This window comes from Rhinopithecus roxellana, chromosome 12, assembly GCF_007565055.1.
Source record: "Rhinopithecus roxellana isolate Shanxi Qingling chromosome 12, ASM756505v1, whole genome shotgun sequence".
NCBI lineage: Eukaryota > Metazoa > Chordata > Mammalia > Primates > Cercopithecidae > Rhinopithecus > Rhinopithecus roxellana.
This window is the reverse complement of record NC_044560.1, coordinates 114,012,372-114,082,409: the sequence shown is the minus strand read 5'-3', so window position 1 is coordinate 114,082,409 and position 70,038 is coordinate 114,012,372. Positions and strand designations below refer to the sequence as shown.

Sequence of the window (70,038 nt, the reverse complement as noted above, 5' to 3'; positions counted from 1 at the left end):
TGCCTTTGATCTCAAAAGGAGGCTACCCCCATAGGTGACAGGCGATCTGGGCGCTGCTGTGCTAACCCCATGGCCCAGGACCACTCAAACCTTCTCTCTTGAGTCTCCCTGGACCGAACTACCTGGTTGCTCTCAGTCCCTTCCATGGTCCCTCATCTTCCACCTGCCCCTGCAGTGCCCTGGGGCTCCCTCCAGCACTCCCATCTCCTCACTTTTTTTTTTTTTTTTTTTTTTTTTTTTTTGAGACGGAGTCTCGCTCTGTCACCTGGGCTGGAGTGCAGTGGCCGGATCTCAGCTCACTGCAAGCTCCGCCTCCCGGGTTCATGCCATTCTCCTGCCTCAGTCTCCCGACTAGCTGGGACTACAGGCGCCCGCCACCTCGCCCGGCTAGTTTTTTGTATTTTTTAGTAGAGACGGGGTTTCACAGTGTTAGCCAGGATGGTCTCGATCTCCTGACCTCGTGATCCGCCCGTCTCGGCCTCCCAAAGTGCTGGGATTACAGGCTTGAGCCACCGCGCCCGGCCACTTTTTTTTTTTTTTTTAGACAGAGTCTCACTGTCTTGCCGAGGCTGGAGTGCAGTGGTGGGATTTTGGCTTACTGCAACCTCCACCTCCTGGGTTCAAGCGATTCTCCTGCCTCAGCCTCCTGAGTAGTTGGGAGATTAGGCATGCACAAGCACGTCTGGCTAATTTTTGTATTTTTGGTACAGATGGGGTTTCACCATGTTGGCCAGGCTGGTCTCGAACTCCTGGCCTGAAATGATCCACCTGCCTCAGTCTCCCAAAGTGCTGGGATTATAGGTGTGAGCCACTGTGCCCAGCCTCCTTCACTCTTGACACTTTATGGGCCTGCCATCTTCACTCCTTGTTGCCTACACCCAGATGTTCCTCCTGGCCTCAGACCTTTGCACCCTCGCTCTAGCTGAGGGTCCAGGCATTGATCCTCCTTCACTCCCAGGCCTTACCTCCTTTCCCTTAGCCATGGGACATCTTCCTTCTGCCGCCCATGGTTCTGCAGACAAGAACCCTGGGGTGGTCCTCCCTATCCCCTGCCCCCCGTGAGCATCTAAACCTGGTTCATCTAACCAGACCCCTTCTGCTGTAAAGAATCTTATTGTATCTCCTTACCACCCCAAAGTAAAATTCATAGATAATAGAATCCCATCTAATGGGATTCTATTATTATCTATTTCAAAGATCCATCTAATGCCCTAGCTTTAAAGTAAGGAAGAAATAGACCAGGCACAGTGCCTCATGCTGTAGTCCCAGCACTTTGGGAGGCCGAGGAGGATCACACGAGGCCAGGAGTTCAAGGCTGCAGTGAGCCACGACTATGCCAGTGCACTCCAGCTGGGGTGACAGAGCAAGACTCTGTCTCTAAGAACAATAAATAAATAAAATAAAGAAGAAATAAAAGGAAGGTAATTTATAATTTCATTGTGTATATCCAGTTGGAAAGAGGTCTGGATGTGACCTACAGTGGACTCAGATGTGGGCTGCACAGAATGGCAGAGGCTGTCACTACTGCAGACACAGATGGGAGCAGAGTTGCCCTCAGGGCTCAGGTGCCTGCGGGGGCTACCCTGCCATCTTGGGGATGTGCTTCTTCAAAATGGCAAATGCTTCTTGGTAAATTTCCAAACAAAACAAAGCTCCATCTCCCCTCAGCTTTCATGTTCATTGCATCCCTAGGAAATTGTGCATCTGGAAAAGATGTCGAACAGAAGTAGCCATTCCCGATAGGCTCATTACCAATAGGGTTTATTACCAGTCCTCCACCAGAGTTCCTCATCCTCCACACTGTGGACATGTGGAGCAGAATAACTGCTGTGCAGTGAGGTATGTTCGGCTGCATCCCTGGCCTCTACCCTCTAAATACCAGCAGCACCCCAGGTCATGACAATCAGAAGTGGCTCCAGACACTGAGAAATGTCCCCTGAGGGGCGAAATTGTTCCCAGTTGGCAGCTATATTCAGATGCTATGTGGGGTACAGGGCAACTTGCCGCTGGGCGGGATGCCCCTCCCATAGCAAGTCCCTGCTACCCCATGACTACAGCACCGCATTACTGCAGCCAGTGAACCCCCTTGCATTTCTAAACTGCCCCAGGGGAGAAGCAAAACTGCCGTTGTGGGCCTCTGACCTCCCTGATTCTCTCATCTGGGTGAGTGTGGGGGCAGTGATGACAAGAAGCTCCTTCCCCTCCCAGCACACACTGCAAGCAAGATCTGCAGTCCTCATCTCTCCCAGGCCTGGCTACTGTGTAACAGCTGCATCCTCACTGGCCCTGTGGGGACATGGGACGCGTCCCTGCCATGGCTCCCAGTGGCCCCGGTGTGCTGGCCTTTCTGCCTCCCTTAATTCCAGCCTCCCTGTTCCAGCTGCTTGGAATGTCAAATGTCTTCAGTGCTTTTCCTCTGCAGTTACCCTGGAATTCCAGTGGAGTGCTTAGGTTGGTGGAGCCTTCTTAGCCCAGGTATCCTCCTCCTCCAGGGAGCCCTCCTGAAATGCCCCTCCCTTGATAGGCTGCGGCCAGCACTCCCTGCCCGGTTTCTTTAGCCCATGTGAGATAGCATCCACTCATTATGTGTTCCTCATTCCCTGCCTCCTGCTCCCCCATACCATCCCTTAATCCAGCCAGAGTCATTCCTCTTCTTGGCATCCCAGTCCTGGCCCAGAGTCTGGCTCCTAAAAGGCACTATTATAAATATTGGTGGCAAAGTTGAGGCTGTGACACTCAGTTCAATTCTTTTATTTTTTAAAGAGACAAGGTCTTATTCTGTCACCCAGGCTGGAGTGCGGTGGTGCAGTCATAGCTCACTGCAGCCTCAAAATTCTGGGCTCAAGCAATCTTCTGACTCAGCATCCTGAGTAACTGGGATTACAGGTGTGAACCATCATGCCTGGCTAATTAAAAAGTAAAAGAAAATTTTTGTGGAGACAGAGTCTCGCCATGTTGCCCAGGCTGGTCTTGAACTTCTGGCCTCAAGCAACTGCCCTGCCTCAGCCTCAGCCTCCCAAAGTGTTGGGATTACGAATGTGAACTTCTTCAATTCAATTCAATTGGCCCTTCAATTCTGTGTTCATTCACCAAAGATTCCAATGCCCCTCCCCCTATAAACTGGGGCCGACCGGAGGAGCAGCGGAGGTGGGGTGGATAGAGTCCCAGCGCTGGAGGCACTTGTGAGCCACCTGGAATCTCATCTGCCTGCCCAAGGCTTCTGCCCCTTCTATAGGAACGGGAGTCCCCTCAGGTGGACATAGGAGCTTCTCCATCTGCAAGTGCCCACCAGGGAAGAACTGCGCCAATCCCGATGGTCACTGGGGCTGAGGGAGGGCACTGGGGATGCAGGGGCCCTCTAACTCCCACCTATAGAACGCTTTTGGGGGCCCAGGCCTCCAGGCCAGCTCCCTGGCACACACCACTTGTGGAGTTTGAACTTGCAGCTCCTAAGCCCTGGGGCTTTGAGCACAGCCTGGGCAGCAGCTGCAGGCATGTTGGGGTGCCCATTCACTCTTCATCCACCCCCACGCCTGCCCATCTCTAGCCAAGGTCCATGCTGGGCACGCAGGTGAGGGCTGCGGGGAAGAGCACACAGAGGCTGCAGCTGCATCCCCTGGCCCGTCCTCAGCCCACTAAGCCCCTGGGCCAACCCTGGCTGAGACCCCAGCCTGCCCCGTGGGTAGCTGGCTTCTGTGACACCTCCGTTGCATAAGCGGGGACTAGAGGTCAGGTAAAGGGTGGAGGGGAGGGGGCGCTTTAGTGAATGAGGCCATGTCCCAGCTGGCAGGGCTGAGTGCATGGCAGTGAGGGATGCCTGGGTCCTGGGAAGGCACAGGAGGTAGAGATCCCGAGGCCCTGACAGCTTCCCCCTGCAAGCCTGGGAAGCAAAGTGCCCACATCTTCTGTTTCTGTCCGTTCCTGCAAAGTCCCAGTACTTGCAACGGGGAAATGGGGCAAGTGACCTTCTCCCTCCTCTCTTGGTGGCTCTGGAAGGAAAAAGTCAGTGGTGTCACCTGAAGGCAGCCCCTTTAGGCAGACTGGGTCTGGGGGTCTCAGATGCCTGGTGCCACCCCGTGCTGCTGGCCATGCGTGCCCCCGTGCCTTGGTTGGCAGGGTTCTGGGCAGCCCTGCCTACAGGCCTTTCCCCCAGTTCTTCCAGCTCCCCTGGGTGATGCAGGAGGCCTGGCCCTGGCCCAGAAGGGAGGCTGCTCTTGGCTGATGTTCACATGCCTGCTCCTGGGCCTGTCCTGGCTCCTGGGTCCTCTCCCATGCCCATGTCCTTGAGGGCCACCAGGAGACAGGCCCTGGTTGGGGCAGGTGTTGCCTTGGGGCTGGTCCCTCCTAGGCTTCTGGCTGGGTTGGTGCCCTCCTTCCCCACTGGGTTTGGGTGTTCACCTGGGGCTCCTGGCTCTGCCCCAGGTTGACTTTCACAGCAGCAGCCGTGAGGCCTGGCTGGGAGGAGGTGGGTGGAAAGTCCAAGGCCCCTCCTCTAGACCTCCCTCCCCAGGGGGACTAGTTGGTCACGGGGGTGGGGGTGGGTGCTCCTGGGCGGGCGCTCCCGGGGGTGAGGGGTGGCTGGGGGATGCAGCTGGCCCGGTAGGGCACTGGAGAAGACCCTCTACCCAGAGGGCCCCAGGACCCCCCTCCCCATGGGCCCACACGGCTCTGTGGCCATGTGCGTGGGAGGGATGAGTGTCACAGCGGGTGTGAGTGCGCCTGTGGGTGCGGCCCGGAGAGCCCGCATGGGGGCGGGGGACCGTGAGAACCAGTCTGTGGGTGGAGACCTAGGGCAGGGGTGCCCTTGCTTTCTGGGATGTCCCAGGCCAAGGAGTTTGGGGGCATGGGGGCCCACAGTGCAAGAGGAAATCCTGGCCACTAGGTGTCACCCGGAGCCCATGGGACAGAAGCAGCCCCCCCAGGGGAGGGGCTGGAGCCTTACCTTCCAGGTATGCCCACTCCCGCAGCTGGGGGGCAATCCCTGGTCTATCACAGTGTCTGAGGGCCCACTTGCAGTGGGGAGCCGGTGGCGCGGCGTTACCCCGTGCAGGAGGCCATACGCTGTACGGAAGCACCGCATCTTCACCTCCTGCCCACACAGACTGGGACTGAGGACGGAACCCAGGTGGGGATGCAGCATCCCCTCCCAGCCCACCCAGCCCCTCTGATGCCCAGGTGCCTGCTGCAGGGGCCCCCTCGTGCCAGCCCCTCCAAGGGAGCAGCTTGGACCTGCACCTGCCGTGCTTGCCAGCCTCAGGATGAAGGAGGGAAGGGTCCTTGCTCACAACTGCCCCCAATCCCCACTTAGGTCCAGCTCAGCAAATTAGGGTCCCAAAGCCCCGCCCAGACCACTGGCGGCCTTTTGCAGCCGTTCAGAGCCGGTTCCCACCCTCCTGCTGTGCATCCACTCATCCAAAGCGCAGCAAGGATCTACTGTGTGCTGGGAGGACCCTGCCTGGCGGAGCTCACGGGCGATGGAATGTCAGCAGCCTAATACAGAAACCAGAAAATTTGTTATTTATCTATTTGTGGGACGGAGTCTCGCTCTGTTCTTCAGGCTGGAGTGCAGTGGCACTATCTCTGCTCACTGCAACCTCCGCCTCGTGGGTTCAAGTGATTCTCCTGCCTCAGCCTCCTGGGTAGTTGGGACTACAGGCATGCACCACCGTGCCATGCTAATTTTTATATTTTTAGTAGAGACGGGGTTTCACCATGTTGGTCAGGCTGGTCTTGAACTCTTGACCTCAAGTGATCCACCTGCCTCAGCCTCCCAATGCAGGAGTGAGCCACTGCACCTGGCTAATTTTTATATTTTTTGTAGACACAGGGTTTCACCATACTGGGCAGGATGGTCTCGAACTCCAGACCTCAGGTGATCACCTGCCTTGGTCTCCCAACGTGCTGGGATTACAGGCGTGAGCCACTGTGCCTGGCCTAAATCAGAGAATTTGTAATGGAGACAGCGACACACAGGAAAACGTCATGGAGGAACTGGAAGGGCTGTGGGTGAGGTGGCAGCTTTGGTGGGGCTTGGGGGAGGGGAGCGCCCCCAGGGAGGGCCTTGTAAGCAGGTGAGGAAGAGCATCAGTTAGGCGAGCACCCCAGGGAGATGCATTAGGGCAGCTGGAACAGTCCGTGCTAAGGCCCCAAGGCAGGAATGAGCCAAACCTGTTGGTGAAACACCAGGACCTGTGTGGACTGGGATGGTGAGGCAGGTGGGAGGTGGCAGGAAACAGAGGGCCTTGAACCATGCTGCTTTCTTCTCCCCAGGCCCTCAGGGGCCATCCCTGCCACAGGGTGGTGGAGCCTTCTGACTGGCACATGAGGCTGTCCTAGCTGAGGCTGGTCCTGGCTGGTGAGGAGAAGATGCCATGGCTCAGGGGGTCAAACAGGATCCAACCCTCATATCCCTGTAGGCTGAGGAGCAGATATAATCCCGAGACAGGCTGGGTAAGATAGCTCTTGCCTGTAATCCCAGCACTTGGGGAAGCTAGTGTGGGAGGATTGCTTGAGTCCAGCCTGAGAAACATAGCAGGACCCTGTCTCGACGGGTGGAAAGACAAACAAGAAAACCCCCCAAAATACTTAAGCAGTCATGGTGGCATGCACCTGTAGTCCCAGTTACTCAGGAGGCTGAGGCAGGAGGATCGCTTGAGCCCAGGAGTTTGAGGCTGCAGTGAGCTGTGATCACACCACTGCACTCTAGTGACAGAGCGAGACCCTGTTTCAAATTAAAAAAAAAAAAAAAAAAAAATCATGGAGGGGCCCTTTCCCCACCAGCTGAGCGCTCCCCAAGGCAGGGCATGACTGGTCTGTCCTAGCTGCCAGGCTCCTAGACAGGGTCTTCTTGGCTGCGGGGCAAGGTTAGCTGGGGTAAGGCAGAGGGAAGGGTGGCAGAGGTCCTGTCCTAGCACTCCTCTGCTGCTCAGCCCTTTGCAGTATCTCTGCAAACCCCGGAGTAAAACCAAAGACCTTGCCACAGCAGTGACCCTACGCACAGCCCCAGAAACTCGTTCACCTCATCCGACTCTCCCTGTCACCCAGTTGGCACTACCACACTACTCCTTAAGTAGGGACGCTCCTGCCCCAGGGCCTTTGTGCTGGTGGTTCCTCTGCCTGGAATGCCCTTTCCTCGAAACCCTCAGGGCTCCTCACTCCCTCACCCCACTGCAGGACCGCCAAATGCCACCTTCCCGGGAAGCTTTCTCTGCCCATTCCGTCGAAAAGCACATTCCCCACCTCAGCACTTTCTTTTCTTTTCCCCTTCCTTCCTTCTCCTTCCTTCCTTCCTTCCTTCCTTCCTTCCTTCCTTTCTCTTTCTTTTCCTGTTCCTACTCCTTCCTTCCTCTTTCTCTTTTCTTCTTCTTTTCTTTCTCTCTCTCTCTTTCTTTCCTCCTTCCTTCCTTCCTTCCTTCCTCTTTCTCCTTCATCCTTCCTCCTTCCTTCCTTCCCTTCTCTCTCTCTCTCTCTCTCCTTTCTTTCTTTCTTTCTTTCTTCTTTCTTTCTTTCTTTCTTTTTTTCTTTTCTTTCTTTCTTTCTTTCTTTCTTTCTTCTTTCTTCTTTTTTTTCTTTCTTTTCTTTCTTTCTTTCTTTCTTTCTTGCTTTCTTTTTTTCTTTCTTTCTTCTTTCTTTCTTCTCTCTTTCTTTTCTTTTCTCTCTTTCTCTCTTTCCTTCTTTCTTTCTTTTTTGTTTTTTTAGAGAGAATCTCACTCTGTCATCCAGGCTGGAGTGCAGCGGTGCCATCACAGCTCACTGCAGCCTCCAACTCCTGAGCTCAAGCAATCCTCCCACCTCAGCCTCCTGAGTAGCTGGGACCACAGGTGAGCACCACCACAGCCGACTAACATTTCTTAAGTTTTTTTTTTTTTTGTAGAGAAAGGGTCTCACTATGTTGCCCAGGCTGGCCTCAGGCTCCTGGCCTCAAAATATCCTCCTACCTCGGCCTCCAATAGTGCTGGGATTACAGGTGGGAAGTGAGTCACTGCACTCGGCCAACCACCTTGGTACTTTCTATCCTCTTTGCCCTGCTTCTCCCCTGATCACCATGTGAACTTCTAGATCTTTTACTTGTTTATTTTTATAGCCCATCTCTCCCACTACCCACACTACACTGCAAGCTGAATGGTCTGTTTTGTTTACTGAGGCATCCATACCACTTAGAGCAGTGCCCACACACATAGCAACACATACTTGAATGAATGAATAGGGATGAATGGAACAAGGCTCCCCCATCCCTCCTGACCTCATCTGGCCATAGCAGGACCAGAATTTGGGCCTTAGCATCCACCCATTTCCAGCAGAAGCCAAGACCTGAGCAAGGTGTCATGTGCCCCAAGAGATCCCCAGGCTGTCACGGTCAGCTTGGCATGCTGCAAGTCCTGCCACAGAGGTCTGGAGAAATGGTCCCCATGGGGAGCTTCCTGGGTCAATCTAAGCTGCAGGTGTGGCCCAGCCACTGACCACCACACATCTGCTCATGCTTGATGGTCCTGGGAACTGTGTTTTAACTGCAGCAAATCACATTCAGTCACCTCAGGCAAACACTGCAAGGTGTGAAACATGGGCAATGTACTGTGCCACACGTGTTACACAGAGGCACTGGGGACATGTAGGAGGATGAAGGAAACTGCATCACAGGGAGGAGGTGATGCCTTGGGAGAGACAGCCCTCAGCTGTCCTGCCTCCCCTCGGGGAGGTGTCAGTGGACTATTTAGTGAAGACATCCTGTTATCAGGGTCCCCTCATGCCAAGTTTCTAGTGGCAAGGTAGTGCCTCCCCTGGGAGCTTCTCACATACCTGCCCCTTCACTAGAAGGCATGAAATCTACTCCAGCCCAAGGCTGCCCAGCTCTGAGATGGACACTGTCTCTCTGAATTGCTTCTTCTGATTCTCAAGAGGTATTTAAAGCAGAACTCCAGTTGTTTTTTATTTATTTTTGAGACAAGTCCTCACTCTGTCACCCAGGCTGGAGGGCAGTGGCATGATCACAGCTGGCTGCAGCCTCGAACTCCTGGGCTCAAGCTATCCTCCTGGCTCAGCCTCCCAAAGTGATGGGATTACAGGTGTAAGCCACCAGGCCCAGCCTCCACTTGCTTTTGGCTTATCCAGTTTCCCTAAATTAATTTTGTGTGCCTTTTAGGAGAAGATGGGATCAGTAATGCATTAGAGCCCAATTAATCATTCTAAAAAAAGATCTGATTGAGACATACTTATAAACCGACTCCTAGAGCTGAAAGGTCAAAATCTAGCCTAGATATTTAAAAACATTTTTAGAGAAATGTATTCAAAAAGCTCAATGCTCTTTTTGAGGTGAGAGGTGGGGAGCCTCACTTTTGGGAGCCCTTGAAGGGACCTGAAGGAACCTCAGAGATTTCTTGGAGCCTAATTTGAAAACCACTGATCAAACTCAAGATACCCTCATTGCAGGGAGGAACCACATTCCAAGGCCTATTTTTATGACAATGGCTAGTAGAGCCAGTCTGCAGTACCTGATGTTCCCAGTAGGGGTCACTTCTAGGAGGAAGCCTCCACCAGACCCTAGTGTAATCAAGGAGGGCTCCAGGCCCAAGCAGGCCCATGTGCGTGTATTTGTGCCTCAGTACCAGTGACCTCAAGCTTGGGTCTGCTTTGAGCCAGGCGCCACTACATGCCCTCCCAGTGGACAGAGCTGCCCTCTGGCTATGCCGCCAGCTGGCTACAGCTGATCAGAAACCTTCAGTTTCAGGACAGCTGCCAGGGTGTGGACCATGGGGACTGGTAAGAGTTTCTGGCTAAGTCCTGGCCAAGCCATTCCAAGGGACAGCTGCAGTGTCTCTCCAGTCAGCACCTGGAAGGGGGCCAGCCCAGCCTCAGACCTGGGGCCGAACACATGTGAGTACGTGCAAACGTGCACACACGTGTCCACAGGACACATGTCCACAGGCACACACAAATACACATGTGCTTGAACACATGCTCACACATGTACTCCATGCATAAAGGAACACATACACAAACAACATGTATACATGCAAGCACATGCACTAACCCCCGCATCAATGCACACACGTGCAAATGCACAGTGATGCGTGTACAAATCACATATGGGCCCACACTCACACAGACAAACGCTCCCCACTCTCCCTCCCCAGGCAGGCTCCAGGAATGGAGAAATGCCTTTGCATCCAGTGTGTTTGGGGTGAGATCAACTGGGGGAGGGGCCTCTTCCCTCTCTCCCCAGTCCTGGCAGCTCCTCCCTTCTGGGCCAGGCTTCTCCCCTGTCTGAACTGGTGGGCATGTGTATGGGAGGAGGAAGGGGCAGCAGGAGTGTCCTACCACCCCTGGGAGCTGCTCTGGGCAGAGGCAGGGGATGGCACCTTTGCTGGACTCCCTGGCTGCATCTTTCTGGGTGGGGGGCACTGGGATGGTTCCTGCATCCCATAGAAGCAAGCTGGGCAGAGGGCCAAGGTGGGTGCTGTGGTCACTGTCAGGCATTGGAGGGACCTGGGGTCATCCCCGAAGCAGGTCAGCCTGAGAGAGGCCTTCGAGGCTTGCTGCAGTTGGCACCCTCTCCCCCAGGAAGCCAGCCTAGCCCACAGCCTCCTGCCTTCTTGAAGATGCTCCCTCCTGGCCTCTGTCCCTGCTGGCAGGCTGGGGCTTCTGAACCCCTCATTCCTCAGTCATCTTGATCCCGTGAGAGCCTCAGAGGCCTCTTGATTCCTGTTGTCCCCGGCCGTCTGGAGTGTCAGCCCAGGGGTGGCACTGAGCTCATTTTCAGCATGACAACCAGTCCCCTGCTGACACCCCCATCTCCTCAGTCCAGGAGGCCAGCTCTGGTGGGTTCTGCTGAATCCAGTTTACTAACCACCAGCCCATGCCCACAGTCCCTGGCAGGGGACACAGTTCTGCCCCCTCCCCCACCAGATCAATACCTCCAAGGCTGCTGTCAGCAAATCTTTGACCTCTGACCTGGCCACACACAGTGACCCCTGAACCTGTTGGTCTTTCCACCAACCCTTGCTCTGGTCTCTGGGGTGGGTGAGGGGCTGACCCTGTGGCTCTGGCCCGGGCTGTTAGGGGCAGGGAGAGGGTGAGGTCATCAGCCCCCACCGGCCCGGCCTCTTCCCTTCACTCCACACTCAGGGCCACAGCGGTTGGTGTTGGTGGGGGGTGGATGCAGTGGAGGATGTGCCACCTATGCCACGCAGGCTGTGATGAAGGACGCGGGGATTCCTTCTGGAGCCCAGGGGCCCTGGGAGCTCCAGCCATCAGCAAAGAGTCATCAGCGAAGAGGATGGCTTCCCATCCTCTCTCCAAAGCCCACAAAGGTGCCCACCCCTTTCTGCATTGGGCCCTTCAGATCGATCTGGGACCCAGCAGCCTTACAGTCCTGATCTGGGAATGAAAAGGGGGTTGTACAGACTGCCTCCTCTGAGCCTGGTTCCTTGCAGCTCAGCTGGGAGGGTCCCTGTCCTGCCCACCCATCCTGCCCCAACTGAGAGTCTAGTCCACTGTCCCGCAGAAACCGTGGTGGACCCCGGTGGTGCTGCTGAGAACCCCACATCCCGAACGACCCTGGGATACAGCCTCGGGAGTCCTGGGCTCTCTGGCAGACACCACTGACCAGGGACCCTGCCTTCAGGAAATCCAGCCAGGACAACAGGACCTGCCCCTCTGGTGTCCAGGTCAGCTCACATGTGGCCCTTTCCTGGCCGCCTTCCCTTGCTCCTGCTCCTAGGAGGAGACGCCTCCACCTCCACTCACCCATGGGGTATTCTGAAGGCCATGGGTTCCAGCAGCTCTGTGCTGGTGCCAGCTGGGTCTGTGGTAGGACAAGGGGCAGTGGCTCAGAGACTCCAGCAGTGAGACACTTCCCTGTCCTAGGAGGAGGGGAAGAAGAGGAGCAGGAGGAGGAAGGAGAGGGAGAGGAGGGAGGATGGTTGGGGCCCCTCACTAAAATGGGACAGGCAGGCGAGGGGTGCTTGGAGTGGAGACTACGCTGGAAACTGAGGTTCAGAGAGGGTAGTCAGAGGCAGAGCCATGCATGTGTGCTCCAGTGTGCCTAGCTCCAGGGTCCTCGTTTTTCCTGACTGCATCAGCCTCAACCTTGACCTCTGGGTATGCTGGGCCAGGGCAGAGTGCTGACGCACTGCAGAGCCCCTCGGGGCCTGCCTCTCTGCTTACGGGGGCCTTCTCAGGAGCCAGGAGGGACCAAGCCAGGCAGGGGCAGAGGACTGTTTGGACGAGTCCAGGCCAGGTGGAGGTGTGGGCAGCCGGCCCTGAGGTCACTGGGTGTATGGGGGGTGGGGGTTGTGGCCCCTGCGGAGCAACACGTCATTCTAAGGCTACATTTCACACTGGCCTCAGGTATGACCTTGGCCGTCCCTCCTCCCCCAAGCAGTCCTCTGGGCTTTTCTGGGAGCCTTGGTTTCTTCTCCACCTGGGACCTGGGCCAGTCAGGTGGGAAAAGCCAGCAGCCACGGGGGGCCTGGTGCAGAGGAGGAGGTGGGAACAGCAGCAGGTGGGGGGCACCCTGGGAGCCTCTCTGCCGACCTTGGGCTTAGTCTTGCACTCGATGACCCCACCCAGGCCTGTGTGACACCCATGCCACTGACGGGGAACTGAGCCCCGGAGAGGGGAGGTGACTCACAGAGGTGACCCAGGAGATGGAACTGCATTGGGAGCTGGGGCTGGGCATTCCAGCCGCTGCCAGGAAAATCCTGCTGGAAGAGCTCACAGTGCGGGCGCCTAGGAGGCTAAGGGTCTGCACCCAGCTCCTCCGACCTGGAGCCCAGGACCCTGCCTGGCTGGCCAGAGAGGGGAAGTGCGCCCCGGGCGGCCAGCCCGCAGCTGTTGGGCAACATCTGGAGGGAAGGAGGAGGTGAGGAGCAGAGGGTATGGAGCTGGGTTCTGATGTGTGCCCGCCCTGCTCAGCACCCACGAGGGCTGGGGCCCGGCGCCACCCAGGGGTCTTAGCCTCCTTCTAGTCCCGCGAGCCCTAGAGGACTTCCTAGTTCCCCTCACTGTGCCCTGGGGGGTCTGGGCTCTGCACAACACACCACACCCCAGCCCCAGATGGGGGCTCCTGAAGACCCATGCTCCAACACACAGGCACATGTAGACACGCATAGACAGATACACACAGATACACACCACACACATACACACAGATACACACCTCACACACACACCACACACATACACAGATAGATACACACCACACACACCACACACAGATACACAGATACACACCTCACACACACACCACACACATACACAGATAGATACACACCACACACACACCACACACATACACAGATAGATACCACACACACAGACACACAGATACACACCTCATACACACACCACATACATACACAGATACACACCACACACACACCACACACAGACACACAGATACACACCTCACACATACCACACACAGACAGACACACACACCACACACACAGACATAGACACACGCACCACACACACACAGAGGCACACACAGACACATGTAGACAGATACAGACACACACCACACGCAGACACACAAATATGCAGCACACACATATCACACAGATGCACAGATACACACCACACACACACAGATACACACCACACACACACCACACACAGACATATGTGGACAGCTACAGACACACACACACACCACACACCACACACACACAGATACACACCACACACAGACACATGTAGACAGATGCACACAGACACAGATGAACACACCACACACACACAGAGGCACACACAGACACATATAGACAGATACACACACACACATCATACACCACATACACAGACACACAGATACACACCACACACATGCCACACACAGACACAGACACACATACCACACACAGACACACAGATACACACCTCACACATACACCACACACATACACAGATACACACCACACACACACACCACACATACACAGATACACACCTCACACACCACACACATACACACAGATACACACCACACACAGACACACAGATACATACCTCACACACATATCACACAGACACACAGATACACACCACACACAGACACACATACACACCTCATACACACACCACATACATACACAGATACACACCACACACACACCACACACAGACACACAGATACACACCTCACACATACACCACACACATACACAGATAGATACACACCACACACACACACCACACATACACAGATACACACCTCACACACCACACACATACACACAGATACACACCACACACAGACACACAGATACATACCTCACACACATATCACACAGACACACAGATACCACACACAGACACACATACACACCTCATACACACACCACATACATACACAGATACACACCACACACACACCACACACAGACACACAGATACACACCTCACACATACCACACACAGATACACACACCACACACACAGACATAGATACACACAGACATAGACACACCACACACACACAGAGGCATACACAGACACATGTAGACAGATACAGACACACACCACACGCAGACACACAAATATGCAGCACACACATATCACACAGATGCACAGATACACACCACACACACACAGATACACACCACACACACACCACACACATATGTGGACAGCTACAGACACACACACACCACACACCACACACACACAGATACACACCACACACAGACACATGTAGACAGATGCACACAGACACAGATGAACACACCACACACACAGAGGCACACACAGACACATGTAGACAGATACACACACCACACGCAGACACACAAATATGCAGCACACACATATCACACAGATGCACAGATACACACCACACACACACAGATACACACCACACACACACCACACACAGACATATGTGGACAGCTACAGACACACACACACCACACACCACACACACACAGATACACACCACACACAGACACATGTAGACAGATGCACACAGACACAGATGAACACACCACACACACAGAGGCACACACAGACACATGTAGACAGATACACACACCACACGCAGACACACAAATATGCAGCACACACATATCACACAGATGCACAGATACACACCACACACACACAGATACACACCACACACACACCACACACATATGTGGACAGCTACAGACACACACACACCACACACACAGATACACACCACACACAGACACATGTAGACAGATACACACACACACATCATACACCACATACACAGACACACAGATGCACACCACACACAGACACAGGCACACACACACACACACAGAGGCACACACAGACAGATGTAGACAGATACACATAGACATAGACACACACAGACACACAGATACACATCACACACACACACAGCATATAGACACCAAATGCACAAAGACACCACACATACACACACACCACATACATATAAACACACACAACACTCATAAACACACACCACACACACACACCACACAGACACAGCACACACAGAGACTGATACACACCACACACACACACCACACACAGACACACCACACTCACACCACACACAGATACAGACACACACACCACACTCACGGACAGATATAAACACACACACCACACTCATAGACACACCAAGCACACACCACACACACACAGGCACACACACAGGCACACACACACGCCACCCTGGCACTGTGACCACCAAGCCACACGGACTGTGCTTCCCTGCAGGCTGCACACGCCCACACAGACTCACAGTCAGTCACCCTGCAGGGTACTCAGCCACATGTCCCCTCCTCTACCCCTCAGTCCCATTAGCCCCCACTGGCCAAAGCTGGAGTTCCAGGCAGGTCTTTTGGGCTGGGTGTCTGGGAAGACGTGCCGGGCAAAGTGGCACTTCCAGGGGTCCCCCGGGGGGAAGGCTGGGGTGGCTTTGTGTGTGGGGAGTTGGATACTGGCCCCCTGAAGCCTCTAGCATGGGGCTTGTCACCTCCTTGGGACTGCCCTGAGGAGCCTCCTGCTCTCTCTAGAGGTGAGTCCCCCTCTGCACCTCCTGGGGTCTGGGTGGGCACCAAAGGGGCCCTCGTCTTTGACTCTCCATATTCCCCTCACGCTGGCCTAGGGTGGCCTGCGGGCCCCACCTCACTGATGTCCTTGCTTGGAACAAGGGAGTTCAGATGAAGCGGCCCCACACTGTGTGGGGCCTGGCCCATCGGGGCTGCCCTGGCCTGGGCCAAGACCCACCCTCTGCTCCAGGCCGTGGAGACGCCTTCCCTAGGCTCTTCGTCCAGGCCGGACTCGGTTCTCTGACTCTGAGCTGGTCAGGGCAGAAGCCCCATCTTGGCCATCAGGGCGCCGGGGACCTGTGACCTGCTGCCTCCGTGTGACATTCCACCACCCCAGCCGGATTCTTCCGCTGCAAAGTGCCCAAGGCGCCGTGAAGACGTGAAGATATGAACGCTCCCGGGCTACTTGTGACGGCGTTGCAGGGGGTGGGGCGCGGTCCTGGAAGGACTTTTCCCTAGTCCGGTGGGGTTCTTCCCCGAGGCTGCAGAGAGTGGGCAGTGGGGTTCTGAAGCCTTAGTGCTGTCCTCCCTCCTGGGAGATGGCCCAGAATGGCAGGAACAGGCTTGCAAATGCGCAGGTGCTGGGCTCCAGCTCCCGAGGCGTTTTTAGGGTGGACGCCCTGCCCTCCTGGGCAGAGCAGGGCTGTCACTGCCTAGGGGTGGCCCTGTTCACCAAGGTCACCGCTGTCATTGATCATCACTTTTTACTAATTATTATTATTATTTTAGAGACAGAGTCTGGCTCTGTAGCCCAGGCTGGAGTGCAGTGATATGAGCTCGCAGGTCCAAGCAATGTCCCTTCCCAGGTTCAAGCAATTCTCCTGCCTCAGCCTCCTGAGTAGCTTGGGACTATAGGTGCCTGCCACCATGCCCAACTAATTTTTGTATTTTTAGTGGAGACGGAGTCTCCCCATGTTGGCCAGGGTGGTCTCGAACTTCTGACCTCAGGTGATCTACCTATCTCGGCCTCCCAAAGTGCTGGGATTACAGGTGTGAGCCAACTCACCTGGCTAACTCTTTGTTAATTATTATTATTACTTTTCAGAGATGGGGGTCTCACTCTGTCACTCAGGCTGGAGTGTGGTGGTGCCATCATAGCGCACTGCAGGCTCAAACTCCTGGGCTCAGGCGCCTCCCGAGTAGCTGGGGTTACAGGCACGTGCCACCATGCCCCCAGCTAATTTTTTATTTTTTGTAGAGATGGGGTCTTGCTATGTTGCCCAGGTTGGTCTCACACTCCTGGCCTCCAGCAATCCTCCCACCAAGGCTTCCCAAGGCAATGGGATTACAGGCATGAGCCACCACACCCGGCCTAGTGGCCAGCACTCCTGACTGGGCATCACAGCCCATTCAGACTCACAACTGCCAGTGCCAGTCACTGCCTACTGGGCTTCACTGGCAGAGGAGGGTTGGCATTGGCAGTGGTAGTGGCCACTAGGTCTTTAGAATAATGACCTGGACAAAGACAGCAAAAGCGCCCAGATTCCTGAGAGGCTCCCCCTGCCCAGCACAGGGTCTGGGGGAGGATGCAACCTTGGCAGTTACTGAGGGTGAGGGCACAGTGCCCATAGTTGGCTCCTGTTGAACCCTGGCCCTCCTCCTGGTCAGCTGCAGGCCACAGTCCTCAGCCCTGGGCTCTGACCCTTCTAGAGGACAGTGGGCTGGCCTGTCTGGCCAGGAGTCACACTCATGGCCAGGATGGGATGAAAATGGGAAGTGGCCCCCAGTGCCTGGTGGGTGCCTGCCATTCTTCTTGGCTGTGGGGGCGGCTGCCTCTGGGAAAGGCCTTAGTCACCCAGCAGTGGCTTCCTGGAACCCAGCCCCCAGTCTCTGGGAAACGTCACAGGTTTTTCCAGTGGGACCCCCCCCACCCTGCCCTGGGGTGGACCCCAAAGACCACAGTGCAGGCACCTTCTGGGAACGGGCCAGGCAGGCTCTCCAGGGTCCCCGCTGCCCCCAAGCTAACTGCCAAGCTACCCACCGCCTCTGCCTGCCCTTGGTGTGGGGCACAGAGCTTTGACCTGCACTTGCCTGGCTCCAGAGCACTTCTTGGCGCCCGTGTACCCAGGATAAAACCTGACACTCGGGGGTTTTGCCACTTTCATGCTGCCGACCTCTGTGACCACCCCCCTCTGTTCCTGGCCCCTGCCTCAGCCAAGCGGTCCTGGACATTCCTCCCTCTGTCCTGCCCTGAGACCTGAACAGAGCCAGTCCCACCCAGCCCTCTCTAGCCTGCAGGTCCCATGGCTGTCCTGTCTCTCTAGGGTGCCCCAAACATCTGGGTGAGGGGCGGCCATCCCAGCAGCGCAGAGCACACTCCTTGGAAGACTGGAAGATTGTAGGTGTCCTGTCTAGTCCTGTTCATCCACTGAGAACTGGGGGCTCATTGAAGCCCAGGCTGGCGGGAGCCCCTCCCCGCAGCTCTGAAGCCCGCCATCCCTCTTCAGGCACTCCCAGGCCACAGCGCCTCCCTGTGGGGTGGGTAGGGGGCTGGCCCTGGAGGCGGATGACTTGACTTTGATTCCCAGCTTGTCTGGTCCCAGCAGCCCTCGGAGCCCGCCTGTGTTCCCCTTTCATTGTCTGCACCAAACGGGGGTCGTGTTTGTGCACACACCATACAGCAGTGACATTGGCTCGTATGCAGGGGGCCTGGAACAGTATTGGGTAGATGGCAGGTGCTCCATCTGTGCTAGTTACTGTCATGGCTGCTATTTCAGTCTAGCCCAATGCAGGAAGAGGAATCAGGCTGGGGCTGGGCACCCTCCGTAAGAGGCACTTCTAGCCAAAGGTGCCGTGCAGCCTGTGGCCCTGTCCCCTCTCCCTGTGCGGCCCTCTCACCTGGATACATCTACAGCCAGAGGCATGTGTGTCTGACGCCAGAGCCCCACTCTCCCTTGCACAAGGTCTCCACCTCTGTTCCCTGACCTCGGCCCCCATGAGGCCCCTGCAGACCCCACTGTGGAGGATCTGCGAAGCAAGCCTGGCAAAGGGAGACTCAGGAGGCCAAGCTCCCAGAGGCAGCCGGGTGGGGGCCGTGGGGAGCAGCAGGAGCTGTTGGTGTGAGGGAGCGGCCAGGCCCCAAAACAGTTAGTCTGTGCGGGGTTGGCCCGAGCCAAGTTCTGCAGGTCACTTGCAGCTCAGCCCAGCCCGGTCAGCCCCTTCTTCTGCAGTTACAGAAGACAGAGCACCAAGCTCAGCCCAGTCAGTACCCACAGGTGTGAGGACAAGGCCAGACCAGGACCTGGCGTCCTCCCCATTCCTAGCTTGGGGCTGTGGCTCCCAGCGCCCCAGCACAGGGGACTCCTCCTCTAACCCTATAAGGGGATGTAGATAGCAGCCCCTGGACGCTGACCGCTCACACTTCCCCAGACACTGCAGGATGTAGCCACCAGGCCAAAGAAGTGTTGAGTGCTCCATCTCACAGATGGGGAAACTGAGGCCCTAAGAGGGAAAAGGCAGAGGCAGGGGAGCCAGGCTCTGGGTTTCCATCCCTGTCATTGCCCCCAGACTCTGCTGAATGTCCCCACCCTCAAACAGCTTGCTGGGCTGGAGAAGACCTTGACTGCCCGAGGTCGCAGGTCTGTCTGCTGCAGCCCCTGGCCCTCAGCCCTGCTGAGGCACCTGCTAGAAGCCAGCATGTCCTGAAAGCGTGAATTCATTATTCCAGCTTTTCCTCCCAGGACCCCTGCAAGGCAAGCCTGTGTTGCAGAAGAGAAAGGCAAGGCCCAGGGAGAAGAGGTGACCTGCCCAGGGTCCATGGCCCAGAACGAGTGGCATTGAGACTTGAACTTGGGTCTGTCTGAGCCCAGGATCAAAGTGTGAGGAGAGTGAGGCCCAGCCATCCAAGGTCTGGCGCAGGGAGAAGCAGGGAGATGAGGCCAGGGAGCTCTGTGGGGAGGCGTCACCAGAGTGGGGCAGGGCTTGGTATCAGGGGCACCTGAGGCTGGCGTTAGCTCTGGTATCTATTGCAGCTTTTTTTTGTTACAGGATCTCACTTTGTCACCCAGGCTGGAGTGCAGTGGTACAATCACAGTTCACTGCAGCCTCAACCTCCTGGGCTCAGACGAGCCTTTTGCCTCAGCCTCCCAAGTAGCTGGGACTACAGGTGCCCATGCTACATCCAGCTACTATTTTATTTTACTTTTTTTTAGAGACAATGTTCTATGTTGCCTAGGCTGGTTTCGAACCCCTGGCCTTAAGTGATTCTCCCACCCTGGCCTCCCAAAGCACTGCGATTATAAGCATGAGCCTCTACATCTGGTCAGTTTAGTGTTTAATAAAGGCCACAAGAGACATAAATCAGTGTGATGAGTGAGTGAGTGACTGTAAGGGTAAAGACTTTAGCTAAGGAAGTCAGGAAAGGGATCCCTGGTGGGAGTGGGGTGGAGTGATACTTCAGCCAAGAAAGGACAAGAATGACCTGACCAAGAGTCTAGAAGGGGAAGAGTGTACCAGGCAGAGGGAGCTGCCAGTGCCAAGGCCCTGTGGCAGGAATGGGTTTGGACAGGCTAGGTGATGTGGTTCTCAGAGGCAGCCGCCCCCACCATGCAGATGACCTGAATCTTGCCCCGGATCTGAGTGGGGTTGGGTTCTGTCCAGCTCCGGTCAAAGGAGGATGTCCTGGATCTTGAAGTGTGTGGAGGGTTCCTGCTGCCAAGGACCAATAGATGGAGGCTTGTGACTTTTCCCACCTCTTCCCGGGAGGATGGGCTGGGGGAATACAGGCACTGATGGCAGCTTGACATGACCATAGCAGATGGCTCACCCACTCCCCACTGTGCCCCCAAGCTGACCCACAGAGCCTTCTGACCCTCTGTGTGAGGCATGGAGGATGGTCCTGGGGCAGTGGAAGGCACGCCAGCTCTCAGGACCCATTGCAGCCTGCCCTGACTAAGTGCAGCCAAGCCTGTGAACAGCCTCTGAGGACTGAGAAATCCACCCTTCCTGGGAAAGTGAAGCCATGGGAATCTCCCCAGGGAAAGTGAGCCATGGGAGGCTTGGGTGGAAAGTACTGATGAGTTTCCACTGAGCCAGGGGTGGGTGTCTTAGAGGGGAAGGGAATGTAGAGGCCCAGAGGAAAATAATCTCTGAGCTGGCATAGAGGAGAGAAGTTGCAGCGGGTGAGGAGGCTGGGGAAGCCCTGGAAAGAAGCCCTGAGGGCAGGTGATGGCCCAGGCAGAGATGCAGGGAAAGCGTGGCTGTGTCCAGAAGCCAGAGTGGGTCCAAGGCTAAACGGGTCCCTCGCAGCCTCTGACACACTCTTAACACCTTGCTGGGCGCAGACACAGGGCTGGCTGGCTGGGACTCTCTTGCCACTTTATCTCATTCTTCTCAGGAACATAGCTCAGAGCTGACCTTGGCCTTCAGCACTTTCCTATCTGAAGTGTCCATCCAAAGCGAAGCCACCCTCCAAAAACGCAGATGAACGCACCTTGCCATCTGTCTTACCACCCATGACTTCTTATAAAGACCCGGTCTTCTTACCACACACTCGGCTTCAAGCACACATCTTTGTATCCCAATTCTTTTCTTTTCTTTTATAAACATGTTTTTGTAGAGGCAGGGTCTCCCTATGTTGCCCAGGTTGGTCTCAAACTCCTGGCCTCAAGTGATCCTCCCACCTCAGCTTCCCAAAGTGCTGGAATTATAGGCATGAGCCACCTTGCCCAGCCTCAATTCATTATTTCAGTGTAGTTTAGGTACAGATAGGATTCCTTTGTTTTCTTTTTCTTTTCTTTTTTTTTCCCCTAAAAGAAAGCATCTGCAAGCATCACATAGGATTCTTTTTTTTTTGAAACGAAGTCTCGCTCTGTCGCCCAGGCTGGAGTGCAATAGTATGATCTCGGCTCACTGCAACCTCTGCCTCCCAGGTTCAAGCGATTGTCCTGCCTCAGCCTGCCAAGTAACTGGGTTTACAGGCGTCCACTATTATGCCCAGTTAATTTTTGTATTTTTAGTAGAGATGAGTTTTCACCATGTTGGCCAGGCTGGTCTGGAACTCCTGACCTCAGGTGATCCACCTGCCTTGGCCTTCCAAAGTGTTGGGATTATAGGTGTGAGCCACAGTACCTGGCCACATAGGATTCTTGTTGGAAATTTTTCCTTTGCACCTAGGTGTTATCCACTAGTCTTCTGACCAGTTGCTACTGCTGCTATGTCTATTGTGAGGCAAATTCCTTTGTAGTATGCATTTCTTTGTAGTACGCATTTGTCATTCTTTTGTAATATGAATTTCTTTCTGGTACTTTCAAGATAGTATTTTTGTCTTTAATGCTTTTTTAAAAATTACTTATTTATTTATTTGTTTGCTTATTTATGTATTGACAAGGTCTTGCTCTGTCACCCAGGCTGGAGTGCAGTGGCACAGTCATAGCTCACTGCAGCCTCCACCTCCTGGGCTCAAGAGATCCTCCCACCTCAGCCTCCAAAGTAGCTGTGACCACAGGTGTGTGCCACAATTTGGCTAATTGTCAATGGTCTTTCATTTTACTATGGTGTGTTTGTTCTTAATTTATCCTTCTTAGGATTCAGTGTGCATCTTCAATGTGAGGACTTCATTCCCTAGTTCTGGAAATCTCTCAACTATTAATTAGGTTTTGAGGTTTTCCAGTTTTCACCTTCTGCAATTCCTATTATATGTGTGTTAGTCCTTCTTGGCCCCTCTCATTCATATCTCCAAGAATCTTAGACTCTCATATATTTCTTGTTTTCATATCTCTGTGCTGCATTTCATGAAATTTCCTCAGATATGCTTCATATTTTTCTTATTCCCCTTTGAGCTGCAACTAATTGCTATATAACCCATTCACTGAGCTTCTATTTTATACTGCAATGAGTATTTTTTGCAGGGCTCTTTGATTTCTTTTGAAATGTACTTGTTATTTTAAAATAGTATTTTTATTATGTCTTCCACTCCCTTTTCTATCTTAATTATTTTAAGTGTACTTATTATTATGTAGTCTTTCACAAATTGTTCTAATATCCCTAGATCTAAGATCTCCCACTGACATAGTTGCTTGCTTTTTTGGGTCATTCATGATTACTTTTCATTGTGAGTTCATCTTCATCAGGGATTAATTTTCCTGTGATCTGTTTCTGGGCTGTGAAAGTGTCCATGCAAAGTGGCTTGGAAGTAAGTTTCTTTCATGGCTGTATGTACATTTTTTTTTTTTTTTTTTTTTTTGAGATGGAGTCTTGCTCTGTCACCCAGGGTGGAGTGCAATGGCGTGATCTCCACTCACTGCAACCTCCACCTCCTGTGTTCAAGCGATTCTCCTGCCTCAGCCTCTCAAGTAGCTGGGACCATAGGTACGTGCCACCTTGCCTGGCTAATTTTTGTATTTTTAGTAGAGACAAGGTTTCACCATGTTGACCAGGCTGGTCTCGAATTCCTGACCTCATGATCTGCCTACCTCAGCCTCCTAAAGTGCTGGGATTACAGGTGTGAGCCACTGCACCCAGCCATGGCTGTATATACATTTTTTTTTTTTTTTTTTTTTTTTTTTTTTTTTTTTTTGAGACGGAGTCTTGCTCTGTCACCTGGGCTGGAGTGCAGTGGCCGGATCTCAGCTCACTGCAAGCTCCGCCTCCCGGGTTTATGCCATTCTCCTGCCTCAGCCTCCCGAGTAGCTGGGACTACAGGCGCCCGCCACCTCGCCCGGCTAGTTTTTTGTATTTTTTAGTAGAGACGGGGTTTCACCGTGTTAGCCAGGATGGTCTCGATCTCCTGACCTCGTGATCCGCCCATCTCGGCCTCCCAAAGTGCTGGGATTACAGGCTTGAGCCACCGCGCCCGGCCTGTATATACATTTTTATGTTAATTTCTGGATTTGGAGTTTTAGAACTACTGGATAGTGTGCATTTGAATCCACACTTAACTTTTTCCTCTCATTGCCTCAGGAGGATAGAAAGCTTCACTAGCACTTTTTTTTTTTTTTTTTGAGATTGAGTCTTGCTCTGTTGTCCAGGCTGGAGTGCAGTGACATGATCTCGGCTCACGGCAACCTCCACCTCCTAAGCTCAAGCAAGATCCTTCCACCTCTGTCTCCTGAGTAGCTGGGACTACAGGTATGTGCCACCACTCCCAGCTAATTTTTGCATTTTTTGCAGAGATGGGGTTTTGCCATGTTGCCCAGGCTGGTCTTGAACTCCTGACCTCAAGTGATCCTCCTGCCTCAGCCTCCCAGAGTGCTGGGATTACAGGCGTGAGACACTACGTTGGCCTCGCTACCACTTTTTTTTGGATCAGGTTTACACATCCCTTTTTGTACAGAGCAGCCCTTCCAGCCCTGCAGTTTATTGAAGGGGGTCAGTTCCAGCTCACAGCCTTGGGGAGTCCAGGACTCATATCCCGGACCTGTGTTCTGCCCTGATTCTGAAGTTTTTCCCGTTCTTTCTGGCCTAAGCCCCAACCCTGTGCCTTGTGGCCCCAAGGTGCCTCACTTATGCTCCACGGTACAGCTCCCGGATCTGCTCTTGAATAAAACCTCCCAGTTTCACCATCCCCCTTCCGGTCACAAGGGTGCTCTTTCCGGCTCCAGGCTCTGTAAGGCAGTTACACTCAGAGCCCCACAGCAGGCCCTACAGCACAGATCCTGCAGACAGGCACAGCCTCCACCTCCCAAGAACTTCAGGCTCTGGTTCATGAGTCAACTTAGTCCATAGCTTTCTAGCAAAAATCGTAAAGCAGGCCAACCGAGACCTAGAACTTTCTAGTCATGGAAGCCAGGGCCTTTTGGTGTGCCTGGATCAGTGATTCTTGACCTGGGATAATCTTGTATTCTCAGAAGACATTTGGCATGTCTGCAGACACTTTTTTTTTTTTTTTTAAGAGAAGAGGTCTCACTATGTCACTCTGGTATGATCATAGCTCACTGCAGCCTGAACCTCCTGGGCTTAAGTGATCCTCCTGCCTCAGCCTCTTGAGTAAGCTGCAAGTCCAGGTGTACACCATCACACCTGGCTAATACTTAAATTTTTTGAAGGGGGGGGGTCTTGCTATGTTGCCCAGGCTGGTCTCGAACTCCTGGGCTCAAGTGATCCTCCTGTCTCTGCCTCCCAAAGTGCTAAGATTACAAGCATGAGCCACTGTGCCCGGGAAACATTTTCGATCATTGCAATTGGTGGTGGTGATGGGAAACTTGTTCCTGGTATCTGGTGGATATAGGCCAGAGATACAGCTAAATATCTTATAATGCACAGAATGGCCCTAACAACACAGAAGTATCCAACCCCAAATACCCACAGTGAGTCCTGAATCCCGAGGGGGTGAGCCCTCTGTCCGCTCTGGACGGAGGGATAGAGGAGCCAGCTAGGGCCCTATCCCAGCATATTCCCTGCTGGGAAGTTTGGGACTGAGGGTGGGACTGGAGGAAGGATGACTTTCATCAGATCTGGAGGACGCCAGATATCCTGACTGCTCCTGGCTGGCACAGGGAGCCTCATCTGAGACCACGAGCCAGGGTGCATCCCACATCCCACCCTACCTGCCCATGAGGCCTCCCACCCAGCCCCTCCTGGGTGCAGCCCTGCACACACGCGCCGGCCACACGCACGCCCGTGTGATGTGGTGAGCAGGCCCCGTATGATGTGGGGAACGGGCGTGTGGTCGTTGGAGCAGGCCAGGCCCTCGTGGGGGCGGTGAGGACATATCTCTGGTGCCATCTTTCCTGTTCTGATAAATAACTGATCTGTGGTTGAGGCAAGAAGGTCACCTCTGCCCAGGGAAGCTCAGGAACAAACCACTTGTGACCGGTGGGAAGAGCCCGGGGAGGGGCAGCGGGAAGTCTGTCTTCCCTGGCCACCGGGCTGCTGGGGGCAGATTTCAGAAAAGGGAAGTGCTGAGCTGGGGCAGTGCTTCCTGTGGTCGCGGCAGGCAGGGCATCAGGGCGGGCACGGCAAATCAGAGGGGTGACTGCCCTAGCTTGGAGGGGTAAGGAGCTGGGGTCCCCGGCTGGGCCCCGTGTGCTGTCAGCCTTCATGCATTGGGCTGAAGGCCCTGGGGGGTGGAGGAACATACTAGAACACCAACAGCACTGAGGCTCCCCTGGTTGGGAGTACCCCTGGGTTCCTCTCTGCACTCAGAGTGAAGTCCCTCTGGGCTTCGTGATTTGCTCCTCGGCCCCTGCTTCTCTGGCACCTGCTCATCAAGTTTCCTCTGCATAGGACCCCCTTCTCCCACCAGCTCCGAGCACTGGGGTCGGGGGCGGGGAGACCCCGCCCCTTCCCCTCTGCTAAGCCCAGAGCCCCTGACTTGGCTGCTCTGGGAACCCTCCTTGTTCCCAACGGAAGACCTGAGCCCAGGAGCCTGTGAGATCCTTCCCAGGCCCTGGCGCCCCTCCGGTGGGCAGCGGTCTGCACCCCTCTTCTATCCTTAGTGGGGAACTGGTGCAGGGGCTTAGGAGTGAGGGAGGTGGCCGGGCCTCTATAGTTCCTGGAGCTCCCATTTCCTCTTCCACTAAACTCTCGGCATCACCACATGACCCAGACTGTGACCCCAGGGGAGTGATAGGGCGGGGAGGGGAGTGGAGGGAGACCGGCTCCCTCCTGTACCAGCCCTGAGCACCAGCACTGCGGTTCCAGCTCCCTGCAGGCACTTCCTGCCTGCTCTGGGAAAGCACAGATGGCTGCCACGCCGCCACAGCCCTGGGGTTGAGCCCAGACCCCTGAACCTTGACTGTTCAGCCCTGCCAGACCCCATCAGGATCCACACAGACCCCGATGGGTTGCTCTGTCTCCTTGGCCCTGGCTGAGTCCATGGACAAGGAGCATGGCTCCATCCACCCCGCTCAGCTCTGTGCAGCCCACAGCCCTGCCTGCCCCGCCTGAGGGTTCGGGTCTCCCTGGACTGGTCGGGGTGTGTGCTGTCCCTGTTCCCCTGCCCCCGCTGAGGCCTGTACCTGGCAGGGGTCGAGCCAGTAAAATCATCGTCCTGCCCTAACCCACGGTGTCCAGGCTGTATGGGCAGTGCCGGGGAGGGCCCACCCAGCCTCGCAGCCCACTCCTCATCCTCTTGCTCTTTCCTTTTCACTCCCTCTGTCTCCTGACCTTGGGTCACCTCTTCCCTTTCTTGCTCTCACTCAGTCCCTTCTCTCTGTTTTTCTGTTTCTTTTTTTTTTTTGAGATAAAATCTCACTCTGTTGCCCAGGCTGCAGTGCAGTGGCATGATCTTGGCCTCCACCTCTTGGGCTCAAGCGATTCTCCTGCCTCAGCCTCCTGAGTCGCTGGAATTACAGGTCTGCGCCACCACTCCCAGCTAATTTTGTATTTTTAGTAGAGATGGGGGTTTTGTCATGTTGGCCCAGCTGGTCTGGAACTCCTGACCTCAAGTAATCTGCCTGCTCCAGCCTCCCAAAGTGCTGGGATTACAGGCACGAGCCACCATGCCCAGCCTGTTTTTCTGTTTCTCTCTCACTTTAGTGAGTCCCTCTAGCCCCCAGGACCCCCCAGCCCCTCTCTGAAGATTCTCTCTGAATCTGCCCACATTTGTCAGTTTGTCCCTCCGCCACTGTCCTTGTTTCTCCTCTCCTCATCACCCTGCCCTGATCTTGGGGGTTTGTGTCTCTCTGTCTCTCTCTCCCTGTCTCCATCTCCCCCTTATCCTCACTCTCTCTCTGTCTGCCTCTCATTTTTATTCTCTTTCCTTCCCTTCCTCTTTTTATTTTATTTTATTGTTATGGGTCCACAACAGGTGCATATAACTACGGGATATGCGACATATTTTGATGCAGGCATGCAATGTGTCATGATCACATCAGGGTGAATGGGGTCTCCGTCCCTCAAGCATTTATCCTTTCTGTCTGTTACAAACATTCTGATCATACTCTTTTAATTATTTTTAAATATACAATAAATTCTTGGTGACTCTCATCACCCTGTTGTGTATCAAATACTAGATCTTTTTTTAAAAACTTTCTTTTATTTTAAGGTCTAGGATACACGTGCAGGACGTGCAGATTTGTTACATAGGTAAACGCGTGCCATGGTGGTTTGCTGCACCTATCAACCCATCACCTAGGTATTAAGCCCTGCATGCATCAATCCTAGATCTTAGTCATTCTACCTAACCATATTTTTGCTCCCATTGACCATCCCCACTGCCCTCCCCTCCCTCTCTTTCTCCCCTCTCTCATTCTCTCCCCATTTCCATTTTTTCTCTCTCTTCTCATTCTCTCTCTTCCTCTCTCTGTCTCTGTCTCTGCAATCATCCCTGGTCTTCACCCTCCCTCAGTCTCTGCTGCCCGGAGTCCCTGCATGCGGCTTGACAGTGGCCTTGGTAGGACCCACTGGGGTGTTTCTTCGTCGCCCATGGGCCCTCATGGTGTTATCAGTTGGAAATGAATCAGAGATTAGGAAGCGGGGGGAGTGGTGGGGGTGTTATCGCCCAGTGCACACGGGGCTCTCAGCTAATCTCTGGCGGCCCTGGGTTCGAGAGGAAATGCAGTTGCAACACTGAGTCCTTCTTACCGTCACTGTCATGTCCGCGGCGAAGCTGTGGGGAACACGGGCAAGAGATTGGAGAGGGGAAAGGGAGAGGGGAGAGGGCCGAGGGCCTGGACTGAGCTCCCGGCAGGCATTTGTACAGGCTCAAGTGCACACATGTGCACACACAGCATGTACACCTCCTGGCCCTTGACACTTGAGCCGTCGCCAGGCCTTACCTGTCACCCTTCCATTGCCTCTGCATGCCTGCACCTGTCCATGTCTTCCCCTGCCACCCCACATCCCCAGCCACCATCTCTCTTCATGGAATGGCAGCTCTGGCCTCATCCGGGCTCTTAGCCGACAGAGTGGCCATACTATTAAATGGCCACATGATTGGGCTCCTTTCCTAACTTCACCTTCCCATGGTTCTAGGAAGCAATCATCATTGTCACGGTGGCCTCCAGGCTTACGTGTCCAGCTCCTGTCCTTCCTGCCCTCACCTCCCACACCCCTTGGCTTCCTAGCTCCTGCAGTTCTGCCTCGACCCTCCTCAGTGCCCCAGCTTTTGCAAATGCTCTCCCGTCTGCCTGGAACTCTCCTCCCCTGGAGACAACTCCCATGCCTCCTGGGGCACTGGACTTTCCCATCCTTCATGAAAGCATCCAGGGTCCCGAGTGCTAAGTTGCGGCAGGTCCTTTGCCTCGGGGGCTTCTACCCTTGAGGCGTGAGCTCCCCCGTCACCATCCTGCCTATGGATTGTGGGTGTAATTTCTACTTCCTGCCCACCTCCTGCCAGATTGGGGGCCTGATGGGGCAGGGACTGAGCCCTCCAGTCTGTCTAGGGCCTGGCTGCACCAGACAGTGATTGAATGAACAGACCCATAAACATACCGAGAGACACGGATGTACCCAGGCCCATGCACAAACATACAAATGCAGTCACCAGCCATGCACGGAAACTCTCACATTGACAGACGCTCAACCTCACAGATGTGCAAACCAAAGTTACCTAGAGAGGCACGCAGTGACTAAGACACACCCACACCCACTGTCTTCTGTCTACGCTCTGGGCTCACTGCCTCTCATCCACACCTGCCCTGAATGAGAGAGAACCAGAGTCACGCGCTGTGCACCAAATGCAGTGGGAAGACAGGAGGGATGTGTCTATTGGTGGTATTTAATATCACATTGGCATAACATCATCGCCAATACTCACAGGTGCTGTGGTTCAAACAGGGAGCACGGTGTGAATCTCCTCTTACAGGGCTTGTTAGAGGAAAGTTTCAGCTCAGGCAAAGGCTTGGGACGGAGCACAGGAAGCTACAGTTTGGCCTTTTCCTCAGCAACATCCTGCTTCTAGAATCATCGCTAAAGTTAACCCAGGTGAGGGGTTCTCTCCCAGCCTCCACAAGGCTCCAGCTGGAGGCAAGCCGCCAGCCTGGCAGAGGCACAGTGGCCAGGGAGGGGAAGGGCTTCAGGGTGGTGTGGGTGGTAGGGGCCGAAGGCAGGGGCAGCGGGGCAGGGCCTGGAGGCCAGCAGCACAGAGGGTCCCCACCTGGCTTCATTTTGGGGGCGGGGGCTGGGCAGGGTATCTGGCGGAGGAAGCAAGAAGGGGCGGCCTCAGAGACTGGCTTGCGGAGATGGGGCTGCATTCCCTGTGGTGGGGATTGGGCCTTCGCGGCTTCAAGGCCATTAGTCATCTAAAGCCGCTACGGGCATCTTCTCTCTTCCCTCTTTCTTTTTAGAGACAGTGTCTCACTCTGTCTCCCGGGCTGGAGTGCTGGGGTGCGATCATAGCTCACTGCAGCCACATACTGCTGGGCTCAAGTGATCCTCCCACCTCAACCTTCTGAGTAGCTGAGACTACAGGTGCACACCACCATGCCCAACTAATTTGTGTATTTTTTGTAGAGATGGCTATGTTGCCCAGTCTGGTCTCAAAGTCCTGGCCTTAAGCAATTCTCCTGCCTCAGCCTCTTAAAGCACTGGGATTAGAAGAGTGAGCCATGGTGCCCAGCCTCTTTCTTAAAGATGGCTTTAACCATCACTTACAGCACACAGCCGCATCCCTCCTTGGCGGGGTCGGGGAGATTCTTTCCCGCCTCTCTGAGTGTCCCTATCTGGGTCCTTGCTCAGTGAGAGCCAGCCTTTCTGGTATAACCAGGCCCTGAATGAGAGAGAACCAGAGTCACGCGCTGTGCACCAAATGCAGTGGGAAGACACGAGGGATGCCTGGGTGACCTTCTTTTCAAACAGAGGAGTCTGTCCCTGGTAACCTGCCTCTGACCTTCCATCAGCCAGATGTTATCTTCCCAAGGCAACAGTGTTCCAGAATTCTCTCTGAGGCAGCCCTGGCAGCTTCTGGGTCCTTCTATTCTGATTTCCAGTTTTCTTTTTCCATTTATGTATGTATGTATGTATGTATGTATTTATGACAGGGTGTTGCTTTGTCGCCCAGGCTGGAGTGCAGTGGCACGAACACAGCACATTGCAGCCTCAAGCTCCTGAGCTCCAGTGATCCTCCCGCCTCAGCCTCCTGAGTAGCTGCGACTACAGGCATGCACCACCATGCCTGGCTAATTTTTTATACAGATTGGATCTCACTATGTTGCCCAAGCTGATCTCAAACTAGCAGACTGAAGTGATTTTCCTGCCTCAGTTTTCTGAGTAGCTGGGACCACAGGTGAGTACCATCATGCCTGGCTAATTTTTTATGGAGATCGGGTCTCACTATGTTGCCCAAGTTGGCCTCAAACTAGTGGGCTCAAGCGATCCTCCCGCCTCCTGAGTAGCTGGAATTACAGGCATGTGTCACCATACTGGGCTAGTATTTGTATTTTTTGTACAGACAGGGACTTGCTATGTTGCCCAGGTTGCGCTTGAACTCCTGGACTCAAGCGATCCTCCCCACTTGGCCTCCCAAAGTGCTGTGATTACAGGCGTGAGCCACTACACCCGGCTCCAGGTTCCTTTATAAGGCCCAGGCCTCACCCTTTCTCCAGACCTCACATTCACAGGCTCGTTGAAGGGAGCAGGGTGCTTCAGGCAAACTTGGGGTTCGGGTCTCCAGGCACTCGGGGTTTTCTCGTCTCCCAGCGCTGGCAGCTGGCCTGGCTTCTCTCGGCGGGAGATGCTGAAGACTCCTCGGCTGGTCTGAGAAGCATGAGAACAGAGCTGGGAAAATTGGCCGTTTTTGTGGTTTGGGGGTTTGATGCAAGTTTCACAACTGATCTCCCAAGAACACGGTCGGTCCGGTCAGATGTGCTCCCCGGCCAGGGGCCCGCTTCTCTGCTGACGCTGGTGCTGACCGCCCGAGGTGGGGGCTCCACTCTCCCTCCCCACCCCATTCCCCACTTTCCTTCTTTGGGGAATAGCCTGGAGGTGTGGAGAAGATGGCTTTGTTTTGGGGTCTTTCGTGGTTTCCACCTCATCCTTCAGCCTGGGGAGAGTTGACGGCCTGGCACCCCTCACTCCCATCCTAGAGTTTTTCTCAGACACCTCTGGGCAGCTGTTCTTAACGCTCTCATTTTGCGGGGACAGCAGGCCGCGGGCGTCTTTTGTAGTGATAATCTCGGGCCAGGGCTGACGAGTGGGAAGTCCTAGAGAGACCTACTCTAGGGCTCGGGGAGAGACAAGGGCCACCAGGGAGGCGCACACCTCCACATCCAGCCCACCCCAGGAACCCAGAGCTGCCTCCCCCACAGACAGCTGGGACGAAGAGGGGGTCCTCAAAACCTGGCCCTGCCTCCAACTGGCCTGGCCGCCAGACCTATCCTTCCACCCTGGGAAGTCCCAAGCTGCCTCAGGCCAGCTGGGGCAGAACTGAAATTGGTGACATGTGCCTCTCTGGTCCCTTGGCTCCCGCCCCCACTCCCTCGCCCCCAGAGTCTTCCTGAAGGAGCCTCCAGACCGAGCAAGGAGTCAAAGGCACGCAGTCCCTGCGTGGGAGCTGCTGTCCTGCCTTCCACGTGACCCCAGCCTAGTCCGGCCTTGCGTGAGTCGGGAGCTGCCCGACTTCCGGAGGTTGGTGCGTGGCTCTAGATCCTGTCGTCCCTCCGCTTGAGGGCACAACGGGCCGGGACCCATGCATGTTTCTAAGACACTCCATCTCTCAGCCTACAGAGCAGGAGGGGGCTGCAGAGGGCAGACTGGCTCAGGACACAGTGTGAGGCAGGGGGCCCCGGGGGACAGAGTCCAGGCTCCACCTCTGCTGAGCAGGCAATCCTGAGTGTTGTTACCAAGTTTGGGTGAGGGCCTGGGACCTGTCACATCACAGCTGGGGAAACGGCCAGGACTGGGACTCAGTGGCGAACAGCAGAACCCAACAGGCGGCCGCACAGGCTCACAGCCAGGGGGCTTGGTCAGAGATGGGGACAGAGGGTGACCTGGACGTGCTAAGTCAAGGAGTCAGGCCAGCGCTGCAAAGAATCCCACAGGGCTACGCGCGGGGGCCAAGGAGAGGCACGTGGCCAGGCACATGTGGGCGGACAGAGGGGTTCCAGCTACCCACAGAGCCTTCTCAGCTGGAGCCAGATAAGCCTGGGCAACGGAACCACCCAGGCGGGGAGTGGGCCAGCATCCGAGGTCCCCAGCAAGTCTGCCCTCTTGGTGGGCACAGCTGGGCCCAGATGAGGCCCACAGCAGTGGGGTTGGGCAGAGACACCCAGACACGGCTGCTGCTGTGGGGCCCAGGAAGATCCCGTATTTGGGGTGCATCTGCCGGGTGCCTGCGTCCCCTTCCCGTTCCCTATCCCTGTGCCCCCTCCCAGCTTCCTGTTTCTGTTTTGGGGCTGCAGGAACTTCCTCTTCTCATCACGGATCAAAATGGCTTCTTGGTCTCAGCTGGAGGCCCTGCGGGGGGCTGGTCACCCCAGCCTGAAGGACAGCCACAGAGTGAAGGGGGGCCCTGAGCCTCTGGGGGTGGTGACATCTGCCAAAGGGTGAACTGTGGCCCTTTCCCAAGAGGCTCCCACAGCTCCTCTGATGGAGCCTCTCGTGTGAGCACCTGCCCAGGCCATGGAGGGCCTGCGTCCTGCTGGAGTGACCCTAAACGACCCCCTTGTACCCTTCCCGCCTCACGTGAGAGACACAAAATATGGACTGCCTGGCCTCTCCTTCCTCCTGCTCCCTCCCAGGCACAGGGTACAGACACTCACGGGCACTGTGTTGGCATATGTGTGCGGATGAGCAAACACACACACGGGGGGGTGCCCTGAGCCTGTGACCCCTGCCTGCCAGGGAGCAGAGCTGCAGATTCCTGGACGCTGAGGGAATAGAAGGCCTGGCCCAGCCTGGGCAGTGCATGCCTTGGCAAGGGTGTGTGTGTGTGTGTGTGTGTGTATGTGTGTGTGTGTGTGTGTGTGTATGTGTGTGTGTATGTGTGTGTGTGTGTGTGTGTGTGTGTATGTGTGTGTATGTGTGTGTGTGTATGTGTGTGTGTGTATGTGTGTGTGTGTGTGTGTGTGTCTCTGGGTGAGTGTGCCTCTATGCATGTCTAGGGGACACCATCCCTTTCCTCCCACTCCCCCTGCCCCCTGCCCCTGAGCAGAGCTGCTCCTTTAAATAAAGCTGAGCTGTTCCCTTTTGAGTCCCTGGGCCCTCGGGGCGCAGGGTGAGAGAGTGGGCTCCCCTTACTCCTGGGACTCCTCACTCACGGGGAGGCTGTTGTGGGTGTCGGGGAGGGTGTGGGAGGTGGGCACATGCTGAGGAGGGCACACAGGATGGTGCCCCTGATCCACTGGAGTTGTGACGCCCACAGGAGGGGGGCTCTACCAGGTTTGGGCACCCCAGGAGCACCCTGGCCTTGGGATGGGGTATGGGGGTAAATGGGGGGTGCTGCTGAGAGGCCAAGCCCCAGCCTACCTCCCTGCCCATCCAGGTGGCCCGGGCTGGAGCTGAGGAGTCAGATGTATCCTCTGGGGGGTTGTGGCCTGGGTCAAAGTCAGGATAGCGCCAGGGAAACTCCTGCCACCCACTGCCCCCAGCCCCAGGCTGCCACTGCTGTCCAGAATTCACCCAGCGTTCACTCCATGCCAGGCACCAACATGGATGGCTCTTTTAATGCCTGATGCCTATCCTTGTCATGGCCAGGTGAGTACCCTGTGGCCAAATGGGCAGGAAGTTGTGGAGCCTGGCACCTACACTGCAGAGATGCTGAACTCTGGCCAGTGGCCTCGCTCCCCAAGGCCCGCTCCACGGGGAGACAGTGAGGGGAACCCACAAAGCCTGGGGTCACTGGGTCCCCCTAGCTGGCACATAGCTTGTACCCCTATTAGAACAGAGAGGAGGCGGTAAAACAAACACTCCCGACTGTTTACCCCAACATCTCGGGGCCATAATTAAGCTTCCTTCAGTCAGTCCCTTATCAGCCGGTATCTTGAGCAGCCTCTGAAAGGGAAACATCCTGGAGCATCTAACGAAGGAAAGTTGGACGCCTTTTGAGACTTTTTAAATCCTGAAGAATAGGCCTTTGTTGCCAGCTCCCCGCCTGTGGCAGCCTGCCTCCTCTCTGGACTCTGCCGGCTGCCCCAGGGGCAGGGGCAGGACCAGGCGGCCCCAGCCCTGGCACCCCAGCCCTGCTGGGCTGAGCCCCCAGGCCCTGCCCACCAGCTGGCTCCTCCAATTGCAGTGTCCCTGCTGGCCAGCGGTGGGGTCCTGAAGGCACTCCCTCCTCTACCCTCAATGCCCCACCTCACCTTGCCAGATGCCAACATCCACCCTCAGTGGGCACCCTTGCCAGCCTGGGCCAAACCCAGGTGGTGGGTGGGGCTGGTGATGAAGGGTGAGCTCTGATAGCCCACAGCCCCCCATCACCTGGTTCTACAAGCTCCCCACCAGCCAGGTCCAGACCTGCCACTCTCTCTCAGCCTCTGAGCTTTGCTGAAGCTGTTCTCTTCACTTGCAATGCTTGTCCCTGCTCCTTCCCCCTGGACAATTTCGACTTATATTTTAAGACTTAGTTTCCAGATGTGGCGGTTCACGCCTATAGTCCCAGAACTTTGGGAGGCTAAATTGGGAGGATTGCTGGAGCCTGGAGTTCAAGACTGGCCTGGGCAACATAGTGAGACCCTGTCTCTACAAAAAATTAAAAAAATAAGCTGGGTATGGTGGCGCATGCCTGTAGGCCTAGCTACTTGGGAGGCGGAGGTGGGAGGACTGCTTGAGCCCAGGGTTCAAGGCTGCGGTGAGCCACTGCATTCCAGCCTGGCCAACAGAGAGAGACGCTGTCTCTTAAAAATTAAAAAAAGACTTAATTTGAGTGTCACCCCTTCTGGGAACCATCTGTGCATTCCAGGTGAGGCTCCTGTCTCTCCTCTGTGCCCCTCCAGCTTCATGGTCTTCATGCCCCAACCCCGTGTGTGTCCCCTGGGGGCAGACCTTGGGTATCAGGCCAGCCCCCTAACAGGCCTAGAGCAGCCTCTGCAAGTGCTCAGCTTCTATGTATTGGCATGAAGAAAGCATGACCTGGGGATATCCATGCCGCCCAGCAGCAGACAGTAAACCTGGAGTCCTCACCACCATGCTCTGAGGGAGGGTCTGTTCACTCCACATTATAAATGGGAAACAGTGCTGGAGCAGAGGCGACAGCTGGGTGCACGGTGGCTGGAGGGCCTAGGACACCAGGCAACAAATCTTTTCTGTAAAGGGCCAGATGGTAAACATTTTGGGCTTTGTGGACTGGACGGTCACTGCTATAGTTTTTCAACTGCCTTTGCAGGGCAAAGTCAGCCATAAATGAATGGATGTGGCTGTGTTCCAATAAAACTTTATTTATAGACACTGAAATGTGAATTTCATATCATTTTCATGGGTCATGAAATCTTCTTTAGATTGTTTTCCAATCTGGTGGCAGGCTGGATTTGGCCTGGGGGCTGTAATTGGCTGATTCCTGGTGCAGGGTCAGAATTAAATATATGTTTCCCCACCTGGTCCAGGGCCAGTCTGGTCAGTCCTCCCTCAGGGCTCCAGCAGCTACTCAGAGGACGAAGCAGAGTCACTCCATCTCCAGGCCAAGTGGAGGACACAAATGAGTGAACAAACTCACCTACTGTCTAACCAACTAACCAGTTAACTAAGCCCTTATCTCCTAGATTCAGAGTTACCCCTGCCTCCTCTCTGTTTTTTTTTAAAGATGGGGTCTAACTGTGTTGCCCAGGCTGGAGTGCAGTGGCTCACTACACCCTGGGCTCACGTGATCATCCTGCCTCAGCCTCCCAAAGATGTGGGATTACAGGCATGAGCCACTGTGCCCGGTCCTCTGGGCTTCTTTAGATTCGACTGACCCCTTGTTGTCTGACCTATCTCTTTGACCTTTGGCCAGGTCTCTCATCACCCCTTCAACCTGCCCAAGGTGGTGGGAACCTCAAGAGAAGCACATTGAGCACCTGAAGGCTGCTCATGACCACTCACTACTGATGTGGCGTGACCTGGCCTACAGCCCGGTACACGCTAGCAGAGGAGCTGGGTACAGTCTCAGAGCTGTGTGTGATGGGGAAGGGGGCTTTGGGACTGGGAAGGGTGTCTGGCTGCACTTTAGGATAGGGAGGGACTGGCCAGGCAGACAGAGGAGACATTCCAGGCAGTGGAATGTCCTAGACAAAGGTGCAGAGGCAGGAACTGGCAGAGTGCAGGGTCCCTGTAAATCCAAGACACTAGACGCAAAGGGCTCCTCGCCGTGCAGGGCCAAAAGCCAGGGCAGAGCTAAGCCCACCAGGAGCAAAGGCTGTGGCCCTACATCCCTATCCTAGCACTGACCCATGCAACTGACTGTCGCCTGTGTGGTATGGGCCAGGAGGCCCCCACTTCCCCCTCCTAGATCGCCGAAATGTGAATTTCATATGATTTTCATGTGTCACAAAATACTATTATTCTTTAGATTCTTTTTTCCAAAAAATCTGGGCAGGATCTGGATGATGGGCAGGCTGGACATGTGGGCATTTCTATTTCCGACTTGCATTTGGGTTCTTCAGCATTACCCTTTCTCAGTCATTCATTCACTCTACAAACACACTCGTCCTTGGTGCCAAGGACCTGCCAGATAGACCTCCTCCAGGCTGCAGATGAGACGGACATGGTCTTTGCCCTTGTGGAACTGACAATCCAGCAGGGATGACTGACAGGTATGGTGCCATTTCAGAGCACGAGAGGTGCCCGCAATACTATGCATCTGGGCAGTGACCAGGGGTGGCTTCAGGAAGGCCTCCCTGGGGAGGTGGCCGTAGAGCCCAAGGAAACCTCAATGAGGAAAAAGACCAGCCAAGGAAGACTCAGCGGGAGCTGCCATGCGATGTCCTGGGGGCAGGAGGCAGCTGTCGCAGCCAAGGGAGGTGTAGAGTGCGGAGGTCTGTGGTGGGTGGGTGGCCAGGAGGGCCTCACAGAATTCATGGGGTGGCTGCAAGCAGAAGAGGCTGGCAAGGCTTTGGGGGCTGGACCAGGAACGCAATCTGACTGACATTTGCAAGGATCCCTGGCTGCTGTTGAGAGGTGGAGGGTAGGACCTGCAGGGTGGGAGGCCGGTGTTCCTGGGAGGCTGCCGTGTGGATAAGAGTCAGGGGCCGGATCTCCCGCTGGAGCAGCATGGAAGGCTGGGCTGGACGTGGGCGGTGGGCAGGCCCTGGGACTGCTGCTCTTGGCCTGGCTCTGGCGTTGGCTTAGCGTGCGGCCGCGGGGGAGCCATGTGTGGGCACGTCCCGGTGCTGCCGCCCCCGCTGCCCCAGAGACGCAGCCATAGGCAGGCTGGCTCCCTGGGCCTGGCACACACGTGGTGGAGGTGATCAAGGAAGACGAGGCGGTTCTCAGGGTGGCAGGCACCTACAGGACCCCGAGGCCAGCCCACGGGACAGAGGGCATCCTTGCCAGTTCCTTGTTCATTCATCCCCCCATTTTGTATGGTGAGGCCACTGTGAGCCAGACACAGCCCCACCCCAGGGGCCATGGGGAAACAAGTGTGTGTCCCTGGTCCAGGGCCAACCCTGAGGTGGGTGTCCCCTCCCACAGCAGGGCCACAGGCGCCTTCCAGCTCCAGCCCCAGCCCAGCCTGGCTCTGAGGGAGCCTGAGGCTGCCTCTCCTCCTCCAGGTTCCTGTTTCCCCAGTGGCCCCAAAGACAGAAGATGGTGTGAGGTTCAAGGGCTCAGTGTCAGGCTCGGATTTCCTGGGCGTGTCGGATTTCCTGGGCGCTGTGTAGCTGGTGTCCGCAAGGGAGGCCACTGAACAACGTAAAGACCACTGGGAAAGCATGAGAGTGTGCAGTGGGTGCGTGTGTGTGCGCGTGCGCGCACGTGTGTCTGTGTGGGTGTGGGATGTGACTCACACACAGGCCTGGGCTTCAAGATGTCTCCTGGGAGCAGGAAAGCCTGTGTGAGTCTGTGTCTGTCTGTGTGTGCATGTGTGTATGTACCCGTGTGACTACAAGCATGTGTATGAGTACACACAGTTGGTGCAGGTATACCTATGTGTCTGTGCACATGTGTGTGCATATCTGTGTATGAGCGTGTGTGCATGTGGTTATGAGTGTGCCTGTGGGTACACATGTGACTACAGGGTGTGTGACTGTGTGTGTGCACATGTGTGTGTGTGTGTGTGGACACAGCCCTCTCTGGCCTGCGCTCCTGGAGCCTGTTTTCCTGCTCCACCGCCCTCCTCGGCAAGTGTTGACTCAGGGAGGGACAGGCAGCCTTGGTTCAGGATTTCCTGGTCAGGCAGAAGCGGTGCCTTGAAAAGGGAACAATCTTGTGCTGAAGTGGACGCTGAGGGTCCGCATAGTGCACTGCTCTAGGGTGCCCAAGGCCGAGAGGCCTTGCCTGGGTTTACAGTGGGAGTCCCAGAAAGCCCTTGCTGTTGGGGTGGCCCACAGGATGTGCCCTCAGGCTTTTTCTAAATGCTTCCGGTTCTGGGCTGCCTGGGGTGGGGACTCTGGAGCTGGACACTACTCTGACTGCTGTGGCGGCAGGGACAGCACCCCCACAAGGGGTACTCCAAGAGAAAGGAGGGCCCCCAACGTCCCCAGGCACTAGCTATCCCAGGTTCTCTTCCACAGTGGGCAGCTTTACCCCTGCACCGCCCCATCCCCCAAAGCCTTAACAAATAAAAGTGAAGCTCTTGGAGGCTGAGGGTCTATTCAAGCTCCAAGAGCTCTCTGCCATGTTGGGAGGAGCCTTCTAGAAGCACTGCTTCTCTTGGAGGCCGGGAGGACTGGCCTCACTGGGTGCTCCTGAGAAATGCGGCGTCTTAAGTCGGCACCCACCTGCCACATCCACATCTGGGCTATACCAAGGTCCTCCGGAGGCGCCACTGTCCCTGAGAGACGCTGCGTGAGCCCAGGGCCTGCAGACAGCAGCCACTTACTGTGCAAATGCCGGGCCCCCTGTCCGCATCACGTGGATTCCTCCCGGTGTGGCCCCGGTTCTTGGGTCAGGCAGAGGGCATAGCTGCCCTAGGGCAGGGAGGCTGAGTAGGGTGGGCAGCCAGCACAGCCACCATGTCCTCGTCCCCCTGCCCCACTGGTGCTCTCTTCTCCAGCCTGGAGGTTTGGGCCTAATCCCCAGGACAAAACAGGGATTTGCATCCTAAAAGCTGTTAATGCGGCTGCCGGCTGCCGCTCCTCTGTCAGCACCGGCTCCTCGGAAAGGAGAGACGCTCTCCCCGGGTGTGGGGAGCCGCTGGTCTCAGCTGGTTCTAGGGATGATGGAGACACAGCCGGGTGGCACAGAGCTCAGCTATCCCTGAGCTGGGTCAGCCCAAGCAGGAACCCCCGGGGGACCCCGAGAACCTCTAGCCCAGACCCCTGGACTCAGGCCTAGGTGCCTGTCTCACAGTAGACACCACCCCAGCCGTGCCTGCTGCCACCAAAACTGTCCCCTGCCAGTGACATGGGCACCCCCGACCCCTTGCGCCCACTGCGACTCTTCTCCTGCACAAGGTCCCTGTCCCCACTGTCGCTTCTGCCCTCTCCCCTCCTTGCTGGGTGTGACACTCAGAAACTGGGCTGTGGGAGGCAAACATGGAGCTGGCTTGGAGTGCCTTCGACCCCCTTTCTTGCCTTGGGACCCCCGGGATACTCGCATAGGGCTGCTCTGAGTAGGGTAAAAAGATGCCAGAGTCCCTGGGGCTGCAGAGAACGCAGTGTCTTCGGATGCACACCTAGGTCCCCCTGGTCAGGGTGGCAGCAAGGGGCAGTGCCTGGGCTTTGGATGCTGGCTACCACCACACTGAGCGGCCACGAGCGGGGCTGGCTGGGCGGCCATTAATGATTAACTTGGGGCCTGGGCCTTGACCTCGTGGGCCTCTGAGTAAACAGGCCCGCCGGAGCCCGCTGGGCCCCTCATGGCCTCTCCGCCCCCTGACCTGTCCTGCCCTCCTGGTCCTGGCCTCCCTCCCCCTCCTTTGCTGCTGAGGTGGAGCAGTGACAGGCGGTCTAGACGCGCTGGCCTTTCTGACTCCCACCCTGGATCAGCCTACCACTGATTCCTGCCCCTGGTCCCAGCCCCATTCTCTTCGGAGCCTTTGAGGTGGGCTTGCTTTCTGGGACTGGGGCTTGCCCACTGGGGCGTCTCAAGCCCTGGCCTCAGCCCCCTTGCGTCCACACTGCTGGGGCTTGTTCAGACGGGCTGCATGGAGCATGCTGTGTAGACAGTCAGGACTGGCTGTCAGAAAGCCTGTGTTCTAGCTCCAGCTCTGGTCTCACTGGCTGTGTGACCACCTAGACCATGCCCTGTCTCTCTGGGCCTCAGTTTCCCCGTCTGCACAATAAAAAATAGAGCAGGAATCCCAGGGCTTTCTAGTTCCAGAATTCTAGACACCAGTCTGGTTTGGAGTGAGACTGAGGATAGGAAAAACACGTGTCCCCACCCTGCCCCAGGGGACCACTCCCCGAAGAGTCACTGGGGTGGGCCTCCAAGTTCCTGGCTGCCCCCACTCATTTCCTGTTTCTGGGGCAGCCCCCATGTTCCCTTGGAGGACCAGCCCTCAAGCTCTCAGACCTGGGGCTTCAGGCAGGGCGGCCCCTGCCTGGGGCTCTGGAAGTGGGTCATATGACCTGGGCCTGGCCAATGGGTGTCTGCCCTGAGATTTTGCTGGAAATACTGAGAAAAAATCATTTTGTCTTCCCTAGCAAAGAAGGAGAATATGAGCCCCATGGTTATCTTGCTGGGCACAAAGGAAAGGAGAGCTGAGAGACAGACACAGGTTTTGACAACGGAGCCCCAACTGTGCCCAAACCGGCACCTTCTGGACTTTTCCATGACAAGAACCAGTGGATTCTTTTTCTGCTTAAACCAGTGAGAGCTGGGTCTCTTCCCTGATTCACACATCCACACACTGGACTCACACCATGCAGGGACAGATGCCACAAAGGCACAGTTGTCATGGTTACACACGCACCGCTAAACATCTGCAGAGAAAATGTGCATGACAAACAGGGCTGGGGAGGAAACCTGTCTGGCCACAGTGAGCAGGAGTGGCAGGGGGTGGGAGAGTGGAGGCCTGGAGTGCCGACCCAAGCTCTCTCCCTATCATTTCACCCGCCATTTGCCCATCATCCCCATGTCCAGAACCCTCAGCTGGCCATTGCAGATGATGGGCGAATGGCGGCTGAGGTGGGCAGGCTGAAGCTGATTGGCCAGGGATGGACGTGAATCCTACCGTTTGCACATGTGTACCGGTTCACATGCACACTGAGCTTTGCATGCAAGAAACATGCTGTGACCCCACTCGGGGAGCATTTTCAGTCCCTCCCCACTGCAAAGGCCTGAAGCTAGCTCTACCAGTGAGTGGGGGAGGGATCTCTGGTCAGTCGGGCCCTCCTCCATCCTGGGACTGTGTGGTTCCTGGCAGCTCAAGGGCCACCTGAGTGGGGGCAACCTGAGGAGAAGGGACTGCCTCTTCTGCTCCATTGTGGGATAGGAGAGTCACCAGGGCCTTCTGCAGGAGCAGAATCCGCCCCATTTAGGCCTCCCCAGTTCCCCAAGGAGTGCTGGCCTCATGGAGCTGTACTAGGGGAGAGGCTTTGTTCTGGAGCCCAGGCTGCCTTTATGACACTGGGTAGTCTAGGGTCCTAGATGCAGATGGCTTCAGGCATATTGCACATACCACGTGCACATGCAGACATGCACACGAATGCATATGGGCACAATCAGACACGGCTATCTTGTGTGAACTCTGCGGATGGAAAAGGAGGGCTTTCTGTGGACAGAGGACAAGGGCGACAGAGGAACCCCTTGGCCCTCCTGGGAAGGCTCCACCCCACAGCCTGGCTCCTGCCAGGCCCCTTGGGCTCTAGCCTGGGGAAGGGCTCTCAGCCAGCAGCAGGAACAGCTGGATCAAGTGTCTGGAGATGACCCCGGCTCCCTGCTGTTGGCTAAAAGCCCTTCCCCCAAAGCTCTGTCCTCTCCTCCTGCTCCTCTTCCGCTCCCTGCCTTGCTTTTGGACTTTCAGGCCACATCCTATTCCTGTTTCTTTTTCTTTTCTTTTTTCTTTTTTTTTTTTTTGTAGAGATAAAGTCTTATGTTGCCCAGGCTGACCTCCAACCCCTGGCTTCAAGGGATCCTCCTGCCTTGGCCTCCCAAAGTGCTGGGATGACTCTCTCTTACTCTCTCTCTTTCTGCTTCCTCCTGTCTCTGGTCCCAGTTTCTGTCTTTCTAGGGGGGGCATCCTAGGAGAGGGGCAAGGTTCAGGCCTCAGGGCTTAGGCCCCTTGGCTGCTGGGCTGGGCCTTCCTCTTTCTGCTGTCTGTCCCCTGCCCTGCTTCCTTACTCCAGCCAGAGCCGACTTGCCCTTTGCCCTGGAGCTGCGGCACCTCGGGGGTGGGGGAACTGATGGCTTCACCTCCCCCACCCCCTGCAGCCCCTGCTCCTCCCCACAGAAGTCTGGCCAGAGAGTTGGGCCCTGGGGAGGCCACATAGCCAGGACACATGTCCTGGCCCCAGGCAGAACCCTTGCCCTGGCCACAGAGCCACACCAGCCAGGTCAACTGTGTCCTCTGAAATCCCTGGAGAGCAGGGCAAGCCCCATCTCTGGGGCAGCTTCGGACTCCCACTCACCTCCAGGCTGGGAAAACTGACCCCCAGCCCAGGGCAGGAGGCAGGATGTGGAGGGGCCTCTGGCAGAGCTGAGGTCCAGCTGGCCATGTTGGGGGAAGGACGACCCTGTACCCTGTCGTTCCCCTCACAGTGTGAGGCCCCAGGGAATAGCCTGCCCTGGCAGGGAAATGAGAAGCAGGAGCAGTCTCCCAGCTCTGGAGTATGCTGGGTGGGAGCAGACATGGGCGTCTGTGGGGATAGGGAGCAGCCCCCTCCTTGCCTAGGCAGTCACTGTCTGGGGGCCAGCACTTCTCTCTCTCTCTCTCTCTCTTTTTCTTTCTTCCTTTCTTCCTTTCTTCCTTTCTTCCTTTCTTCTCTCTCTCTCTCTCTCTCTCTCTCTCTCTCTCTCTCTCTCTCTCTGTCTCACTCTGTCACCCAGGCTGCAGTGCAGTGGCACGATCTCGGTTCACTGCAACCTCCGCCTCCCAGGTTCAAGCGATTTTCCAGCCTCAGCCTCCCAAGTAGCTGGGATTACAGGCATGCGCCACCACATCCGGCTAATTTTTTGCAGTTTTAGTAGAGACGGGAGTTCTCCAAGTTGGCCAGGCTGGTCTCAAATTCCTGGTGATTCTCGAATTCCTGGAGATCCACCCACCTTGGCCTCCCAAAGTGCTGGGATTACAGGCATGAGGCACCACGCCCGGCACTTTCCACGCTCTCAATGTATCCACCACTGAGGTCCAGGCCAGAGTCTGCTGGTGCCCGCCTCCAGGAAGCCCACCTGGGCTGGACCAGAGGAGGGAGGAGCCTGAAGCAGCTGGCCTTCTTCCCCACCATGCACCGGGACCAGGGCTTGCCCTTACCACACTGATTAGGCTGGAAGTCGGTGGGACAGGGTCAGGCTTCCCACTCCTGGAAGACCCCACCTGCCACCCAGCCTGCCTGGAGCTCAGGGCTGCCTTGGAAATGCTGGACTTTCTACCCCAGAGTCCAGGGCAAGGCCCAGCTTCTGATCACCCCTGGGCTGATGTTTGAGCAAGGCCCCTGCGAAAGAGTCCTCAGGTCTTACTGAGCCCAGCATTGTGGCTGTTGCTATAGCAGACGACCTGGGGCAACGTCTCTGGAAGCTGGAGAACCAGCAGGTGGGGCAGCTACAAAGAGGGCTCCAGCGGTGTCAGCTCCCTGCGTGTGCGGTTCATTGTGGCTGTATCCACCTGCTGCCTTTCTCTCTGGGCACCTCCACTGATATCTGGGAGGGGGCCACATTCAGGGGCTGTGAGCACTCGATTGAGGCAGTATGGGCAAGTGCCTGACCTGATGCTTGGCGCACACTGAACCCTCAATCAATGCAGCCGTCAGCCCTGCTCAGGCCGGCAGGGTTGTGAGGACTGGAGGATCCAGGTAATCTCTACAGACCAGGGCAAGGCCTACTGCTGGCCAAGGGGAAGGCTTGGGACTAAATCTCCGCCTTCCTGGCCCCCAGAGTTCACAAGGCACAAATGTGCACTTGCACGCACCACACGCACACACATACACACACACACACACACACACAAAACACACACACCTGGCTTGGCTCCCCATTACCCAGCCACCTGCTGGAAAACCAAGAGCTGTCTCTTGAAAAGGATGATTAAGAACTGGCCTTGACTACTCAAACTGAAACTCCAAACCCTCCTCTGGGGTACTCAGCTCCTCTGGAGCCTGTGGGCGAAAAGCTCTTACCATAGTGGAAAGAACATTCTGCCGAAACGGAAGTCTTCCTCAATTTAGCTGAGTCATTTTCTTGTGGTTAAGGAAGTCCGGGTTACCTCCGGCCCTTCCCCTGATGCCCATGGCCTAGCCAGCTTGGGGGACCCCAGTCCACACTCCCGCCCTGGCAGCGGGCATGCCCATCCCAGCAAGCCTGCAGGGCCCTTGATTGTAAGTCACCCCACTCACCCCGGGCTGCTTCTCACCGCTGTTTCCTGTGCTCAAGTGGGAGTCCAGACCCCCGAGAACCAGGATCCAGTGTCACTGATCACCAGGTCACCAGGGGCAGCTCCTACAGGCCTGGGGTCTGCCTGTGCCTCCTGTCGGGGATGGCGGCCCCTTGAGGACAGAGGCCTCCTGTGGATTGACACTGTGCCCTGTGTCCCCAGCTCGGGCAGCTAAGCATGAGGTAGGTGTCAGGAGCCCAGTCTCCCAGCAGTCAGCAGCTCACAGATCCCCCAAGGAGCCGGTAGCTCGGGATGAGTTTCTAGTGGATGGGCAGTGGAGGGGCTGGGTGCCAAGCCCTGCTTAGCTCTCAGACCCAGTGGGGCTCATGGCAACCAGGGATGGAACCTCAGTTTCATTCTGGATCCCAGGAGCCTGGGCCTGCAGGCCAAGGCACCTGGCCCAGGTGTGGCAGAGCCTTGCACAGTCGGGGCTCTGGCTGGATGGAGGCTGGTGCTGGTGGGTGCCCCCCTCTGGCTGCAGGTGGCTGCCTCCTCCTCGGGAGACCTTTTGGAAGGTGCCAGAGGCTGTTGCGGGGGAAGGCAGAGAGATGATGGGGTGGGCCACCTGAGTGCCGTGGGGAGAGCCTTGAAGGTGCCAAGTGGCGCCAGTTGCAGGTGGGGTGGGGAGGCCAGCTTGGTGGGCACTGGGTCCTCCCCATGCGGCCATGCCATGTGCAGGGAACCAGAGACCCCCTGGGCTGCGCCTTCTACCCCGGTCCTCTATCTGAGCCCTGGGCAGGCTGCTCATCTGGGCTCGGCCTTCTGTCAGCTGACAGGGGTCACGTGATGTCTGGGCTTGCCTGGGGCCTGAGAAATGGGGATGCGGGCAGTCATGGTCAGGGCTGTTGGGGAAATTCAAGGAATGGAAGAGTCAGAGGGAGTCAGGAGGCCACGTCTCAGAGTGTGTGCAGGGGCACCGAAAGCCCTGCTGGATTTGGGGGATCAAAGGACTGCCACGCGTCACTTGTGGGGACTCGGGTGGTGGGGGTCAGGGCTGCTCTTTGCTGGGAAGCGCAGTGGCTAGCAAGGTCTGGGACTCAGTGAGTGAGGCCGCGCTTGTGGCCACCCTTGTCCTAGTGCTTGGAGAGCCGCCAGGCGGACTTTACCTGCGTCTCTGGAAGCAATTTGAAGAGACTACTGGACACTGGAGGGGTCCGTGTGGGACCCGGAAGCCAAAGGATCAGGTTCACCGAAGCCTGGACTTCCTTGGTGGGCCCCCAGCCCCTCTCAGTGGCCAGCAGGCATCCCCAGCTGGGCCCTGCGGGCTGTGCTGCCCGGCGACTCCAGAGTCCTCCCACGCCCACTTGGACGGGGTCCTCCCAGGGCTCTGGCAGCCAAGGTTTGGGAAATTAGGTGAGGGGGGCCTGGGACGAGGGTGAGGAAAGGAACAATTTATGTCTAAAAGTCATCTTGAAATTTTCAACATTTTTTTTATTTTTCAAAACAAAAGCTCTAAATGTTGGGGCTGGGGGGTGGCGGTGGACCTAGCTTTGTGGGAAGTGAGTCAGATGGCCATAAAATGTGTTTTTCTGAGCTGAGGGGGATTATTTTACATCTTGTGGCATGGAGACGCCAGGATGAAGCCCTCCTCCTGGTCCCTGGTGGGGCTGCCTGCTGCTGGACAAGGCTGGGCCTTAGCGCTGATCTCCCTTCTTGAGATGGAGGCTCCTGCCCTTCCGGGACCCCTCACCAGCCCTCTCCCTCCCTCACCTCACATCCCGTTCTTTTAGGCAAGAGTGAGGCTGCGAAGGTGGTGGCTTCATGGTGGGGCCTAGTACTGGCTGTGCCATGTAGGAGAATCTGGGTAAAGTATGCCTTGGTGACCCCCCAACCCCTCGTCTGATGGATAGGCTGATGGCAGGACCACCTCCCGGAGCAGCCACCAGCATGAAAAGAAAGATTTGAGAACGCACCTGCAGGCCGTCAGGGCTCGGCAAGTGGGTGCCCTGCCACCTTCAGAGAACATCCTTGAGTGCAGGTGAATGAATGAAGGGCAAAAGGGGCAACCAGGCTCTTTGGAGACCCTTCCTAAAGCCAGAGGGGCAGGCGTCCTCCCCTAACCTCTGCTGTTGCTGGCATCCTTTCCCCTGAGCCACCACTGCCCCGCTGTGGCCCCAGGGAAGAGGACACCGAGTCCCCACCTCAGCGACCGGAGACCTCAGAGGGGCTAGGGTCAGGGACTCCAGATGCCCATTGGAATAGGACCTGGTGGCTTCAGAGGCCTCAAGGTACAGGTCCTGCCACCCTAGGTGGGACCCGTAGGCAGGGCTCCGCCTGGAGCCTTCTGTGCCCTCTGCCTCACTGGGGGCTGCTGTCCACTGCCATGCGTGTCCCCTGAAGCCCTGCCTTCCCTGGGCTGGAGTCACAGTCCCCATGAACAGCCTGGGGTCCAAGGCCCCACGCTGCCTGTGAAGAGAGACCCCTGGTAGTCTGAGGCTGGCAGAAATCGGGAAGAAATCTGCGGCCCAAAACACACTGGCTGATTCCAGAAACCCTTCACCCTTCTCTTGAAGTCACAGTAAAGGGGTCTCCCTGAGCCATCCCACTGACCATGGGCTCTGCTTCTTCCTGGGACAAAGGCCAGTCACAGTGGACACCCACTGTTTTTGCCTGTCTCAGCATCCATTTATCTCCCTCCAGCCAACACATGAATTTTACTCGGAGAACCGACGCAGAACTGCAAAAAGTGGCTCACTGCTGTGTCTCCAGCTAAGGAGAACTCTTGGCACTCAGTGAATACTTGGTGAATGAGGAAAAGGCGTGATGCTGTCACTCGCTTTCTCAAAACACTCAAATGCCTTCCTATTGCAGCTAAAATATATAAAATCTAGACTTTTTTGCTCTGCCCTGTAAGTAGAGTGACTGTGTCATTTGTTGAACAAGTAGGGGCATTTTTTTGCAGGTCAAAGGGAATGCCACCAATTAGGCTGGAGCAACAAGAGCAAGCCAGAATTATTCCAGGCAAAGTGGGATGCATGCCTTCCCCAACTCCAAGGCCCCCAGGACGCTGGTCTCTCTCCCAGACTTCAGCCTCATTTTCTGCCCCTCCCCGTCATGGGCCTCACTGACCCTCCATCAGAACTTCGCACTGTCTGTTTCTCTATCTGGAGAAGGCCTTTGAGTGGCTCGGTCTTTTCTGGCACCTCGGTTTCCACTGCTCACCACCTACCCAAAGAACTCTTTTCTGACACCCATCCTCACCCAGGCAGAGCCTATTGGCACTCTACCAATAGGCTGTGTTTCCTGTTCCTCATTGCACTGGACTCTATGCAGGCAGGCAGAGAGTGAGCGCGGAATTTCAGGGCACAGCTCCCAAGCTTCTGTCATCCTCCGAGTAGGTGTTTGTGTGCCCAGCACGTGTCTTCAAAGGGAAAGTGAAGGGAAGCCAGTGTCAGTGTAGGAGTAGGGTGGGAGGGGAGGAAAGACAAAGGAAAGGCAAGAAGAAATGAAACCTGAGTTGGAGAAGCCAAGTCACAGCTCTATTCACAGCCTCAAAACCAGTGAGTCCACTCCAGAAATCAGATGCACTTTGACCTCTTTTTTTTTTTCTTTTGCACTCTTGTCGCCCAGGCTGGAGTGCAATGGAGCCATCTCAGCTCACTGCAACCTCCGCCTCCAGAGTTCAAGCAATTGTCCTGCCTTAGCCTCCCAAGTAGCTGGGATTACAGGTGCCTGCCATCGCACCTGGCTAATTTTTGTATTTTTAGTAGAGATGGGGTTTCGCTATGTTGGTCAGGCTGGTCTCGAACTCCAGGCCTCAGGCGATCCACCCTCCTCGGCCTCCCAAAGTGCTGGGATTACAGGCGTGAGCCACCACACCCGGCCTGGGGCACCTCTTTTAAGACGTGTTTGGAAGCAGTGTTTGAATGCAGATTGCAAAGCCTCCCTCTTCCCTACCCCATGGCTGGAATTCCTGTAGACATATGCAGGGATTGTGCAGCCAGACAGGCCACCACATGCGTTCCTCGTTTTCCCGATTTACTCTGTCCTTGCTGCTATTGGGGCTCTGTAACATTGCCCCAGCTGTGTTTGTCACTTGGCTCTGGCTCTCCATGCACACCTGTGGGTGTCTGTTTGTAGAATGCAGAACACCACCCCTTTGGCTGCCACGAGGGACTGGCACCCCTCCAGGATCCCCAGATAGATTTGCTTCTCTGCCTTCTATTTTTTTTTTTCTTTTGAGACAGGGTCTTGCTCTGTTGCCCAGGCTCACTGCAACCTCTGCCTCCTGGGCTCAAACGATCCTCCAACCTCAGCCTCCCAAGTAGCTGGACCGACAGGCATGCACCATCATGCCCAGCTAAGTTTTGTATTTTTAGTAGAGACAGGGTTTCACCATGTTGCGCAGGCTGGTCTCGAATTCCTCACCTCAAGTGATCTGCCCACCTCAGCCGCCCAAAGTGCTGGGATTACAGAGGTGAGCCACCGCACCTGGCCTTCTCTGCTTTCTTTAAAGCAAAAGGACGGGAGTAGCAGGGATCACTCAGGGTCCTAGCTGAAACCAAACCCACCCGTGATGATTCCAATGAAGGGATGTTAACCAAGGGGCCAGTTTACAGAGGTGTGAGCAGGGGTAAGGGAATGAGGATGGGATACTGAGGTCCCAGAAGCTGGCCATGGCAGCTGTCATCACCAACTATCAGACTGAAGGGGCGAGGGAGGAATCGGTGCTACTGGATCCCTGTAGAGGGCAGAGAACAGGCCACCTAACAGGGGTTGTAGTCTTTGGGGTGCAGATGGGGTATGGACACAGAAGAGAGCGGAGAAGAAACACTGCAACCTCTCTCTCTTTCCTCCATCTGACTTCCTGCTGGTGCCGCCCATTGGCCAAACCCAACAGGAAGTCAGACAGCCTGGGAGGCCCTGAATGCAGCCCACACAGAGCAGACTCCAGGGCCTAGACCAGGATGTAGAGGGGATGGGGGTAGAAAACCAGCACAGGTGGGTAAGGCAACCGGGAACAAGTCTATGCGCAGTCTTTGTGCAAATCCTGCTTCTCTGTGGCTCCATCCACCTGTGGCCACAGAGCTTCCTCACTGGGCTACCAGAGGTCCTTTTGCTGGCCACGACCCATGCTCCACGCACCAGCAGAGTGAACTTATAAGCAAACCTGGCCTGGTGCGGTGGCTAAGGCCAGTCATCCCAGCACTGTGGCAGACTGAGGTGAGTGGATCGTTTGAACACAGGAGTTTGAGACCAGCCTGGGAAGCATAGTAAGACTCCATCTCTACAAAAAATTAAAAAGTTAGCTGGGCATGGTGGGATGCGCCTGTAGTCTCAGCTACTTGGGAGGCTGAGGCAAGAGGATTGCCTGGGCATCAAAGGTCAAGGCTGCAATGAGCTATGATCACGCCACTGAATTCTAGCCTGGGCAACAGAGTAAGCTCCTGTCTCAAAAACAACAACAGCAACAACAAACAAACAAACAAAAAGCAAACCTGTTCTCCATGTTCTCTGTGGCTCCTGTTGCTCTTGGGATATTGACTAAAGTCTGAACCCTTGCATGTGAGAACCTGTGTAGTCTGACCCAGCTGACCCTCTGACTTCACCTCTTGTCCTCCACCTCCCTCTAGCCCCCACTCTCTGCTCTGTGCACTGTGGCCACACTGGATATTTTTCTTTTCTTTTTATTTTTCTTCTTTTTTTTTTTTTTTTTTTGAGACGGAATCTCACTCTGCATCCAGGCTGGAGTGCAGTGGCACAATCTCGGCTCACTGCAACCTCTGCCTCCTGGGTTCAAGTGATTCTCCTGCCTCAGCCTCCCGAGTAGTGGGACTACAGGCGCCCACCACCACGCCTGGCTAGTTTTTTGTAGTTTTAGAGGAGATAGGGTTTCACCATGTTGGCCAGGATGGTCTCGATCTCTTGACCTCGTGATCACCTGCCTTAGCCTCCCAAAGTGCTGGGATTACAGGCATGAGCCACCACGCCCAGCTCTGGATATTTTTCAGTACCTAAGAATGTCATGCTCCTTCTCAGTTCTGAGTTTTGTATATGCTGTTCCCTCTGCTGAGATTCTTTTGCTCCAACCCTAACTACTTATAAATACCACTTCAGATCTTCAGATCTCAGCTTAAGAAAACACACCCCTAAGAGTGACTTCCCTGAGTCTACAAAGCAGGCGAGGACTCTGGGCAGACACTCTCACCACCCCCGAATGTCCTTACTTCACAATATGTGTCACAACTGCAATTAGCTAATCAATTGTGTCACTCTCTGTTTACTGTCTGTCTCCCCAGATAAACTAGGAGCTCCACATGATCCCACCGTGTCTGTCTGTTTCACTGTTGTGCTCACAGCACAGTGCCTGGCACATAGGAGGCACTCCACCAATACCTGATGAATGAATCAAAGGAGGGCTTCCAGTTTCCAGTACTGGCACACTTGATTATTTGGGCTTATCCTCTTGCTGCAAACAACAGCTGGATAAAAAAATAAAATAAAATGTGTTAAAAGGAAGGAAGGGAACCACCAGGCCAAAATTGAGGAGAAAAGGAATTCAGACAAGTGAGCAAGAGAAGAAGCCACTTTTTCCCTAGGGCACATACTGCACCCCAAAAATGAAAATCTTGTTTTGATAGCCTCATGCAATGAAAGAGACAGAAATCAAACTTTGGGGCTCATACAAGGTGGGGCATATAATAGAACACCCATTCCATGTTGATGCAGAACTTCAAAGGGCTACACCCTTGAGATAAAGGTGAACCAGAAGTAAACCAGCCCTCACATGAACTTCCAATCTAAGTTCTCATCTTCTGGTTGGGCTAGGGACCACTAAACCTTAATAGTTGATTAAGGTGGTCCTGAAATGTCAGTATTCCTCAGCATTTGGCAGGAGAAAATGAAAATGATCTCCAGTGGAAGGCACCTTTGTCCTAAATCTTTCTTATAAACGATTTATCAAAACAATGACCAGCACATAGTCAAAGATAATCAGATACACACATACAAGACACTGTGAGTAAAAACTGGAAGAATTGATACACAGACTTCAAATTATTGACTATAAAGTAACTGTGCCTATGATGTTTAAAGAAATAAGACGTGCTTAAAAATAACTGCAGAAATGGGAATCTCTGAAAAGTGAAATATCAGATCTGCAAAAGAATCAAGTAGGATCTCTAGAAATGAAAACTACAATAACCAAGACCAAGAGCTTCAATGGACAGGGTTAATAGATTAAACACAGCTGAGAAGAGAATTAGTGAACTAGAAAGGATGTCAGAAGAAATTATCACAATTGTAGTACATAAAGACAAAAAGAAAATACAAAAGAGAAGATATGAGATAAAGAATAAGACCTAATATATTTCATATTGTCCTTGAAGGTGAGGAGAGAGGAAGTGGAGTGGAGCCATTGTTTTAAGGATGAGTATGGGTAAACATTTTCTGGAACTAATACATGACTGTGTGAGAAGACGCACTGAGTCATTGTGTCTTGGTGACAATCAATCCATCTCCATGTTTCAGACAACCTAGAATTCAAAATATACTAATGGGAGATTCTGGACCTAGTCTACTCTTGGCCAAAGGCCACAGTGTTGTACAATACCAAGTAAAATATAGCAAATGACACATGAAAACAAGATCAGGAGTGAGAAATCAACTCTTGCCTGTCTCCTGCCTCTGTGGTTCACCTCTGCCTTCTTAGGAACTATTTGGGCAGCTCTGAGATGACCACAGCTGCATCCTCCTGTCCCTTCTTCCTTCCCATAGGCCTTGCTGACCAGCACTAGGAGATAGCAAGACAACATTCCACAGGCAACTGGGGGTCCGAAGGCATGAGTTGGTGGGTGAGGAATGCGTCTCTCCCACCCTGATTTAGTGCTGATGCTGATATCTTCCTCCTAGACACTGTTCCTCTTCTGTCCACTGACCTCTGTCTGCCCATTCTGTGCCTGGGCCCTTAGGGGTGCTTGGTGGAGTCTCATTCACTAGCTGACTGATATGAATTGGTCCAAAGGAGCACCAATGTCCCTCGCTTCCCAGCACACCAGCATCACGTAGGACCTGGCTGTCAAGGACCTAGGAGCTGGGCCCCAGGGGCAGGCAGGATATTCCCCAACCCTGGGTCCTGCCACCCTCTACCTCCCAGCCTTGTGCTTTCTTGGACGGGCGAGTGATCTCGCTGGTAGGTGGGTAGCTTGTTTGTGACTCACGCTCCCCACTTGGTGGCCAGGTGGCCTGGTCTCTGGCCTCCTCACGGTGACTCGTCCTGGTATCAGGTTCTCGCAGTTGCTCTGTTCTGGAGGGACACCATTCATCATCTTGCCTCTGGGAATCCCGGCACGCCTCTCAGACATGCTCAAACAGAGAGGCTGCCAAACCTGCGCCAGGTCACACAGCAGGTGTGTGTTGAGGCCAGGGCGCACACATGATACCACACCCCCAGTGGGCGGGAAGGCAGGCCCAGCCCTTGTGTAACCAGCGTCAGGGCCTGGGTGCTGTGAGCAGTTCCACGGTGGAGCTCAGGGAGGCCCTGGTCCCACCCTTGCCCTCAGGCATGTGCCAGATTCCCCCACCCCCAGCAGCAGGTCCCTCCAGGCCCATGTGCTGGGAAGGACACCGGTCCCAGGGCAAAAGCAGAGAGGGGTGGCCAACTGGTGGTTGATCTCCCAGCCCCTGCTGAGCGAAGCCTGGTGTGTCATGTGGTCCCCCAGATCTGGCTCTGCAATGTCTCGGACATGCAGTTCGATTTTGAAATTCTCAAACATGTTCCAAACAGCATGCAGTTGATTTAATTTTTTAAATTGAAAACTAAAGGAAATTGAGTTGAGGAATGTTGAGTGGAGGCGGTGGCGGGAGGTGTGATGGAATTGAGCCCATATCATGGGAGCACTGGGGAAACAGGAGCATTTCACGCCCCTGGGTGGATTTCGGGCTACAGAGGGTTAAACTACCCCACTGGATGGGGAGTCTAGGAGCTCAGGTGCCGCTCTTGCCTGTGTTCCAGCCCTGGTTTTATCACTGCTCCCAGTAAGAAGGGTCCCTGAGGGGCCTAGGCTCTGTGGCTCTGGGCACCTGGCTGGGGCACCTCCTGGGATGCTCGGCTCCTGGATGAGCGGCTGGGACCCTGAGGAGTCTGGTGCCTCCCAGGGAGGCAGAGGAGCCTGGAGCGGGCTGCTGTCCCTCCAGCGTGGCTCACACACACCCCAGGCAGCGCTGCCCCACATAGCAACATCACTGCCTCTCTCAAGATGCTCATCTCACCTCTGACACATTTCAGGCTTGGAGCCATCGTCCCCACCTCCCCTCGGCTCAGGGGCCTGGCCTGTGACTCATGCCTCCACCTCTCCCAGAGAAGATTGCTCCTTGAACAAAGGAGCCCAGGCCTTGGTGAACTTGGGAATTGCACATGGGGGGACCCTGCGCCCCTGGGTCTGACCCCTCCAGCCCTGCATTGGCCTTGAGCTCGCATGCAGGTAGCACGTGGCTGCACCTGCACCAGCACCCCAGCCTCTCCTCTGTCCTTTCTGCTGCCCTGCACGGAGCCCAGCAGATCTGCAGGTGAAGAAGCCAATGATTTAAGGCCTCCCAGTCCCTCTTCATAATTGTGGCCCTCCTTTGGCTTGGCAAGTGGAATCCAACAGCTTCCTGTGCTTGAACAGGGAGGCAGAGGGGCCCAAGAGCTGCCTGCCTTCCTTGCCTGAGGAGTTTGCTCATTAACTTGAATTACCCTTGTGGTAGCATTCCTGGCAGGGCAGGGTTTCTAGCACCTTTTCCTGTTGGGGGCCCCGGCACTAAGGAAGCTTGGCTGAGGCCTCCTCCTACCTGCCTTTGTGCCCCTCCTCCAGGACACCCCAGGACCCCAGAATCTTCCCTGGCTATTGGAAGCCCTGCCTGGGCGGCTGTCTGGCAGGGCTCATGCTGACCTCCTGGGCCCGAGCTGGGTTGGGCAAATGGAAACCAGTTGTGATGCCAAGCGCTGAGATGACCCAGTTGGGAAGTGAGGGGGCAAGGGAGCAGGATGTGTCCCCCACCCCTGACACACACAGCACATGTCTCTGGCTCCCTTCTCACCAGCAAGGGGAAGGCAGGACCCCCACCCCCGCCCCTCTACTTGCTGAGGTCACAGCCTTCCAAACAGAAGTTAATCGGGAGGCCCTTGGGGCCGAGGCCTCTCTCAGGACCTGGGGAGGCCGCCACCCCAGTGAGAATGCTTGTTCTCTCTTGGCCTCCCCATGGTCATCACCTGGGATTCTGCACTTGTGTGAAGAACATTAAAACAAATCTTGTAGAGATGGGGGTCTTGCTATGTTGCCCAGTCTTGTGTCAAACTCCTGGCTTCAAGCCATTCTCCCACTTCGGCCTCCCAAAGCACTGGAATTGCAGGCATGAGCCACTGCACCTGGCCCACAAAGAGCATTTTACTTCGACAAGCACACAGGGCACCTGTGCCTGCTCCTCTGAGTGTTGTACAGGGTTTGACCACTGTGCTCAGCCTTCAAAGTCACTGGCAAGGGGGCTCTGCCCCCAGAATGAGCTCATTAAGTGTTTTCTAAGCAAATGAAAGGCATTTGAAGGGGGAGAATCTAAACAACATTAAAATGACTTCAGTTCTTTGGTTGTTTGGAACAAGGATTTTGCTCTAAATTCTTAAGAAGGCTGTCTCCTTCCACAGCATTTTTCAGGGACCAAGGTGTGTCCTAGCTTCCCACTCTGCCTTCTGCCCCAGCACGTGGAGATCATTAGCTGGAGCCAAGTGTCTCACAAGCTTTCCCTGTTTACCTTTCACAACTCCATGACATGCTACTTGGTTTGCATACATTTTGCATAAAAGGAAACTGAAGCTCAGAGAAACTGACAGACTCAGTGTGGGGCCACCCAGTCAGCAGGAGGCAAGGCCAGGATTTGGTTTGATGCCAGGATGGCACGGCCCTCTTCCCATGGGCCATCCTCATCATGGGATGGGAGAAACAGGAAACGCCTCCTTGTCACCCATGAACAGATTGCTTTGCTCCAGAAACCAACATAGCACACACCTAGAGTGTGCACCATGTCAGGGTGCCCCAGCTTCACTTACGTGTCCAGTACGAGACTGAAGGCCCACTGTGAGCCAGGGTTCTGTAGCCTTCAGCTCCATGCCCAATGGTCCTGGCTGCAGGCATAGCACTTGCGATGCTGAGTGAGGCATATATTTCAGCATGACAGACCTCAGTGCCTTCAAATTGTTCCGGAATAAATCCTTTGTCCTGTGGCCTCCTGGGCTAAGGCCAATTAAACAGCTGCCAGGTAGGGCTTAGTCCTTATAAGTTAGTGGGAATGTGGCCACATGAATTTTAAATATCAGATTAAAATCAAATTAGTGGGAAAATTTGGAACAAATTGCCTTCAAGTACAGTGAATGAGTCTATTTTTAAAACACTGCCGCACCAGGCAAAAGAGTGAAGCAAACACACATTTCCTAACAGCGAGCAGACACCGTGCTGGGAGTGATCTGTCATGCTTAGTCACGGTAATTGCTCTAGCAAAACTCAGGAATCAAATAAAACGTGTTTGCAAATTGTAAATCGCTCCAGGAGGCTACTTCAGACGGGTCCTAACCTGATGCTGAAGGTCATGGCGGCTCCCTTTGGAGCAGACACCCAGCCCTGACGCCCCCTTGACCCATCCCCACCCCCTTTCTCTGAGCAGGGGTTGAGCCGGCTGAGACCATTGCCCAACATGTGCACGGGAAAGGCCGCCGTAAATCAGCCACATTTCCGCATCTGCAGGAGGGCATGGCATTTTTGGGGGGTGCTGGGGAGGGTGCTGTGCTTGGCTGGAGGAGGTGAGGGACTCTACGAGGCCTCCATGGCCGAGGCAGGGAAGAGATGGCGGCGGTGGATCAGGGAAGAGAGGCTGTATTTCTGGGGAAGCGTTGGGCTGCCATTTGGCTGAAGAAAAGATCTTCAGATCCAAGAGGGCTTGGGACAGGCGGTGAAGGCTCCCTCAAGCTCCGTCCTGGTCCCTGGGTGACATGCCCTGGCTCTAGGCCACCACATTTGGTCCCCAGGGTCCCCGCCCTCAGGCTGTAGTCCCTAAATAACAACCTTGCCAGTCGTTCTAGAGTAGAGATAAGAGACACGAAGCCCTGAAATAGCTTTTAAAGCAGAAATGTGGTCATTCTTGTTCCCCCGTGCTCCCCTGCGGCTCCTGCAGCTTGGGGGCAGGCAGGGCTGCTTCTCCCCTACCCTGTCCCCTCTTCTGGAAATCTCACCTCCTCCCCACACAGTCTCCTGCAGAGCATGACTGTCTCTCTGGGGCCTGGCCAGACCTCTGATTCTGGTGATAAACCTATCACATGAAGGCAGGGAAGATTATCTAGGACCGGATGGGTTACCTTTCTTAGGATTCTTGCATGTTAAAAGTAACTTCAGGGGCCGGGTGCCGTGGCTCATGCCTGTAATCCCAGTGCTTTGGAAGGCTGAGGAGAGAGGATCGCTTGAGTCTAGGAGTTCCAGACCAGCCTGGGCAACAAAGTGAAACCCCTTTTCTACAAAAATATTTGAAAATTAGCACCTGGTGTAGTGGTGTGTGCCTATAGTCCCAGCTACTTGACCTCCTTGAGTCCAGGAGGTGGAGGTTGTACTCCAGCCTGGGCGATAGAGATCCTGACTCAAAAAAAAAAACAGAACAGGCCAGCCATGGTGGCTCACACCTGTAATCCCAACACTCTGGGAGGCCCAGCGGGGTAGATCACCTGAAGTTAGGAGTTTGAGATCAGCCTGACCAACATGGTGAAACCTTTGTCTCTACTAAAAATACAAAAAGTAGCTAGGTATGGTGGCATGTGCCTGTAATCCCAGCTACTCGGGAGGCTGAGGCAGGAGAATCGCTTGAACCCAGGAGGTGGAGGTTGCAGTGAGCTGAGAATGCGCCATTGCACTCCAGCCTGGGCGACAACAGTGAAATCCCATCTCAAAAAAAAAAAAAAAAAAAGAACAAAACAAACAAAAAACAAAGCCAGGTGCGACAGCTCACGCCTGTAATCCCAGCACTTTGGGGGCCAGCCTGGCCAACATGGTGAAACCCCATCATCAATAAAAAAAAAAAAAAAAAAAAAAAAAATTTAGCCAGGCATGGTGGTGCATGCTTGTAAACTCAGCTACTTAAGAGGCTGAGGCAGGAGAATCACATGAACCTGGGAAGCGGAGGTTGCAGTGAGCCGAAATTGCGCCACTGCACTCCAGCCTGGGCAACAGGGTGAGACTTTGTCAAACAAAACAAAACAACAAAGTAACTGTAGAAGCTACAACTCAGTGTGCCACCACGGGGGAGCCTTATTTATTGTGCTCTTGCGTTGCCTCCAGCAATGGTGCAGCTTGCTTGGTGGACCTCAGGCCAACCCAATGGACCCTTGGATAGAAAGGAGAGGGCGGGGATGTCTTGTAAAGAAGGAGAGAGATCTTTGCATTCAAACACGTATGTTCAAGACCTGCGGCCGGGCGCGGTGGCTCAAGCCTGTAATCCCAGCACTTTGGGAGGCCGAGATGGGCGGATCACAAGGTCAGGAGATCGAGACCATCCTGGCTAACACGGTGAAACCCCGTCTCTACTAAAAATACAAAAACTAGCCGGGCGAGGTGGCGGGCGCCTGTAGTCCCAGCTACTCAGGAGGCTGAGGCGGGAGAATGGCGCAAACCCAGGAGGTGGAGGTTGCAGTGAGCTGAGATCCGGCCACTGCACTCCAGTCCGGGCGACAGAGCGAGACTCCGCCTCAAAAAAAAAAAAAAAAAAAAAAAAAAAAAAAAAAAAAAGACCTGCATAGCCAGACACTGAAAGTCTGCTGCGGCCAAGTTCAGCAGGAGGCCAAGACAGGCAGGAAGGACCCCAGGAGTGGTCATTTGATTTGGCTTTAGGAGCTAGTGTGACTTTAGGGAGAAGAGTTTCCAGGGAGGATAAAGGTGGAGGATGAGGTCGAAGGGACAGTGAGGATGAGTGTCAGCAAATGGCTCTCTGGCTATGCGACGATCACAAAGGATGTATCTTAAACAAGCTAGTTTCCCACCCCAGCTTGATGGCTGCAGGAGAACTATGTCTTTAAGTCAGACGAGCCTGCAGACAAGTCTGAAAAACGGGACTGCTACAGAAAAGTCTCACTTCTTGATTCTGCCTAGAAAAAGCTTTGAATTCGTGAAGGATTCTTTGCCTGTCGCCCTGGTCCAGCCTCTTCGGGGCCCCTCGAGGCAGCCCCACTGCCCCAGCGATCATGCTGGCTTTCTAGAGCTCAGCTGGTCTTGTCCGAAGTGTCTACCACTTTGCATTCAGTTTTTTTCTTACTTTTGAGACAGGGTCTTGCTCTGTTGTCCAGGCTGGAGGGCAGTGGTGTGATCATAGCTCACTGCAGCCTCCAACTTCTATGCTCAACTGATCCTCCCTCCTCAGCCCCCCGAGTAGCTGAGACTACAAGCATGTGCTACCACACTTACATAATATTTTTGGAGACACAGGGTCTCACTATGTTGCCCAGACTGGTCTTGAACTCCTGGACTCAAGCAATCCTCCCACCTCAGTCTCTCAAAGTGCTGGAATTACAGGTATGAGCCACTGTACCCAGCCTTTGCATTCTGAGGGGAGTTTCTGGGGTTCAGGCCCACTGGGGTTCCCCAACACTGTCTTCTGCTATTGTCGAGCACAGGCAGCGGACGTGGGCACAGCAAATGGAGAGAAAGGGTGTCTATGCCAGCCAAACCCGGAGAGGCCTGTTCCTAGTGGGTGGGGCCAGAAGGCTAGAAAAATAATAAATAAAAACAAACCGAAGGGAAGCAAAGCTCTTGGGTGCCAGAATGGGGCTGGCCAGGGCTGCAGCTGTCTGAGTAATGGGTTCCATATTTGTCTGGCTTGGTCTGCAGCCACCAGGATCCAGGGTGCACTGTGGGCCTTGTAAGGGCTGGAGGGGACAGCCCAGCTGCAGCTGGACCTAACATATCCTTACAGTGGCCCCATCCCCGGCCACCACAACAGGGGGGAGATGTTGCTGCGAGCTTCCACTTCAGCACCCCAGCTTCCCTCCCTCCACAGCCCCACCCCTGCCTGGGGCTCCTGGGTTCCCCCCGGCCAACACAGATTGTTCATGTTATTAATGCCGTTTTCCCAGAGAGTCCATCTGGCTTTTTAATTGCTCTGGGATGGGGCTAGGATGCTTTGATAGTGAATCGATATCTTTCCTGGGCCTCAGCTTACGTCAAACACTCCATCCGCAGAGAGGGGCGTGGGAGAGGGGGAGAGGTGGGGTTGTCGAGAGAGAAGAGCTAGCAAGAATCTTTCACAGAATCAAGAAAGCTTTCAAAGGTGCTAGTGGGTTAATTTTATCTAAAGAAAGGAAAGAGGCCAGGCAGGGTGGCTCACGCTTGTAATCCCAGCACTTTGGGAGGCTGAGGAGGGAAAATTGCTTGAGGCCGGGAATTCTGAACCAGCCTGGGAAACACAGTGAGACCCCTATCTCTACAAAAAAAAATAAAATTAATCCCAGCAGCTACTTAAAGGCTGAGTGGGAGGCTGAGGCAGGAGGATTGTGTGAGTTCAGGAGTTTGAGGTTGCGGGAGTGGTGACTGCACCACTGTACACCATCCTGGGTGACAGAGTGAGACCCTGTCTCTAAAAAAAAAAAAAAAAAAGAACAGAAAAGTCTTCCCATCCTCACTAGTATAGGAAAGAAACAGCTGGAATATTGGAATATCAACACCGTCTAGGCAAGGACTCTGCCCCATGGCTGGAGAAGGCCTGTGGGTGCCTTGGAGGCCCCTCTCAGCTTAACAAAGTCAGGGGTTTCTGCTCTCCCTTGACCTTCCCCATGAGTGGCCCCCTCCCCTCCTGTGAGACCAGCAGCTCCTGGAGGAGGCCTGGCAGGTTCCTGTCTGGGAAGGAGCGGGTGGGAGAGCTGGGAGGGGCAGACACTCCTCACCAGGCCCAGTGGCTCATCGCAGGTGTCAGGGCCAAACCCCACGTTCACAGATTCCCAGGAGATCCAGGAGATAAGAGTAATATCCGTGACAGCACTAAGCCATCAGGAAGCATCTGGCAGCAGAGGAGATGCCTCCCTCCCTTCTACCCTTGCCCTTTCCTTGAAGGCCAGCTAACCCTGAACAGCGCTGTCACGGGACAGAGGGCTCAGGAGTGGCACAGCAAGGGGGGGCGAGGTCCCTGCAGTCTGGTGCTACCTGTCAAGGGGAGATCAGGGCAAAGGAGAAGCATCCAGGCATCTTGGGACTGGGGCCAGAAGGAGGCCACCCTCCCTAGGTGTTTCATCAAAGCTGCTGCCTCCAGAAAGCCCTCCCTTATGGACCCTGTTCACGCTCTGAGCTCCCCTTCGTTGCACTTGGCACCCTTAAACCACAGCTTGGGGCCTCAAGGTGTGAGCTCCCTGAGAGCCAGAGCAGAGTCTGCTTGTTCCCAGCCCAGTGCCCCATCTTTGGTGCAGGCCCTGACATACAGTAGACATCCGATAAGTACTTGAGGTGTGTTCAGTGCTGGGCTCTTGGAGTGGTTCTTTCTGAAGGCCGCAGTCAGGAGGGGAACTGTGAGGAACCCTGCAGGAAGCGGTGGGTGGCAAAGGGCGACTCTGTTCCCAGGGGGCCCCTACAGCTGGGCACGGGGTACGTGCTGGGCAAGTTTACCCCATGCTGCCCAAAGGGCCCTCCTCCCCTCTACTTTGGCCCACCCTGGGGACCTCGCCCTGCTCATCCCTTTCCTGGGGCTGGATGGGATTGGATCCGTCTTGTCCCTAACAAAGCCCACCCTGGAACTCAGGACCAGGAGGACTCGGGGTAGGAGGGATCCCTTCCAGAGCCGACAGCTTTGAAAGAGGAAACCCCTAGCAGGCTGGCACAGCAGAGAGGAGGGGAAGGAGTGAGGGCAGGAGGGTCGCCCCACCCCCTCCCATCCTAAGACCTGTTCTGGGGGGAAAGGGGGAAGCCAGGGATCAGCCCCCTCAAACAAGAAAAACTGGAATTAGCACTGAACTCAGAGGGTTTGCTGGGGCTTAGCAAGCTGTGGCCTGCCCCAGGCCTCTGGGCACGCGGTGGGGCTCTGCCTCCTCTGTTCCCAGGGTGGCAGGGCAGGCGCCGCCTCCTCACTGGGCTCGTGGCCTCTCCTCTGCCAAGGGCGGCCGTGGGTGAGGAGGTGGCCAGACACAGGACAGAGCAAGGGGCCGGAAGGGGTGCCAGCTAACCACGCAAGCAGGTAAAGCTGAACTTCCAGAGTGTAAAAGGAATGTGTAATTTCTCGAAAATGCCCCTGCCCGCATTGGCACACACAGTAAGCCACTCAGTGAACATTCTCTCGGTGCAGAGTTTAAAAAAAAAAAAAGCCCAATTTATCTTTTACCCTCCAAGAGGATAAAATTTGAAAAGCACCATTAGCCTCCTGGGCCTCTTCCTCCAGGGCCTGTTAGTTCAGGGATAAGGGCTGCCCTCCCTTGTTTAGCTGTCACTGCTGCTAATGGGGTGCCGGAGTACCTGACCTTACAGGGTGCTCATTGGAGTTGGGGGCACGCCAGCACTCAGTCCCCTGCTGGGTACAGGATGAATGCAGTGGGGAATGTGGATGCTGGGGCGGTTCTTGAACAGCCAGTGTGTGGGGCAGGACCAGACCCCTGTTGCAGGCCTGCCTTGGCCCCCTTTCCTGTGAGGGCTGGGGCTGGGCAGGTGTGGATGGAGGGGTCTTTCTCTTCAGGCTGCCTTTGGGCCACGCAGGGGTAGGGTATAGCCACATGGTCTAGGGAAAGAGGAGAGGGTTGGAGGGTCCTACCACTGGAGGCCTCTTCCTGCTGGCTGAGGGTCCTGGTGGAAGCTGGAGCTGCGGTGGGTGTGAGTGAGGCTGCCGGGGCTGGAGCTGTAGGTGATTTGGAAGGAAGTCTGGACAAAGGGCTCCCTGAGCCTGGAGCTGCTGAGCCAGGCCTGCCCCTCAGGCAGAGGACTCCCTCTCCTCCTCCCAGGGGCAGATAAGACCTTGCCAAAGCCTCAGCCCCGTAACCTCTTCGAAGGCCCCCTCTCCTGACCCCACGACTGCCTTCAGGCTCTGGACATTCTCCGTTTGGAGCCTTGTCCTCTGCTATTTATTTGTCTTGCCTGGGGGAAATAAGTCACCCCCTTAGGGTAAAGAGGGGCTGGGGGTGGATGGAGAGCTCATGAAAGTCAGGATTGCCGCCAGGGAAAATGCTGTATTATTTACAAATGTGGCCTGGCCCACAGACAACCTTGGAAGTAGCTTCTTTCTGGTTTTAAAAAGACACCGACATTGACTTTCGATATGTTTATATTATAGATATAATACATAAAACATCTAGGGTGAGACTCTGCGTTCTCCCCAAAAGAAGAGAACCAAGCTGTCTTTCCCTGCTCCCAGCCCCAGTGATGTGTTGGCGAGAGGCCACCTCCCTTCCCGACCAGGAGCCAGGGCCTCTGGGGGACAAGCCTTGTGGGCAGCCCAGGCCGGACGGGCCGGGGAAAGCTGAGGGCAAAGGAGAACTCCCCTCACCTCATTGGTCCCCCAGGATCAAAAGTAATCCCAAAACCAAAAGGAAAGAGAGTCTCAGACCCTTCCCCCAGCTGCCGACGGAGAGTCTCATTTTGGCAAGTATCCGAGCAAAACCAAAACAAAACAAAAACCAAATAAAATGGTGGTTTAGCAGAGACGCGCACATTCACATTGCACAAGGCACTGCTGGGGCACAGAGGCCAGATACAAGTGTTGATATCGGCTGATAAAGCAAAATATTTGGAAAGCTTGTCATAACTCCGGTCCCTCTGGGATGGACTGATCGTGCTTCGTGTTCCTAGGCAATGCTGAAGGCATACAGTACAAACAAGGCTGAGGGTCCCAGTGGCCTTTCACCCCCCATGCCCGCCCACGGCCAGATCTCTAGGTCTCCCTCTCCCACCAGGGGTACACATCCTCAGAGCTGACTCACGACCTAGCTTTCTGGTCTGACTCAGGGTGGGGGCTCCCACTGGTCACCTGGTGACTCCCATCTCAGTGAGTTCCGCCCCAAGGGAAAGCCCAGCCTATAGCAGGCTGGGGTGGGGTGTGTGTGGAGGGAGGTGGGAGAGGCGTGGAACTAGACCCTCCACCTTCATGTAGAACTAGGGGAACAACTTTAGGTTTCAAGCCCTAAGTCCCTATGTTTCCCCCCCTTTCTAAGGACGGGGCGGAGGAGCAGCTGGGGCCCGTTGGCTTGTCGGGATCTCAGCTCCCTGAGCCCTCCTCCTGCCACGGGCCTGCTCCCCTCCTTCTCTCATGGGGGCCTGCTGCAGCCTCGGGAAGGAGGCAGGAAACCTCCAAATAAAATGACAAGGCACGATTTGCTCCCCCTACTCGGTAGGCATCGGAGCGGTGAGTTTGCATTTCCAAGGCACAAGGTTATCCTTAATACTAGAGTTGCCGGGCTCCCAGCTCAGTCCCAAGAATTCTCCCCTCCTCACAGGGAGAAGTCACCGCCTGGCCCCCTCATCTCAGACACACCAAGTCCGGCGCAGAGGAAGGGAGGGGACACGCGGAGCAGGCCAGGCTTTCGGGAGGCACCGGAATCTCCTAGTCCTGGCTCGCATGGCTCGGGCAAGCCTTGAGATCCGGCGACCCCAAACCACCCCTGGGTCCCCGCCGGAGGCTGGCCCAGGGCGGTCCCGCAGCCGCGCGCCTCACGCGCAGTTGCCCATGGCCTTGACCAAGGAGCTCTCTGGTAGCTGGCGGAAGATGCCCCGCAGCGTGTCCAGTTCGCGGCTCAGCTGTTCCACCCGCTTGCGCAGGCGGTCATTGTCACTGGTCAGCTCCAGCACCTTCTGCTGCGTCTCCACGTTGCGCTGCTTGGCTTTGTCGCGGCTTTTGCGCACTGCGATGTTGTTGCGCTCGCGCCGCACCCGGTACTCGTTGCTGTTCTTGTCCACCGACTTCTTGGCCTTGCCCGCGCCGCCGCCGCCACTCGCGCGGAGGTCTGGGTGCGCGGCGCCCAGCCCCTTGAGCGCGCCGCCTGGGCCCGGCAGGCCGGCGGCGCCGAGCGCGGGCGCGGGGTGCGGGCTGGGCACGGGCGTGGGTGGCGGCGTGGGGTGACCTGGCTGCAGGTGCATGGTGGTCTGGCCGCAGTGCGCTATCTGGAACTGCAGGTGCGGGGCGGCCAGGTGCGCTGGCGGCGGGTGCGGGTGCGAGGGCGGCGGCGGCGGCGGCGGCTGGTAAGGGAAGAGGCCGGCCAGCGCCAGCTGCTTGGCTTCATCCTCCTCGCGGGGCTCCTGCTTGATCACCAGCGGCCGCAGCGCCGGCGCCCCGACGCGCTCGTACAGGGGCTCCAGCCTGCCGTCCAGGTAGCCGGCGGCCGCGCAGCCGTAGCCGGGCGGGGGCCCGTGCGCTCCCCCGGGCATGACGGCGCCCCCGGGGCCCGCGGGCGCGCCCGAGTAGTCAAAGTCGCCGCCGCCGCCGCCCGCGGGGCCCGCGGCCGCCTTGGCCTTCTCCTGCTGCCGGCTGTGCTGGAACAGGTCGGCCAGGAACTCGTCGTTGAAGGCGGCCGGGTCGATGTAGGCGCTGATGTCGATGGACGTCTCGTGCTCGCAGATGCCGCCCAGCGGCTCCGGGGCGGCAGGTGGGGCGGGAGGCTGCGCGGGGCCCGCGCCGCGGGGAAAGCCGAAGGCGGCGCGGCTGGGCGCGTGCGGGGGGCTCTGCAGGTGGCTGCTCATCGGGGGCCGCGGCTCCGCCTCGTAGAAGTCGGCCGACTCCATGGGGGAGCTAGAGTTCTCCCGGCATGGCGAGCCTCGGCGGCCTCCAGCCTGCGCGGGGCGTCGCCGCCGCCCACCCGGAGACCCTGCTCGCCCGCGCCCGCGCAGCTCCGGGTCGCGAATGGCCCGGCCCGCGCCGGCCCAGCTTTTATACCCAGCTAGCACTCGCCCCCTAGAGTCCGAGGCTGCCTCTGTCCCCGGGCGGCGGCGGCGCGGCGCCCGCTGGGTCCTAGCGCGCGGCCGGGATGGAGCGGCGAACGAGCGGGGCCCAGCGCTGCGCTCCTCAGGCAGGCCGCGGCGCAACGCCCACCGCCGCCTCCTGCGCGACCAGCAGAGCCGCGGCGCTCGCTCCAAGCTCCGCCCCCGGCCCAGCTGTCGCCCCTGCGCCCTCGTGGTTGGTGGCGGGCCCTCCCCCCAGGCACCCATATCCAGCCACGGCTGGGAGCCTAGGAGTATCCCAAGGCTGCATGGGGTAGGGGTGGGTGGCGGAGGGCGAGTCTTGGTCTTGAGCTGCTGTGGCTCGGACTCTCTTTCAAAGCCAGAACCAGGCCAGTCCGGGACCCGCGTCCCGGGGAGGCTGCGGCACAGAGCGGCGGGGCGGGCAGGGGCCTGTGGGGGGCCGTTTGGGACGCGCGGAGAGGCTCGGAGCGCGGTGGCTCTGCGTCTCCTAGCTCTGATCTCCAGGCTACCCCTGTGATTCCGCGCAGAGGCACCTCTCGGAAGACGGCGGAATCCCACGGGCGGCGCCGCGCGGGGCGCTAGGACCCCGCGGGGAGCGGAGGCGGCCTCGGCCCGGGAGCCTGGAGGACCTGGCCGGTCGATCCGCCCGGGCTGGAAAACTTTCTTTATAATTACTTCTCCAGGCCGGAGCGCGCGACTTGCTAGGCGCGCGGGACAGGCGTTGTTACCCGGCGTGGAGTCGCCGATTTTTTTTCCTGAGAGACGAGCGGGCTCCGGGAATAGCCGAGCTGGACGCCGGGGCGAGCATGGGGAGGGGCGCACCGAGGGTGGAGACAAACTTGACTCTGGGGCCGGGATCCCGAGGCGGGGGCCGCAGCCCGCGAGGCCCGAAGCCACCGCTTCCTCCCCCCACCCCCCATTCAGGTGGGCGCCAACGGCGGGAGCGAGGGTGTCCAGGCCGCCAGGGCCGCCAGGTCGGAGCACCCACAGGGAGAACTCTGCCCGGTGGTTCGCCGGGCGCTGTGGTCCCCGGGATCGTGGGGACCGAGGCGGCCGGGCCCTGGGGCCCCTTGAGTGTGGCACGCTTACGCTCTCACCGCGGCGGGGGAAGGAGCTTGCCACCGAGAACCCCAACCACGTGCGTCCCTCGCATTCTTTACCGCGGCCGGGGTGGGGCCTGCGGACTGTCAGCTGGACCCAGATGGGGTCTTGGGGGCCCTCAAGTGTCTCCTGCCCCTGCCCGCGCCGCCTTTCGCCACTGGCTCTGAGGCCTGACGCAGTCTGGGTCCCGGCTAGGCTAGAGGCGCGCTTGCCTCCAGGTGAGGGAAGACCCCCTTCACCGACAGTGGCCTTCTTGAAGACCTGGCAAGGCGCCACGACCCGCCCAGGAGCCCCTGAGGGGGCGCAGCTAAAAACACCGCTGGAGAGCCCCGAGCTTCCACGACGATCGCAGTAAAGAAGCAGTTTCATCTGGGCAACGCACATTGCGCTTTAATCAAGTTCCTATTCAACATAGTCCCGGTGATTAATAGCCCAACTGCTTCGTTTTCGGTCCAGAGCTCATAAACAAGATATTTTTAGCTTGACGCTTTTGGACGGGAGGGAGTAAAAACCAGATACGTTAAATAAATAACCCGATGTGAGCCGAAGAGCTGCTTGCTGAGCCAAATGCAGGACCCATTCATATACCATCCACCTGTGGAGGGAGACCTGGACGGAAATCAAAAACACCCAGAGCGATTTGCATGTCTTTCTGCAGTGCTAAAACTAATGGCTTTTCCTAGCTAGGAACAAAGAAACACCTCTGTACATGCACGGTTCCCGGCCTGTGGAGTTGTGGGAGGAAGGCGATGTCTGGCCTTTTTTGCACAGCTGCTGTTGCCTGCCCGGAGTTCGGGAACTCTGCCGGGTAGGACTGGAAGAAACCTCAGTAATGGGAATAAGATTTCGTTCAATAGGGGGGCTGATGAATGTGTGGAGGCGACAGTGGCAAGGAGTGGGGTTCCCGGCCTGGGGGTCTCCAACCCTAGGGGCCACAGGTCCTCCTACAATTGAACCAGAATTCACCCAGCCGAGCCTGCCTTGTGCAGGGTGCCAAGAGCCCAGGGATGCGTGAGAAGGTGGCTTGTGCCTCTGGGAACCGGGACAGTGGGAGAGACTCATAAGTTGTCACACAGAGGCTGCTGGGAGGAAGGAGGAGACAGAAGGAGTAGGGGATGGGACTTCATTCGTCCATCAAATGCACAGGAGGCACAAATGGGAATCAAGGGTGGATGTGCTGTGATGAAGAGACCTCCTGCCCTGAACAAGGTGGTGCTGTGGAGGAGGCAGAGATCAGATTTGTCTGGGGAGGTGTTATCCACTGAACTGTGTCCCTGCCCTAAATTCCTATGTTGAAGGCTTAACCTCCTCCCATGTGACTGTATTTGGAGATAAGGCTTTTAGGAAGTCATTAAAGTGAGATGATGTCATATGGGTAGGGTCCTAATTTGATAGGATTGGTGGCCTTATCAGAAGAACAATGTCATGGGCACGCACAGAAAGGAGGTGGCTGTCTGCAAGCGGGGAAGAGGCCCCTCGGCAGAACCTGACGGTGCTGGCAACTTGGCCTTGGCCTTGGGCATCCAGCCTCCAGAACCGTGAGAAATAAATGTTTATGGTAGGCCTATGATGGCAGCCTGTGTGGACTGAACCGGGGGTGAGACAGGGCTTCATGCAGGAGCAGACCTTTGAGCTGGGCCTTGAAGGTTGAGCAGGAATTTGCTGGAAGGGTAAGGGAGGAAGGCTCTTCTAGGAGGAGGGAATGGTAAGTGCAAAGGTGGAGAGCCTGTGAGTGCATGTGTTCTGGTAACAAAGGATGAGATGTTTGGCAGGCTGGAAGTGGGGTGAGGGAGGAGGGGCCTAGATAAGGCTGGATCCACAGACTGGGCTGGGCTGATGGCCAAGGCCGCTGCAGGTGAAGGAGGAACCCTTATCTCCCAGGCTTTTGACCTCCAGTTTTTAGCAGGGGAGCTTCATTGTCCGATCTGGGTTCCTGAGAAGCTACTCCGGCCAAGACAGAGACGGGGTGTTGACCAGATGGGAAGGATGGAGAGACTTGAGGCCCCAGTATGGAGCAGCCAGGGTAGATTTGAACAAGATGTCAGGACTTGGGGGGCTGAATGCCAGGCTTCTGGCTGGGATTACTACCCCCGGACATATGTAATGCCCAGGAAATTGGAGGCTCCTCTCCAAGTCCCCAGGAGGCAAGTGGGGACTCATTCCAGGATACTCACCTGCCTGCTTTGTGGTTTTGGAGGGGAGGACCTTGGAGCAGTTGCTAAGAGCCATCTACTGTGTTCTGGTTTTTCCTTGGAAGCCTAAGAGTGTACCTTGGGATGAGGAGGAAATGGTTTTGAGGGCAAGTGGTAGGTCTCTGGCTAGGCCCGGCTGGGTGCTCAAAGGACAGGGGGTGTCTAGGGCACTAGGTAGAAGTGTCCTGCCCAAGCCCTAGGGCAGGAAATTAGCTGGGGAGTTGGGGTGAGACCCCGGGGTCGATGGAGCCACTTTCCGTGGGAGATTCCCACGGGGTAAGGGAGGGGCGGGCTGATGCCTGACAGTCTCGTAGACAGTCGGCTTATGGCCGGAGAAGTGGGAGCAAGGGAGAAATCACCTCTAATTGAGAGAAGTGGCTCTGGCTCGTGTGCAATTGAGACAAAGCCAGTCGTAAGAG

General features: G+C 55.8%; 2 protein-coding genes and 1 long non-coding RNA gene across 4 annotated transcripts; 2 read left to right on the top strand and 1 right to left on the bottom strand.

The window, feature by feature from the left end:
* Positions 1-45,321: 45,321 nt before the first annotated feature.
* On the top strand, positions 45,322-48,305 carry LOC115892265. Of its 2 annotated transcripts, XR_004052165.1 has the most exons (4): positions 45,322-45,644; positions 46,540-46,815; positions 47,313-47,440; positions 48,103-48,305. It is a non-coding gene; the product is annotated as an uncharacterized LOC115892265 (long non-coding RNA). The 2 variants fall into 2 exon arrangements; XR_004052164.1 differs by lacking the exon at positions 46,540-46,815.
* A 15,376-nt stretch (positions 48,306-63,681) lies between these two features.
* On the bottom strand, positions 63,682-66,294 carry CEBPA (CCAAT enhancer binding protein alpha). The gene has a single exon (XM_030913158.1). It carries the CDS (start codon positions 66,147-66,149, stop codon positions 65,082-65,084), a length of 1,068 nt encoding a protein of 355 aa, XP_030769018.1. The 5' UTR covers positions 66,150-66,294; the 3' UTR covers positions 63,682-65,081.
* LOC115900751 (translation initiation factor IF-2-like) lies at positions 66,148-68,799 on the top strand. Its single transcript, XM_030942349.1, has 2 exons — positions 66,148-66,598; positions 66,854-68,799. The coding sequence occupies exons 1-2, from the start codon at positions 66,148-66,150 to the stop codon at positions 67,780-67,782; spliced, it is 1,380 nt and encodes a 459-aa protein (XP_030798209.1). The 3' UTR covers positions 67,783-68,799.
* Positions 68,800-70,038: the final 1,239 nt, after the last annotated feature.

Excerpts from the sequence above, each read along its gene's own strand:
- LOC115900751 (XM_030942349.1), top strand. The coding sequence starts at position 66,148 with ATGGGGGAGCTAGAGTTCTCCCGGCATGGCGAGCCTCGGCGGCCTCCA. Across the intron at positions 66,599-66,853 it reads CCACGGCTGGGAGCCTAGGA|AGGCACCTCTCGGAAGACGG; the intron begins GTATCCCAAGGC and ends GATTCCGCGCAG.
- CEBPA (XM_030913158.1), bottom strand. The coding sequence starts at position 66,149 with ATGGAGTCGGCCGACTTCTACGAGGCGGAGCCGCGGCCCCCGATGAGC.